At 35.4% G+C, this 72,089-nt stretch overlaps 1 protein-coding gene and 1 non-coding gene across 2 annotated transcripts; one reads left to right on the top strand and one right to left on the bottom strand.

Annotated features, from left to right (window-relative positions):
• The first annotated feature begins 16,292 nt into the window (after window positions 1-16,292).
• LOC124898462 lies at window positions 16,293-42,811 on the top strand. The gene is made up of 5 exons (XM_047412108.1): window positions 16,293-16,666; window positions 38,873-39,020; window positions 39,120-39,247; window positions 39,354-39,554; window positions 42,676-42,811. Exons 1-5 carry the CDS (start codon window positions 16,293-16,295, stop codon window positions 42,809-42,811), a joined length of 987 nt encoding a protein of 328 aa, XP_047268064.1.
• A 3,711-nt stretch (window positions 42,812-46,522) lies between these two features.
• Window positions 46,523-46,629, bottom strand: LOC124899036. The gene has a single exon (XR_007056175.1). It is a non-coding gene; the product is annotated as a small nucleolar RNA R71 (small nucleolar RNA).
• Window positions 46,630-72,089: the final 25,460 nt, after the last annotated feature.

Genomic DNA, 72,089 nt, shown 5'->3' with positions numbered 1-72,089 from the left:
TGGTTTCTAAAGGGTTCTTCTATCACTTAGCGCATGTTAAGGATTCATCCGAAGGTCCTTCCTTGCAGACTGTCCTTGTGGTCTGTAAATTTCCTAAAGTGTTCCTGATGATCTTCCTAGTATTCCTCCCAATAAGGAAATTAATTTTAGGATTGATCTTTTTCTAAACACTCATCCTATTTCTATCCCTTCTTATAGGATGGCTTCGGTTGAGTTGAAGGAACTCCAGGAGCAGTTAAAAGATCTTCTGGACAAGGGTTTTATATACCCTAGTGTGTCTCCATGGGGTGCACCTATTTTTTTGTGTAATAGGGATGGTTTCCTTCAAATATGTATTGACTACCATCAATTGAATCAGGTGACAATGAAGAATAAGTATCCACTTCTGAGAATTGATGATCTGTTTGTTCAGCTTCAGGGTGCTAATTTCTTTTCCAAGACTGATCTTCGGTCTGGGTATTACCAATTGAAGATTGGGGAGGTACATATCTCTAAGACTACTTTGCAAATTTGGTTTGGTCATTTTGAGTTTTTGGTGATGTCCTTTGGTTTGACCAATACCCAGTAGCATTTATGGATCTTATGAATCGAGTTTTCCGTTAGTTCTTGGATTTGATTGTGATTGTCTTATTGATGATATTTTGGTGTATTCTAAGAGCGAGGCGGATTATACACGTTACCTCCGCGTGGTGATGTCACCCAAAACTAGCCTCCAAAGAAGTATGTTGAGGTCAAAGCCAAATATAGTAACCTAAACCAGGTTGGGGTCGAACCCACAAGGAAAATGTTGAATGATAGCTCAAACTTTAAAAAACCCACGAGCAATGCAAAAATGTAATTGGGGGGATTTTGAAGTCAAAAGTTACAAGTAACAGAACTTGAATGCCTCAGTGTGTAAACAATAGAAAAAGAACATCAGGACTGTGTTCCCCCTGGCTTCTCAACTCCGTAAACTTCTCGTGTTCAACTCATCTATTCTACTGTGTTGCATGTAAAGTTGACACGCTATGCATTATCAACCGTCTTGTGAACGTATTGATAAATCTCGTATTCAACTCATCTATTCTACTGTGTTGCATGTAAAGTTGACAAGCTATGCATTATCAACTGTCTTGTGAACGTATTGATAAATCTCACCTTTTACCTTGTGAATCTCAGGGTGTTGTCTTATTGCCCCATGACTATAACCTCGGTTCAACTTTTACCTTTTGAGTCTCAAGTTAATTAGATGACATGGCAGATTTATAAGATGGACATGAATCTCAAATTACTATCTTAATCCCCTTTTCTTAATCTCAAACTCCCTTGTGAGGATGTTCTCGAATACAGGAAATCCTCAAGCTTCTGCAGTAGCTTTGAGGTCAATTAATATGAAAAAGATTAAGATACACACAACTACAATAAAATAGATGCATCTTCTACTTTCTCTAAATAGCAAAGCTGCCAGGGTTCCCACAACCCTAGTAAAGAAGATTAGCCTCTCATGTTCATGCAACAATTCATGATAATCAATAAAGAACATATGTAATTAATTGCACGATAATGAAAGAGAGAAAATCCGAAGTCTCCAATTGACTAAAACCCAAAATCTCCAGAACAAAATCTAAATGATCAAAGTATTCTAAAGTATCAAAAGTAATGTAAAGATGCATCCCCTAATAATGGAAAGACCCTAAGGTATTTATAGTATCTCAAAATGATAAAGAAGTCATAATAAAAACAGAATAGGAAAAGTATGTCAGCACTCATTATGACTCGCGTGGTCTACTCGTGACTGATCTCCAGTGACTGATCTTTAGGGCTTCAAGATTTTGTTGTCCTTTTGATTCATCACTATGAGTCGTAGTCGATCCTTACGACTCGTGGTCTTCACTTGTCATCACCTGAGCCTTAGACTTTTAGGGCTTTAGACACCGGTCTCCTTACGACTTCTTATTACAAGTTGTAATCAGATCTTACAACTCGTGGTCTTCTATGAATTCACCAATGAAGTTAGCCTTATCTTCTGCTCTTTTTAAAAATTCTCTTCACGACTCTTAGTCACTTCATACGAGTCGTAGTCACTAGTCGTAATCAATCTTCACTTGGCTTCTTAGCTCTACTCTTGTTCTGATATCCTGACAAGTATGGCTACAAGTCGTATAGTGTCTTAATGACTCATAATCTGACCAATTTATTAGTTTTATCAGGCTTTTCTTTAATATTTTTAGTCTAACACTAATGCTAACCTATTTCACCTATAACAACCACAAAAACCATATCATATCTACCAAAATAACCTAAGTCCAAGCATAAATCCCTTGTTTTTATCATTGAATATGCCATATTTCCAAGACACATCAACACCCTTAAATTAGAATGTTTATGTGTTCTCAGGCAAAACAAAACTCAAAAACACATAAATACGATGCTTAAACTGGAAGATCCTAAGATACCTTTGACAGTAATTTTCAACTTTTAGTTCATAACATATTACTCTCCTTCATATTCTTAACTTTTCAAGAACCCAACTGTGTATATTGATTTGGTGCACCAAAATGAAAAAAATGGATTCCAATGATGGCATTACATTAGCAACGGACAACTAGGCATAGATACGAATTACACTATCCAAATAGTCTAGTAATCTAACAATACAACCTTTATACCCTCACGATCAAAGAGGTCATATTCACTCAGAAAGGTCAACATATTTATTTAGGGATAGTCAAGAGACGCTTGCATTTATAATGATGTTCCTGTCAGTGTAAACAGAATGCCATAGGCTTGTGATGTTGGGTGTATTTATGCACTTTAGCATTGTTAGCCTAGCTAATTTACCCTTGTTTAGAGGATAATTAGTGAGCTTTATGTGTTAATAATGATATAAATAAGCATATAAGTGTTTAAGTATGTAATCCATGTACACTCTCCATCCTATAACTGGCCTTATTAGCACTAGGTCATTCTTATCATTAGGCACTACAGTAATACAACCCTTCTTCGAAACACATTGTATCGTACTGACCCATTTGCTATCAACAATGGGATACACTACACCTGCATCTAACTACTTGATTATTTCTTTCTTCGATACCTCCTGCATAAAAGGATTAGTCCAATATTAATGTTCTATACTTGGAACACAATTTGGTTCAAGTTGGATCTTGTGAGTATAAAGACCAGGGAAATACCCATATTATCTGCAATGGACCAACCAATGGCCATCTTAAATCTCTGTAGCATTAATAATAAAGATTCCACTTCTTTTTGCATAAAATCAGCTGCAATGATTACTGGTAAAGTATTGTTGGACCCCAAAAATACATATCGCAAATGGGAAGGGAAGGCCTTCAACTCTATGACGGGTTGCTCCTCAATAGACGATGAGCAGGTGGAGTAGTTCTATTATTTTGATCTAGGTCAAGCTTCTTTGGTGCAAAACTAAAAGGAAACATTCCCATAAAGTGTACATACCATCTCATCATAGTCGTCAATACCATCACCATCGAAGTTCATAATTACTTCTACAAAGGTTTTAACACCCAACCTTTCTTTAATAGGAACAGTCATTATACCCAGATCTGCATCATCAATGGTGTCTATCACAGACACAATTCTCATATTATCCAATTTTTGCATAGTGGCATATATTGAAGATTACCTATTCATCCTTGAGTCTGAACCTCATCTATCCCAATTCCATATCAACCAATGTGTTACTCGTAACTTGTAAGTCTACCTCACAATCAAGTATTACAAAATTTTTTAGGAAGATGAAATATGCCACCTTTACCAACACATCACATTGAATACCAATCGACTTTTTCATCGATCAGACAACCATCAATAATCTCATTGATGTTGGTTTGGGTGATCCTAACCCCAACTGCTTAAACACAACCAGCGGCATGAGATTAATGCTTGCTCCCAGATCACATAACACCCGAACAAAGTTGAAAGGACCAATAGTGCATGGAATGGTGAAGGCTCCAGGGTTTTTCTTCTTCTCTACTAATGATCTAGAGGCCATAACACTACAATGATGAACATTTTTCGTGGGCTCATAGCTCATAATCTGCTTTCTAGTGGCCAAATATTTCATGAATTTTGCATAGCCTGGCATTTGATCCAATGCCTCAACCAATGGAATATTTAATGATAGCTCCTTCAATACAGATAGAAACTTATAATATTTACTCTCCTCCTACTTCTTTTTCAATCTCTGAGGAAAAGGTGGTCGTGGTCTTGGAATGGTTTTTAGAAGAGGCTCCTCAACCTTACCCTTACCTTTGTAATCCATACTATTATCCTTAACATCGAGTGACTTCTCTTCTTCTAGATTAGGTGCTCCATTAATAACAACAAGACCAATATCATTCTTTGGCTAATTCAAGGTGGACACAGGCGGATCTATGGTGTTTTTTCCATTTCAAGTAGTAATTACATGGAAATGACTATCGTTCTTTAAGTTCTTATATTACAAGGAAGAGTGCCAAACTACCTTTGATTCAACGTGTCCGATATCTAGCTGAACTACTGCTCTAGTTGTTTGATCTCAGTAGCATGCAACTCAATCTTTTAATTCATCCTTGACAGATCTGCCTTAATCTTCTTAAGGTAGCTTTCTTGACATTCTTGGAATTTTACTAATTTTGACAATACTGCTTTAAGTTTAGACTTAGTTTCTTGAATCCCTGGTGGGACATACCTGTTATTTTTCTCACTATAGTCATCCTTGTGTCTCCAATCACCATATCATTTTCCACTCGTATCTCGGTACCTAACACCAAAATAGTTATGACCTTATATCCTTTCCCTTTGGCTAAAAAATCAGCCACTCCGCGATCTAAATACTTCGCTTCCTCATCTGCATCAGACTTATACGTTCTAGAAGTAGGACCCTACACTCTTACTACATTCACCTTCTTATCCATCATTGCTACAAATTTCTTTGAAAGTAGCCCAATATCAGTTCTAAGTTGTGCAACTTTTTTTGCTACCATAACATCATAAGATTGGTAGTCACTTATAGCCCCAATAACATATGTACTAGCTCCTCTATCAGTCTCTCGAGTATGCCATCTTGGTTAGTGAGAAAAATCTCATCTAACATCTCTTGGGCCATCTCCTAATGTAGATGCATAAGTGCACCTCCAGATATTGTGTCTTCCATTACCTTAGAGCTAACATTCAAGGATCTATAGAATATCTCCAATAAATTTGATCTTGTAATTCTGTGATGAGGTACCATTCTCAATTTCTTATTGACTCTAAACCACGCTTCATACATAGACTCAACAGGTAACTATCTGAAATTATAGATCACATCTTTCAATTGTAGCATCTTGTTTGGAGGGAAAATTGATTCAAAAACTATCTGTGCAACTCATGCCAAGTTATGATTGAGCCTCTAGGAAGTTCTCCCAGCCTTAATTATGCTTCACCAGTCAGTGAAAAAGGGAACAATCATAATCTCAGCGCTTCCTGATCCACCCAAGGAATTGTATATGAGGTGAATATCCCCATAAAATTGGCTAGGTGCATATTCCTATCGTCTGTTTCTACCCCTTAGAATACACCCTTCAAATTCAATAGTTGAATCATTGTGCTAGTAATATCAAACTTTATATTTGAGGTTAAGGCGGGTGGAACAATAGCTCTAGTATCTACGGGCTCAACATACCCTATATTTTCATCTTCATCATATGGCTGGAGGTACTAATATATAAGAATCACTGGATTATACCTCTTTAAACTCTATCTCAATGCTCAACCACCTATCTTGGACTGACTAGCTCTGCCTGCTTTGCTAACCTGGCCTTCTCAGCTAACCAAGCCTTATCATCTGCCTCTACTAGAAATTGCTCTATTTGTCTATCTATAACATTTTATGGATCTACAGGTAGGGGAGGAGGTATATTCTAAGGATCTCAAACCCCAGCAGAAACACCATTATGAACTTACTCTAACATCCTTTGTGGTGTTTGTAGAATTCTTTTAGGGTTTGGATCCAATGGGAGTAAGGGATTGCCTCTACTCCTAGTGTTTGGCATACAATGGCGTATACTAAATCAAGAATAAAAAATAAAACTTGTGATATTTACCAACTCCAATCAATAATTCACACCGTCTTCCCCAACAACGGCACCAAAATTTGATATTGCCCAAAACTAACCTCTAAAGAAGTATCCTACAGTCGATGCCAAATATAGTAACCCAAACCGGGTTTGGTTCAAACTCACAGGGAAAATGTTTAATAGTATCTCAAACTTGACAAAATCCATGAGCAATGCAGAAAAGTAAATAGGGGAATTTTGAATTCAAATATAATAAGTAATAGAACTTGAATGCTTGAGTTTGTAAACAATAGAAGACAAACACTAGGACTGTGTTTCCCCTGGCTTCTCAACTCCCTAAACTTCTCGTATTCAGCTCACCTATTCTACTGCTCTACATGTAAAGTTGACAAGCTATGTATTATTAACTATCTTATGAATGTATTGATAAATCTCACCCTTTACCTTATGAGTCTCAAGGTGTTTCCTTATTGCCCCTTTCTTATAACCTAAGTTCAACTTTCACATTTTGAGTTTAAAGTTGATTAGATAAGATGGAAGATTTATAAAATGGACATGAATCTCAAATTACTATCTTAATCCTATTTTTCTAATCTCAAACTTCTTTGTGAGGATGTTCTCGAATAGTGGCAATCCTCAAGCTTCTGCAGTAGCTCTGAGGTCAATTAATATGAAGAAGATTAAGATACACAGAACTATAATAGAATAGATGAATCTCTCACTTCCTATACATAGCTAAGCTGTTAGGGTTCCCACAACCCAATTCAAGGATATTAGCCATTCCTTTTTATAAAACAACCTATGATAATCAATAAATAACACATGTAATTAATTACACGATAATAAAGAGAGAAAATCTAAAGTCTGTAGTTGACTAAAACCCAAAATCTCTAAAATACAATCTTAATGATCAAAGTATGTTAAAGTATCAAAAGTAATCTAAAGGTGCATCCTTTAATAAAGGAATAACCCTAAGGTATTTATATTATATCAAAATAATAAAGAAGTCCTAACAAAAATAGAATAGGAAAATTATGTTGGAACTCGTTACAACTTGCGTGGTCTACTTGTAAGGTCTCCTTATGAGTCATAAGATGCTAATCATAAGCATTTGAATGACTGATCTTCAGGGCTTCTAGCTTTTATTGTCCTTATGATTCATCACCACGAGTCGTAGTTGGTCCATATAACTCGTGGTCTTCACTCATCATCACTTGATCCTTATACTTTCCGCGGTTTAGATACTAGTTTTCTTAGGGCTTCTCATTATGAGTCATAATTAGATCTTATGGATCGTGGTCTTTTATGACTTTACATCTGAATGTTAGCCTTGGCTTATGTTCTCTTTACGATTTCTCCTCATGACTCAATGTCATTTCTTATGAGTCATAGTGACTTCTTACGAGTCATAGTCACTAGTCATAGTAACTTTTTACTTAGTTTCTCATCTTTACCATTTCTCTAGTATCCTGACGAGTATGGATATAAGTCATATAGTGCCTTCACAACTTGTATCCTGACCAGTTTATCATCTTTATTAGGCTTTTCTTCTATCTTTTTAGTCCAACATCAATGTTAACCTGTTTCACCTGTAACAACTATAAAAACCATATCATATCTACCAAATAACCTAAGTCTAAGAATAAATTCATTATTTTAAGCATCGAATATGCCATGTTTCCACAACACATCACCTGGTGTTGTAAACCTTAAAAGATTAGTGGTTTATGCAAAGTTTTCTAAGTATGAGTTTTGGTTGAATGTTGTGACATATTTGGGTTATATTTTTTCTAGTGAAGGGGTCATGGTGGATCCACACAATGTTACGAGGGTTAAGAAGTGGACTAGGCCCATGACCCCAATCAAAATTCAGAGCTTCTTGGGTTTAGCCAGTTATTATAGAAGGTTTGTAAAGAGTTTCTCTTCGTTTGATGCCCATTGACTAAGTTAACTTAAAAGAAGTTGAAATGCTTATGGTCTGATGCTTGCGAGGGTAGTTTTGAGAAGGTTAAGAATAATTTGACATTAGCTTTAGTCTTGACTTTTCCTAAAGAAACTGATGGTTTTGTTGTCTATTATAATGCATCTTGGGTGGGATTGGGCTATGAGTTGATGCTACATGGAAAGGTGGTTGCTTATGCTTCTAGACAGTTGAAAGTTTATAAGAAAAATTATCTAACCTATGATTTAGAGTTGTTAGCTGTGGTATTTGCACTAAAGATGTGGCAGCATTATTTGTATGGGGTTCATATTAGTATTTATTTTGATCATAAGAGCCTAAAATACATGTTCACCTAGAATGAATTGATCTCAAGCAAAAAAGGTGGCTTGAGTTGTTAAAATACTATGACATAAGTCTCTACTATCATCTAGGTAAAGCTAACATGGTTGGTGATGCTCTTAAAAGGTTGTACATAGGAAACTTATCTTATATGGATGAAAAGAAGGGGGATTTAGTGAAGGATATTCACTATTTGGCTAATCTTGGAGTCCGTCTTTTTGATTTTGAGGATGGTGGTGTGATTTTTCAAGAAGTGGCAAGGTCATCTCTTGGTGCTAAAGTGAAGGAGAAGTAGATATTGGATCCTATCTTGATGCAAATCAAGAATGATGTAGGTAGGTAGAAGATGTCAATTTTTGAGATTAGTGGTGATGGTATCCTGTGATACCAAGATAGATTATGTGTTCCTGATATTGATAGGTTGTGAGGAGGAATTTTGGCTAAAGCTCATACACCATGTTATACTATTTATCCTAATTCAATAAAAATATATCATGATCTTAAGGAGATTTATTAGTGGAATAACATGAAGCGGGATGTGGCCAATTTTGTAGCTAAGTGCATGATATGTCAACAAGTGAATGTTGAGCACTAGAGGCATGGTGGGTTGACTCAAGAGATTGAACTGCCGGTGTGGAAATGGGAAATAATTAATATGGATTTACTTACTGGTCTTTCAGGGTCTCGCTAATAGTTTGATTCAATTTGGTTCATAGTGGATAGGATGACTAAGTTTGCTCACTTTTTTGCTAGTGAGGACTAATTTCTAATTAGAGAATTATGCTAAGTTGTTCATTAAGGAGATTGTGAAGTTGTACGGGTACTCTAATTTCCATCATATCTAATTGGGGTACTCAGTTTTCATTTCACCTTTAGAGGTTGTTCAAGCGAGGTTTGGGGACTAAGATAACCCTTAGTACCACTTTTCACCCACAGATGGATAGGCAAGAAGAAAGGACAATTCAGGTCTTGGAAGATATGCTTCGGGCTTATGTGTTTGATTTTAGTGGTAGTTGAGTTTACCAATTTCCTCTCATAGAATTTACCTACAATAATAGTTATTATTCTAGCATTGGTATAGCTCCATTTGAGGATGTAGATAGCAGGAGGTATAGGTCTCCTATTGGGTGATTTAAGGTTGATGATAATGAGTTGTTTGGTCCTAATTTTGTTCACCAAGACATGAAGAAGGTGAAGGTGATTTCGGATAGTCTTAAGGCCACCTAAAGTCGGCAAAAGTCTTATACAGATGTGAGGAAAAGGGAGTTGGAGTTCAGTGTTGGTGATTGGATGTTTCTGAAGGTATCCCCCATAAAGGAAGTGATGTGGTTTAGTAAGAAGGGGAAACTCAGTCACCATTATGTTGGTCCATACTTGGTTTTAAAGAGGGTTTGTAATGTTGCATACGAATTGGAGTTGTGGACAAAGGGTTTATGAAGAGGTGTTCACACATTTTCCTCCTAGTATGGTGTCTCCTAGAAGTAATCATTTTTGTAAGTTCACTAAGTCTCTATATGGGCTTATGCAGGCATCAGGATAATGGTATTCTCGACTCACATTAGCTTTAAACTATAAAGGTTTCAATCTCTCTTTGAACGATTACTCATTGTTTGTTACAAAAATGGTGAGTTAATTTCCGTTGTCGTAGTTTATGTCGATGATATTATATTAACTGTAAATGATCACAATGATCTTGAACAGCTCAAGTCATTTTTATATGAGGAATTCAAGATAAAGGATCTTGGAAACTTAAATTATTTCTTAGGTCTTGAAATCCTCCGAGTAGTTCATGGGATGATCATCACTCAAAAAACATACACTATAAAGCTATTGTATGAATATGATTGTTCTCATCTTCCAGTCATCACTTCACCCTTAGACCCTGGAACAAAGTTATCTACTTTTTTAGGAGAATTTTTAAATAATGCTACCACTTACAGACGTCTGATAGGTAAATTGAATTACCTCACTCACAGCTGGCCTGACATATATTTTTCGTCAAACATCTCTCTAAGTTTATGCAAGAGCCATGTACTGGTCATTTTTGTGCTACTCTGCATATGCTTCGATATCTTTGTATCAATCCAAGTCATAGATTATTTCTATCAAGAGACACTTCTCTGAAATTAGTTGCATTTTGCAATGCAGATTAGGGTTCTTGTATTGATACTCATAGATCAATAAGTGAATTCTTTATAACTCGTAGAGGGTCACCCATCTTATGGAAATCAAAGAAGCACCTCTTTATTTCATTGTCATCGGCAGATGCCGAATATCAATTAATCAGACAAGTGGTAGAAGAGTTGACTTGGATCAATTGTCTTCTTCTAGACCTTGGAAATCCACCAAATCTTCCTTTTCCCATTTTAAAACACCCTAAACTTTGACCCTTGCAATATTTTTTGAGTTTTGGACACTCTAGGCAAGGTACGACTCAAGGGTACCGATGGTACCTTAGGATACAATTTGGTTTCCCCCTTCTCGTATGTTGGTCTATAATTTTTAGTTTTGTTTTGTCCAAGGTACGACTCAACCTCATACTAGTCGTATGGTAGGATATGAGGCATATGATGCCTTAGGTTTGGTCTTGATAAATCTTTCCAAGGTATAGTTTATGGGTACTTTTCATACCCTAAGGTACGACTTAGACCTAGGTGGCCGTATGATGGTCAGTATAGGGGACCATAGTGGAGTCTAGGGTACGGCTAAGGAGGTTTTGGGTCGTACCCTCCTGAGACTTGGCTTTTAGCTTTTAAGAAGTGGGTATTTCGAACATTTCCCACCATAAAACCCGTATGTCCCCATGTTATATAACCTTTGGTGGCCTCTCATAGCACTAATTAGAAGATCAAAATACTCTAAATATCCTCTCTAACACTTTCTTGAAGATTAGAGGCTAGGGTTTCTTCAAGTATTCTTCAAAGGTTTTAAGAGTCAAGTTTCCTTCCGTGAATATTCTTGTATAATGCATGTAATCCTTCTAAAACACCTTGATTTCTGGACCTTATAAAATTTCCTAAAATTTTTCTCTTTGGACCTAATACGACTCAAGGGTATGAGTCGTATGTTGGGGTATGGATGGTATGGTCCTATCGTACATTGACCAGTATTGGTTGGTGGGATTAGATGAATTACTAGAATGGATACAACTTGGGGTAGTACGAGTTGTATGGTTGGATACAGATTGTTTGGATTGGATTTTTACTTAGACTTGGTAACTTAAGTTGGGTTTGAGTAGGAGTGGTTCACCATGAGTTGTAAGTGAGGGTACGAATCATACTTGGACTCATATGGTAGATAGTGTTCAAGTCTCTTGGTGTTCTATTTTGCTAGGGGTATGCATTGATGGTATGGATTGTATGCTGTGGATACGACTTGATTTGGATGAGTCTTATACTGGACAGTGTTGGGTCCAAGGTTGAGGCTTAGGATACGAAAGACGGGTACCACTCGTATAGGTTGGGTATGACTCAAAAGGGTAAGTAGTATCCCTGTGATGGGATTTTTGTGCAACTTAAGTGGGGATATTCTGGACATTTCCCCACTTAACCCAATATGGTCCCACAACTTTTAACTCTCTTAAAAGGTTATTTTCCTTATTAGTCTATTCATTAACACTTAGAAACTCTCTTATAGCACTTCATAATTCTCTTAAGAGCTTTTGGGGTAAGAAAGCTAGGGTTTCAACTACAGGGATAATTTGGGGATCTTGTTAGTTCCAATTAAAGCCATGGTTTTATGTAATGTTTTCTTGGCTTCATTATTGTATGATTTGGTTTTCAATTATGATTTGGGGGTTTTATTATAAATACTTGGTTGTGGATTCCCATGGTTTTAATTATGCTTTTATATGCATTAATGGTGGGTTTGGATACTAGGTTGCATGGGAATGGTTTAATGGTAATTGGAATTGGTTTTAGTTATATTATGACCCCCAAGGGGTTTTAAAAAATATCTATGAGAATGTTTTTATTACATTAATGTATTTTTAATGGAACTCTTGCTTGTTTGGTAAATAAACTCAAATGGTTTAAATGTTTTTGAAAGGTTAAAGAATACTTGTGGGGTACATGGTAGTCCCCCCAAGTGGTTTAATATGGTAAATCGAAAGGTACATGGAAGTCCCTTAATCTATATATAGTTGGCTATGGATAATACTTGTAAGTTATTGGTCGGTATAATGATACCACTACTAATGTCCTTAGTTAATAAATGGATAATGGTTTGGTTGGTTGAAAATGTTTTTAATTGGGCTTAAAGGGGGAGGTGTAGCAAATATATGGAAGGTGGAGGTCCCGGGGGGACTAAAATAGGAAACTCATATTTATCGATGTGAGGTTTGGTTTTAATAACCGTGTGCATAATATCATAATTTATATTGGAGGATGTGCTAGTCATCCAAGGTTTTCCTTCCTTGGTCGTGCGGCTTCACATACTAGGGCCCTTTCATCTGGAGCAACTGAACCCATATTGTCCGTAAGTGGTTTAGGAAGACAAAGCTACATAGCCCAGGTAACGGTTTTAAGTGCATGCTAAACACAGTTCCCTTTCCCAGCATGGTTATATATATGTATAGTTGTATGCATTATTAATGGTTTTACTTGGCTTTTATTAATGACATTATTTTATCCCTATTTTGAGTTCATGCTAGAGATCACTCTCTAACCCATCTTCAGGGGGATGTATACCCACACACGTAGGAACCGACCATTCCACTCTTTCTATTTAGCATTCAAACTTTGGTATCCGCACTTAGATTGAAGTAGTGAGCTTTCATCTTTATAAAAGGCTCCATTTCATTATATGGATAGTCCTACACACTTTGATTATATTTTGGATATTGGTTTTACCTATGGTTAAAGGCTTTGTGGTACTACTATAGGTTAATATGAGCGGGATCAATAGTGGTGTTATCCTTTATAACAACATTGGTATTAGGGCTGACATCATTAGACATAATTTCTCACTGTTCCATTATATTTCTTTTTGGATTAATCATATTATATTTCATTTCCTATTTGGCTGTGTCTGGTTTATGGTCTTTGATTTTGGCATTAGCTGGTATGGTCAGACAGTTGAACTTGATTGGGTCGGGCACGATTGAACCCTATCCCAGATCTTGACTTAGAAATAATGATATCTTGTTAAATATTTGGAATTCAACAAATTCAGGGCAGGCGGCTGGAGGTTAGGGTTGGGTAACGAGGGTGGTCTCCGGTCTCGATTGGACATGGGATGCCCATTATGACAAGGCCCTCGGTTGGGTCAGGTCAAGTCGGTATCAGAGCTATAGGTTCATAGTCAATTAGGAGTTTACAAAGTATGTCTGGTAGAGTCTCTTTTAGGGGTGTTCAGCATGCGACACTCATAAAAGAGAGGTTATAAGTCATTTAGGAATATTTCACTTTCTTGGTATTCTATTTTCAAGCTTGGAGTCTAAGTCCTGGAATCTTCTTTAATCCTTGTTTTTTTATCTTTCAGATCATGCCTCATAGATCTGGAACATTAAAAAACTCTTTTTTCATATCCAGGACAATGTTAATGGGGTACATCCTATGTCTAGAGTTCATCTTTGCTCCATGGTTGCTATTAGTCTTCCTCAAGGTGAGGTGACTAATATAGAATTTTACAAATGATTCATGCCATTACCCAATTGGTTTATTTTTAGGTTGAGCAGGATATATCTGGTGTGTTGTCTGTTGAGGCCACAAGGGTTGGCTAGTTTATGAAGATGAGTCCTCCTACTTTCATTGGAGTGAAGGTAGAGGAGGATCCTTAGGCTTTCTTGGATGAAATGGAAAAGATATTTCTAATGATACAGACTACTAAAATGGAAAGTATGAACTTTGAGGCTTATCTGCTCAAAGATGTTTCATACCAATGGTACGAAGAGTGGGACAGGTATAGAGGTGATATGGAGGAATCAATTTTGTGGGAGGCTTTTTATAATGCCTTCTTGGATCGTTTCTTTTCTCAAGAGTTGAGGGAAGCAAAGATGGAGGAGTTTGTGAATCTCAAGCAGGGGAGAATGACTGTGAATGAATATGCCTTTAAGTTCCATCACTGTCAAGGTATGCTCCTGATTTGGTGGATGACATGAGGGCGAGAATGAGAAAGTTCACTTCATGGTTGAATCAGGATTTAATCTTTGAAAGAAAGACTACTTTACTGATTAAGAACATGGATATTTTCAGGTTGACTATTCATATTCAATAAGTGAAGGATAAAAAGAGGAGGCAGGCTGAGTTTGGAGATAGGCAGAGTAAGAGAAGCAGGTTTTCTGATATGAGAGGTGCTCAATTGCAAGGTGGTTAGGATTGTGGCAAGTAGTAAAAGAAGAAGTGGGGAATGTGGTGATAATTTCTAGGTACAAAGTACCCCATCTCAGGCTAGTGGGGGTTAGTCTATTTCTTCTTGACCTCTTTCGCGATTTTGTGGTTGTCCTCACAGAGGTTATTTTGACGAAGAGAGGGACAAATATTTTTTAGTGTGGCCATCCAGGCCATCTGCTTAAGAATTGTCTGATTAATAAGGTGGCGGCTAGAGCAAATAAAATTTTGGGGGCTTCATCTTCTACTACTGTACCCAATGGTGCCGCATCTACGTTTGTTATAGCTCCTGGTTCTAGTATTGGCCAAAATAGGTTGTATGCTCTTGCATCTTAATAGGAATTAGAGGCATCACCCCATGTCGTTACTGATATGTTACAACTCTTTTTTTGGTGACGTGTATTGTTTTCTTGATTTGGGGTCTACTTTCTCTTATATGACCCCATATGTGGCTATGTGTATTGATTTTGGTCCTGAGGTTATTTCAGATCCTTCTTCTATTTTTACCCAGTAGGTGACTCAGTTATTGCTAAGAGAGTCTATAGGGGGTGTGGTATCTGTTGGTGGCAAGCAGACCTTGGTGGATCTATTTGATCTGGATATGATGGATTTTGATGTTATTTTGGTGATGAATTAGTTGCACTCTTGTTACCAGTTCTTAGATTGTCAAACCCATAAGGTTATCTTTAGGTTCCCTAGTGAACCAGTTATAGAATAGGAGGATAGTTCCATAGCTCCTGGGGGGGTTTATTTCTTATCTTAGAGCTCAGAGATTGATCTCCAAATGTTGTCTCTATCATTTGGTTTGAGTTAAAGATTCTAACTCGGAAGGTCCTTTGCAGTTAGTTCTAATGGTTAATGTGTTTGTCGAGGTCTTTTCATATGATCTTCCTGGTGTTCCTCCAGATAGGGAAATATAGTTTGGCATTGATTTACTTTTGGACACTAGTCCAATATCTATTCCTCCTTATAGAATGGCTCCAGTAGAGTTGAGGGAACTCATGGAGCAACTTAAGGATCTTTTAGATAAGGGGTTTATCCATCCTAGTGTATCTCTGTGGGGTGCACCAGTGTTGTTCATGTGGAAAAAGAATGGTTCCCTTCGAATGTCCATTGACTACAGGCAGTTAAAAAAGGTGATGATCAAGAACAAATACTTTTTTCCAAGAATTGATGATTTGTTCAATCAGTTTCAAGGTGCTAAGTTCTTTTCTAAGATAGATCTTCGGTCTAGGTATGATCATCTTAAGATTATGGAGGTGGATATCCCTAAGATGTTTTTTTGTGCTCGATATAGGCATTTTGAATTCTTGGTGATGTCATTTGGCTTGACTAATTCCCAGCGACATTTATGGATCTGATGAATAGGGTTTTTAAGTAATTCTAGATCTCTTTGTCATTGTATTTATTGATAATATTCTGGTTTATTCAAAAAGTGAGGTGGATTATGGTAATCACCTCCGTGTGGTGCTGCAGACCTTAAAAAAACAACAGTTGTATGCCAAGTTCTCTAAGTGTGAGTTTTGGTTGAACGCTGCAACTTTCTTGGGTCATATTATTTATAGTGAGGGGATAATGGTTTATCCTCAAAAGGTTGTGGTGGTTAAAAGGTGGCCTAGACCCATGACTCTATCTGACATCTGGAGTTTCTTGGCCTTAGCTGGCTATTATAGGCAGTTTGTGGAAAGTTTCTCAAGTATAGCTGCTCCTTTGTCTAAGTTGACTCAGAAAAAGGTCAAGTTCTCTAGGTCGGATATTTGTGAAGAGAGTTTTGAGAAGTCAAAAGTAAAGCTAACTTTGACACCAATTCTGACTTTGCCAGAAGTTAATAATGGGTTTGTGGTTTATTACGACTTATCTAGGGTGGGCCTTGGTTGTGTGTTGATGCAACATGGGAAGGTGATTGCCTATGCATCTTGGCATTTGAAAATGCATGAGAAGAATTATCCTATTTATGACATAAAGTTGTTGGCAATTGTATTTGCTTTAAAAATATGGTAGCGTTATTTGTATGGTGTGCTTGTGGATATTTTGTCTGATCATAAGAGTCTATAGTATGTGTTCACTCAGAAAGAGCTAAATCTTAGGTAGAGAAGATAATGGGAGCTTCTCAAGAATTATTATATGAGTCTTCATTATCACCCAAGTAAAGCTAACGTGGTTGATGATGCACTTAGTAGGTTATCTATGGGGAGTTTAACTCATGTGGAAGAAGGAAAGTAGGAATTAGTGAAGGTTATCCATTACTTGGCTAATCTTGGAGTTCATCTCTTGGACTCAGAGGATGGTGATGTGATGGTATAGGAAGTGGTTTGATTATCTCTTGGTACAGAGATCAAGGAGAAGCAAGTGTTAGATCCTATCTTGATAAAAATTAAGAGTGATGTTAGTGGGAAAAAGGTGATGGTATTTGAAATTAGTGGTGATGGTACATTACGGTACAAAGGGGGTTGTGCATCCCTGATGTCAATAGGTTGCGAGAAAGAGTTTTGGCTAAGTCACACTATTTGCATTATGTTATACATCCCGACTTGATGAAAATGTATCATGATCTGAAGGAGATCTAATGGTGGAATGGTATGAAAAGGGATGTGGTTGATTTTGTGTCCAAATGTGTGGTGTGTCAATAAGCTAAGTTGAGCACATAAGACCTAGTGGGTTGTATCTAGAGATTGGGTTATCCGAATGTAAATGGGAGGTAATCAACATAAATTTTATTACTGATCTTCCTCGATCTCAAACTAATTTGATTCGATTTGGGTCATCATGGATAGATTGACGAAGTCTGCTCACTTTTTTCCAGGGAGGACTACCTTTTCGGTGGAGAATTATGTAAAGTTTTATCTTCAGGAGATTGTGAAGATGCATGCGGTACCTATTTCAATTATTTATGATCATGGTATGCAGTTTACATCTCATTTCTATCGGTCTTTCCAGAAAGGGTTGGGGACCAAGGTTAGTCTAAGTAGTATTTTTCATTTGTAGATGGATGAGCAAGCAGAGAGGACCATTTAGTCTTTGGAAGATATGCTTCGGGCGAGCGTTATTGATTATGGTGGCAACTGGGCTGAGTATCTACCTCTGGTAGAGTTTTTTTTACAATAATAGCTATTATTTTAGTATTGGTATGACCCTTTTTGAGGTGTTGTATGTTAAGAGGTATAAATCTCTTATTGGTTGGTTTGAGCTTGATGAGGCAGATATGTTTGGGCCTGATTTGTTTTATCAAGCTATGGAGAAGGTAAAGGTTATTTGGGATAGACTTAAGGCCGCCCAAAGTTTCCAAAAGTCCTATACAGATGTTAGGTGTAGAGACTTGGAGTTTTAGGTTAGAGATAAGGTCTTTCTTAAAGTATTTCTCATGAAGAAAGTAATATGGTTTAGATAAAAAAGAAAGCTCGGCCCTCGATTTGTTGGTCCTTATGAGATCATGCGGAAGGTTGGTAATGTTGCTTATGAATTGAAGTTTCCTTCTAGCTTGAACTCCATTCACCCTGTATTCCATGTTTCTATATTTAAGATGTGCGTTGGTGATCCTTCTTTGATGGTTCCTTTAAAGGGATTGGGTATCTCAAATTTTCTGTCTTATGAAGAGGGCCTAGTTAAGATATTGGATAGGCAGGTTCGTCGGTTGCGAACCAAGGATGTGGCTTTGCTTAAGGTACTATGGAGAAATCACAAGGTGGAAAAGGCTATGTGGGAAGCGGAGGACATGAAGTCCAAGTATCCCTTCTTGGTTTTTGCTCCTGGGATTCATACGGAAGGTACGTGTTCTTAAACACATCTTTATTTTCTAAGTTTGTGAAAAGGTTGGATCTCTTACATCTTTGTTTTCTATCTTAAAGGTAAGAGTAGCGACATCTAAGGGTTGGATTAATGTTTGATAATGCAAATGACTCGTGTTTGCGTCCAACCTACCTTGTTCGTCAATCAGGGACAAATGTTCCTAGTGGGGTAGACTAAAACACACTAGTTTCTGAACCTTACAAAACTTCCTGGAATTCTATTCTCTGGACCCAGTATGACTCTAGGGTATAAGTCGTATGTTAGGGTACGGATGGTATGGTCCTATCGTACATTGACTAGTGTTGGTTGGTGGGATTGGATAGATTATTGGAGTGAAATTAAATTAGGGTGGTACGAGTCGTATGGTTGGATATAGATCTCTTGAAGTGGATTTTCCCTTAGACTTGGTAACATAAGTTTAGTCTGAGTACGAGTAGCTCACCATGAGCCATAAGTCAGGGTATGAATCATACTGGATACTCGTATGGAGGACAATGTTCAAGCCTCTTGGTGTTCTATTCTGATAGGGGTACGGGTTGATGGTATGGATTGTATATTGTGGATACAACTTGGTTTTGATGAGTCATATACTGGATAGTGTTGGGTCCAAGGGTTGAGGCTTAGGATGTGAGAGACAGGTACCACTCGTATAGGTTAGGTACGACTCATAAGGGTCAGTCGTGCAACTTAAGTGGGGGTATTCTAGATATTTCCCCACTTAACCCAATAAGGACCCACAACTTTTAACACTCTTCAAAGGTTATTTGCCCTATTATTATATTCATTAACACTTAGAAACTTTCTTAAAACACTCCATAATTCTCTCAAGAGCTTTTGGGGAAAGCAAGCTAGGGTTTTAACTAAAGGGATAATTTGGGGATCTTGTTGGTGATTTCCATCCATCTACCTTGTCAATTAAGGCATGTTCTCTTCCCCCATTGTTAGATCCAACTAAAGGCATGATTTTATGTAATGTTTTCATGGTTTTATTATTGTATGATTTGGTTTACAAATTTGATTTAGGGGTTTTATTTATAAATACTTGGTTATGGTTTTCCACGGTTTCAGTTATGATTTTATATGCATAAATGGTTCTTTTGGATACCTGGTTGTATGGGAATGGTTTAATGGTAATTGGAATTTATTTTTGTTATGTTATAACCCCCAAGGTGTCTGACAAAATGCTTATGAGAATGTTTTCATTGCATTAATGTATTTTTAATGGAATTTTTGCTTGTTTTAACTTGGTAAATGAACTCAAATGGTTTAAATATTTTTGAAAGGTTAAAGGATGCTTGTGGGGTACATGGTAATCCCCCAAGTGGTTTAATATGGTAAATGAAAGGGTGCATAGAAGTCCCTTAATCTATATATGGTTGGCTATGGACAATACTTGAAAGTTATTGGTCGGTATGATGATACCACTACTAATGTCCTTGGTTAATAAATGGATAATGGTTTGGTTGGTTGAAAATGGTTTTAATTGGGCTTAAAGAGGGAGGTGTAGTAAAGATGTGGAAGGTGAAGGACCTGGGGGGACAAAAATTGGAAACTCATATTTGCCTATGTGAGGTTTGGTCTTAATAACCGTGTTCATAATGCCACACTTTATGTTAGGGGATGTAGTAGTCATCCCAGGTTTTTCTTCCCTGGTCTTGTCGCTTCATACACTGGGGCCCTTTTAGCAGGGGGAGCTGAACCCATATTTCTCGTGGGTGGTTTAGGACGACAAACATAGCCCAAGTAATGGTTTTAAGTGCATTATAAACACAGTTCCCTTTCCCGGCATGGCTATATATACGTATGGTTGTATGCATTATTGATGGTTTTACTTGGCATTTATTAAAGACATTATTTTATCCTTATTATGAGTTCATGCTAGCGATCACTCGCTAATCCATCTTCAGGGGACTGTATACCCACGTATGTAGGAACTGGCCATTCCACTCCTCCTATTTAGCATTCAAACTTTGGTATCAACAATTAGATTAAAGTGGTGAGCTTTTATCTTTCTCGAAGGCTCCATTTCATGATATGGATACTCCTACACACTTTGACTATATTTTGGCTATTAGTTTTACCTATGGTTGGGGGCATATCCCAACTGGATATCCTTACTCTTTTGGTTAGAGGCTTTGTGGTACTACTATGGGTTTATCGGTAGTTGTATCAACCTTAGTATTGACATTATTATTGGGGCTAACATCATTGGGCATAATTTCTTACCGTTCCATCTTATTTTATTTTGGGATTAATCATATTTCATTTTGGTTCCTATTTGTTTGTGGCCTGGTTTATGACCTTTGATTTTGGCATTGGTTGGTTTGGTTGGTATGGTCGGACGGTTGGACTTGGTTGGACCGATCATGATTGTGACCTATCCCAGAGTCTTGACTTGGAAAATAACACTATTTTTATAAATGTTTGGAATTCAGCTAACTCAGGGCAGGCGGCTGGAGGTTGGGTTTGGGTAACGGAGGTGGTCTCTGGTCCCGGTCAAACCTGGGATGGCCATTACGATAAGGCCCTTAGTCGGGTCGTGTCATCTTCCCTTATTGTTAGTTCCAACTAAAGGCATGATTTAATGTGTTTTAAATATTGATTTATGAATCATAAATGGTGGCTTTGGAAACCAATGTTAAAGGTCTTGATGCATATTTTAGGGTCTTGGTTTATATTATATCTTCACGTGTTTTTGGTGGTGGTTTGCATATGTGGGTGCTTTTTGATTATGGTGTAACAAATGGGTCATGAGTAACCCTAAACTTGATAGATTATGATTTGGTTTTGGTCTTGGTAAAGGTATGCCCTCAACATGTTTGATAAAATGCCTAAGAGAATTTTTTTACTTTATTATGGGACTTTTATTGAAACTATCGCATGTTATGGTTTGGTAATGGAACCCTAAATGGATTTGGATGGTTTTACATTGGTTTAAATGTTTTGAATGGTATAAATAGTTTAAAGGTTTGGAATGGTTTTAAATGGTATGGAAGGTGTCAATGGTTTGGAAAGTTTAAATAGTAAAGCCTTGGTGGCTATGAAATTGATTTGCATCAAAACCTTGCCGGGTACATGGGATTCCCCCAAGTGAATTAAATTATCAAATTGGTTTTGAATGTTGAATTACTTGTGGGGTTCAAAGGAATCCCCAAAGCAAAGATTAATAATAAAATACTTGTGGGGTACACAGAAATCCCTCAAGTGAGCCTAATAATGATGCACTTGCGGAGTACATGGGAAACCCCTAAGAAAACTAAATAATGTAACCTATAGGGTACATGGGAATCTCTTAAGGTTTGCTAAGGACGTTGTTTTCAAGCTATAGTCAGTATGATGATACCACTTGTAATAGCCTTGATTGATAATAAATGAAATTAGTTATCTGATTGTGTGGTAATGGTTTTAATTGGGCAATAATAGTGAGGTGTGATAGATAACCATGAAGGTGAGAGTCTATTGGACAAACACTGAAAACTCATATTTGCTGATATGAGGATAGGTCATGACGCCCTCATAAATGATACTTAGGGGGTACACAGGAATCCTCTAAGTACACTTGTTGATATGTATCATGAAGAGCGAAGGATATACGGGAATCCCCTACTCCTATGGTATCTCCGATGTGGGTGGCTATATGCATCATGGCTTGTTTAGGGGGTTACACTAAATTGATATTGACCATGGGCAATTCTAGGATGGTTAAGCTATACATACCTAGGTTAATGGTTTTAAATGCATGCTAAACCTGATTCCCTTCCCCAGCATGGTTATATATATATATGTATGTATGGTTGTGAATACATATGGTTGGTTTACTTAATTTTAAAGGTTATCATTATTTTATCCTTATCTTGTGTGCATGCTAGCATTCACCCGCTAACTCATCTTTGGGCGACTGTATCCCCACATAATGCAGGAACCGACCTTACTACTCTTCTTGCTTATTGATCGAATTCAGGAACAGTCAGTGTTGGATTAAAGTAGTGAGCTTTCATAGCTCAGAAGACATCTATTTCATGTCATGGATTACTTTATATACTTTTGTTTTTGGCTACGGTCGGAGGGATGTCCCGACTAGGTACTCTTTGATTTGGTCTAGAGGCTTTGTATAGACAACTATGGACTTGGGTATAGATTTTTTTATGTTATATACGTACATTGGATCATTGTCTTGGTTTTAGCTTTTGGTTTTGGCTTGGTTATTGATTGGATATTAGGTGGTAGAACTTGCTTGGGTTGGTCATGGTTATAAACCTATCCCAAAGTGTTAGATCGTGCATACACTAACTTGTTATATATTTCGAGTTCATCTGACTCAAGGTACATGATGGTTGGTTGGGTTGGGTATCAGGGTTATCTCCAGTCCTGGTTGGACTTGAGATTGCCCATTAGGACAAGGCCTTAGTTTGAGTCGTGTCAAGTTGGTATCATAGCTTAGGTTTCTGTGTCATGGGGTATCCACAAAATCATGTCGAGTAGAGTCTTGCTTATGGATGCGTTGTTCACCACACTTATAATTAGGAGGCTACAAGGAATTTAGGTATGTTTCACTTTCTTGTTGTTCTACTTTTGGGTTATGAAGTCCAAGGTCTTGAACTCTTCCTTAATTCTTCTTTAGGTTCATATTTCAGATCATGCCTTCCCAACGATCTAAAGTTTATAAAAACTCACCTGTCTCACTCAAGGACAACATGGATGGACCTAGTCCAGCTAATGGGGCACAGACCCAGTCAAGGGTCACAGTTTTTTATTTTCCCTTTGGAGTTCCACTGGTCTCCATAAACCCTAGTGGTATGGGAAAGAATTAGGCAAGGTCAATAAGGAGACAAAGTAAGAAGTCTTAATGTTCAAATCAGGGAGGGGTCAGAGAATTTGTGGTAGGAATGGTGGACAGTGGTTTGAGCAAGGGAATCCGGGGAGTTCCCATGTTATTGTCAGTGTTATTTATCCCCAATCTTCTTGTGAGTATTATTTTCAGGCCGGTAGAGTTCAGTCATCCCCATGCTACTCTTTCTGCCGACTTTACAGTCGGTTGTACCACAGTTATTACTATAAAGGGAGGAATTAGTGTTTTCATTATGGTCAGTTGGTCACATACAATGGATGTTTCCCATAATGATTTCCATTTAGGAAAATACGGTACCGATTACCAATTCTCTAGCTCCTATACCAAGGGGTGTTGCTTTTAGCTTCGACATTGGTCGGGATCATCTTAATGGTCTTACTATTTCTCAGGAGTCTGAGACATCTTCAGATCTTGACACTGGTATATTGAAAACTCTTTTCCCGTGGTGTGTATGATTTACTTGGTTTGGGGCTTCCTCTCTCTTTTGTGACCCCATGTGTTGTTGTGTGTTTTTGTCCCAAGGTTATTTCAAACTATTTTCTTTCTCTATTTCTACCCCGATAGGTGACTCTGTGATTACCAAGAGGGTCTATATAGGGTGTGTGGTATCTGTTGGTAGTAAAAAGGCTTTGGTGGATTTGTATAATCGATTTGGTGGATTTCTATGATATTCTTTGGATGGATTGGTTACACTTATGCTATGCATCATTAGACTGGTGAATCCATAAAGGTTGTCTTTAGGCTCCTTAGTGAGTCGTTTATAGGATAAGAAGATTGTTTCCTTGTTATTAAAGGAAAGGTTATATCATACCTTAGAGCTCGAAGCTCGATCTCCATGAAGTGTCTCTAATTTTGTTTGGTCCGTGTTAAAAAATCTAACTCGAAAGGTCCTTCTTTGTATTTGGTTTTGGCGGTGAATAAATTTGCTAAGGTCTTCTTGATGACCCTCATGGTGTGCTTCTAATGAGGAGATTGATTTTGGATTGGACTTTTTTTGGGCACTTGTCCAATTTCTATTCTTTCTTTATAGAATTTTTCTGGTTGAGTTAAAGGGGATTGAAGGGAAATTAAGAGATCTCTTAGATTAAGGTTTCATCCATTCTAATATTTCTCTGTGGAGTGTTTTCATTCTTGCACGTATAAGGGGATTGGTTTCCCTGAAAATATATAGGTTGTTAGTTGGTGAATAAGGAATTTAAGGTGTCCTCCTTGTGGCGTGGACCATGTATGTGCATATTCTCCATGGTGTACTTTGTTAGTAATGCATGGTGGTTGATAGATACTAAGTTTGAACCTAGATGTTTGATTTTGGTAAAGAGAGTATGTTAGCTTAGGATTAGAGCGGAGTGTTGTGCTTATAGGTGTCAAGGGATGAAGGTTGAGGGTTAATCTAAAAGTTTCTTCTAGCACTGGACTTCAAGGAAAGGCCGGGTTGCATATTGTAGTGATTCTCTCCTATCTCGGTTAAGAGAGTACTCTACTAGTATTGTATGCATTCTATTAACACTTATGCCTAAGGTTCCCATTTTGCATTCACCTTATTCCATGGATATGCGTGTTGACTTTGCATTACATTACCTATGGTAGATACGGTTGTGTTTCTTTCGGTGTCCTGTCCTAAAAACTCCTATTATGGTAAGGTTATGTCGGGATGGTTCTTCATTATGGTCTAGGCAGTTTCTATGAAGTACTTAGTGTGTATGGTGCCGTGTCTTGTCTCGAGGATCTTTCTTTGAGTGGCATGTGAAACTCTTGTAATTTGGTTCCTTAAATGACTCTTCTTATGTTAGGATGGTAGTGGCTTGGAGAGCATGGTGATATTCTTAAATAAGGGATGTAGGAGTCCCTAAGTGGGGGAGATCCTAGGGGGACTATAAGGACTAGGGTTTTGGAGTGTTGTGCTTATAGGTGTCTTGGTGAGGCATGATGCTTGGCTATAGTGATGGAAGTGAAGTGGTATTTTGGGTGGATGTAAGGGATAGAGCCCGGTGGCCTAAGTTAACTCCTTTTTAGCTTTGGATAGGCTTGAACATGAAAGTGGTGTATACCTAGACTCAAGCTCTCGTAGTGATGTGTCTTTGTGGAATTGTAAGTAAATTGGACTTGTTCTCTAGCATGAGCTTCATTTATTTGGTATTCCATATGTTGGTAATGAGGTAAGGCATGGGTGGTCCTTTGAGTGGTATTGGTATCTTGAATTCTTTGTTCCTTAAGGAAGTCTCGGTCAGTATTTGGGTTTGCAAGTTCACTGATTATGTACAATAGGTGTGGCTTAGGTAAAGGTTCTATGGTGGAGCCAAAAGTCCGAGGAAGCCATTTGGGATACGGAAGGGGACCTGGAGTCCAAATATCCGTGTTGGTTGTTCATTCCGGAAACACATGCGTAAGGTATGTGTTTTTCAACACATCTATGTTTTTCTAACTAGGTTAAAGGAAGGTCGGATTTCCTTGTGTCTTTGTTAGCTTACTTGGTAAAGGGTCGGAATGGAGGTGTTGAGGTGTAAATTGTGTTTGGGGTATGTGGTAATTTTCTCTTTCTGTAGTATGCCTTCTTTTCTAATTTAGTTGGAGGGAAGTTTGATCTTTGTTAATGTGCTATCTCGTGCTTGTTCTTTCCCTTACCCGTCATTCGGGGATGAATGATCCTAGTGGGGGAGTATGAAACAACCAAAACTTTGACCCTTGCAAAGTTTATTGAGTTTTGGACACTCTTGGTAAGGTAAAACTCAAGGGTACCAATGGTACCCTAGGATACAGTTTAGTTTCCCCTTTCTCGTATATTGGTCAGTAAGTTTTGGTTGGGTTCTGTCCAAGGTACGACTCAACATCATACTAGTCGTATGGTAGGATACGAGGCGTATGATGCCAAGTCGTATGATGCCTTAGGTTTGGTCTTGATGATTCTATCCAAGGTACAGTTTATGGGTACTTTTTGTTCCCTAAGGTATGACTTAGACCTAGGTTGTCATATGATGGTCAGTATTGGGAACCATGGTGGGGTCTAGGGTACGAGTTAGGGTACCACTTGTACACTAGGGTATGACTAAGGAGGGTTTGGGTCGTACCCTCCTGGGACTTGATTTTCAGCTTTTAAGCTGAGGGTATTCCAGATATTTCCAACCCCTAAACCCTTATGTTCCCATGTTATATAACCTTTGGTGTTCTCTCATAGAACTCATTATAAGATCAAAACAATCCAAATATCATGTCTAAACACTCTCTTGAAGATTGAAGGCTGGGGATTCTTCAAGTGTGCTTCGAAGGGATCAAAAGTCAAGTTTCCTTCCGTGAATCTTCTTCAATAAGGTATGTACTCCTTCCCTCATTGTTAGTTCCAACTTAAGGAATGATTTTATGTGTTTTAAACATTGATTTATGAATCATAAATAGTGACTTTGGAAACCAATGTTGAAGGTCTTGATGCATATTGATGGGTCTTGGTTTAAAATATGTTTTCACATATTACTAGTGATGGTTTGCATATGTGGGTGCTTGTTAATTATGGTGTAACAAATGGGTCATGAGTAACCCTAAACTTGATGGTTTATGCTTTGGTTTTGGACTTGGTAAATGTATGCCCTCAATATGTTTGATAAAATTTCTAGGAGAATGTTTATGTGACTTTTATTGAAACTATTGCATGGTATGATTTGGTAATGGAACCTTAAATGGATTTGGATGGTTTTGCATTGGTTTAAATGTTTTGAGTGGTATAAATGGTTTAAAGGTTTAGAATGGTTTTAAATGTTATGAATGGTGTGAATGGTTTGGAAAGGTTAAATAATAAAGCCTTGGTGGCTATGAAATTGATTTGTATGAAAACCTTGCAGGGTACATGGGAATCTGCCAAGTTAATAAAATGATGAAATTGGTTTGAATGTTGAATAACTTGTTGGGTACAAGGAAATCCCCCACGCAAATCTTAATAATAAAATACTTGTGGGGCATACGAGAATCCCCCAAGTGAGCCTAATAATAATGCACTTGCGGAGTACATGAGAATCCCCCAAGAAAACTAAATAATGTAACCTATGGGGCACATGGGAATTCCCTAAGGTTTGTCGACATGAGGATAGGTCATGACGACCTCATATATGATATTTATGGGGTACACGGGAATACCCTAAGTACACTTGTACATATGTATCATGGAGAGTGAAGGGTACTCTGGAATCCCTTATTCCTTTGGTATCTCCGGTTCATGCGGCTACATGCATCGGGGCCTATTTAAGGGGTTACACTGAACCCATATAGCCTATGGGCGGTTCTAAGACAGTTAAGCTACACATACCCAATTTAATGGTTTTAAATGCATACTAAACCCGGTTCCCTTCCCCGGCATGGTTATATATGTATATGTATATTTATATATGGTTGTGAATGCATATGGTTGGTTTACTTTGTTTAAAAGGTTGGAATTATTTTATCCTTATCTTGAGCGCATGCCAGCGTTCACCCCTAACCCGTCTTTGGGCGGTTGTATCCTTAAACGATGCAGGAACCGGTAATACTACTCTTCCTTCTCATTGATCAAATTCGGGAACAATCGGTGTTGGATTGAAGTAGTGAGCTTCCATAGTTCGGAAGTGTAGTGTCCCGACTTTTCATGACATAAACCTCTCAATCTTTTCTTATGAAATCAGATCCAGCCTAAAGTAATGGTTAGTCATAAGTTGATGCTCTCATTTCGATCTAAAGCATATAGCTATTCTCATGAAAGTTTATGCACTCACAGATCAGTTCAGTAGCCCATTACATTGGGATTCAGTCATACAGTTTATTTCAGTTGTGCATGATAGCTTATAGCCTCAGATTCCTCAGTGATTTCAGCCTAATTAGCCACATTCAAAGATGAATGTTCCCAAGGGGGAGATATTATAATACCCCAAACTTTTCTAGCTTAAATTCATTCCTAGAATGTTCAGAGATAGCTTCCAAAATGAATAATATTTATTCCATATGGAATTTTCAAGATTTCAAATTTTCATTGTGTGGGAAATTGAATAAACTTTCCATCGATACCAAATTCTCCCAAATCCAACACTCGATGAAGGAGTTATGGAATTTTTAGGTTGACAGTGTGTCACTTGGACTCTCAGCGCATCGAAGAGCTAAGTAAATTGGTAGTTGTCAAATTCTAGTGAGACTCCGCGATTCCACCTCATCGCGGAGGATTCCCATTTCACATTTATCAGTTTCCAGAAAGCCTACGAGATAGTGGCGCGTCGCACCAGTGGCCAAATTGGCAAAACGATAGGGCACCGCGATAGCTCCACGTCGCAGAGAAAGCCCAGTTCCCACTCATACTTTTCCAGTGAGCCACCGCGATTGTGGCATGTCACGGTGGCCAGCCAAATCGAGATTTTTGCTGCTTTTCCAGTATCGTTTAAAAGTTCAAGAGGGGTGTTTTGGTCAATTCCCAAGCCCCCAAATCCGTCCAAACATACGATTTAATCCTATTACAAACCTTCTATGCTTATGTTTATCAAAATTTATCTCAACCAAAACCCTAAGCTTCATCATTCAACTTCAAGAATCCCCAATATTCCACCATTCTTTCCCCAAATCAGTTCAAGATTTAAAGTTCCTAGTTCAAGAATACCAAGAATCATCATTCAATAGTACAAATAGAATCTCAAAAGCAAACTTGTTCATCTAGTTCATCATCCAAGGTATGTGGGGTCTAAACAAGGATAATTCTTTCATCCTTGTGCCCAAAACTTTATTTTAATTATAAATTTACTGCAATTTATGAGATTTCCCATGAAATTTAAGTTAGGGTTTATACCCATTATCATTATTTGTAATATTATGAGATTTCCTATGATTTAGAAGTTGAATTACATGATTATATTTACATTTCTATGCATTGTGCAGTAATTTCCAGATTTTATGACAAATTATGAGTGTTTATATCATCAAGCATGAATTTTAAGATGTTTTTAATATGAGATTGATGCATGGGGTCATTAATCCCCAATTTAAGATTGTTATTTCAAGATTATTTATGCTATGAGCACCCTCAGATAAGATTGCTCACAAATTTTGACAAAGATTTGACCTTTTGGTCCTAATCTAACATAAGAATCTACTTTGTTTAGATAACTTGAGATTTAAAGAAAGAAAAGCATAACTGGTTTTCTTGTAAACCTTTGTGCTAGATTTGAAGTGAATTTCTTAAGATTTTGAGCATAAGAATAGGAGTAGTATTTAGCATCGAGTTGGGTATGATTCCAAGGTTTCATACCCCAGAACTACGTGACACCATAGGATTCAGATTATTCCCACTTCTATGTCGATGACTCAGATTGTGATCACATTAGATTGTAGTTCTATTCTGATGGCAAGGGTAGAAAAACCCTACCTAAAAGGGGCCAGATATGGGACTCCATGATGCTCACACGGTGTATGTTGGTTAGAAAAACCTCTCAAAAGATATCCCCTACTCTTAAAACAGTCTATTGGTTTAAAGCCTTAAGATAAAGTGTTTTTCCATACATCTTAATGGTAAAGATTTTTAGAATAATTCCTCAGAAAAGAATAACAGAAAGCTTTTATAAAACTAAGTGTAAAGGCTTACAAAGCTTACTCAAATTATGCTTTACAGAAAGATATTAGTTTCAAATTTCAGATTTAAAGAGTGATCCCTTTCTACACTTAGACAGTATGATTTAAAGAGAGAATGCAAGTACAACTTTTAGAACTAAATATTATGACTCACTAGATTTATAAAGTATGATTTGTTACTCATGATCTTTAGTATTTTAGATATTCCAGCTTATGTGAGTCATTTAAAATTAGCATGCATTATCTTACAAATTATGATGATTGATATTATGTTTTACTTATGCATTCACCCTCATATACTCAGTAGATACTCAAAGTACTGATCCACATATACTTATATGTGCTACATTATCTCATAATGTAGGTATTAGTTCAGTTGTAGCACGCATACCATATTCAAATAGATTGCAGCTTCCAGTCAGCAGATAATGAGTCCTTTTGATTCAAAGGCTAGAGTCAGTCATATAGTTTAAGTAGTACTTTTATTTTATTTATTTAGTCATATGGATTTGGGATAGTTGGGGGTCATGTCCCAGCTATCTATACTCAGTATAATAGAGGCTTCACAGATGTTAGTTAAAGTCAGTTATGTAATTTAGTCCCTCTTTTCAAATTTTATCAGAATGTAAAGGTGTACCAGTATGTACTTTTCTCAGATTCCATCATGGTTTTGTTTTTGCACAAGAAACTCTGTCATTTTATATATGTTTAATTAGTTTAATCAGTTCCAATTATTTCATTGTATAAGAATAAGGGCGACATTTAGGATTGCAACAATTATATAGGTATCAAGTTGTTGAGTCACACTACAAAGGTTTGGGAGAGGGTGGTAGAGTTGAGGTTGAGGAGGATTGTTACTATTTTAGAAAATCAATTTGGATTTATGCCGGGGTGCTCTGCTACAGAAGCCATCCATCTCATCAGGAGACTGGTAAAGCGGTATAGGGAAATAAAGAAAGATTTGCAAATGGTGTTTATCGACGTAAAGAAGGCCTATGATATAGTTTCCAGGGAGGTTATTTGGAAGTTTTTGGAGGCTATAGGGGTACCTATAGTATACGTTAGGGCAATTAAGGATATGTATAATGGAGCCAAGACTCAGGTTCGGATTGAGTGAGGGGACTTCGAGAATATTCCCATCTTGATAGGGTTATATCAAGGATCGTTGCTTAGTCCGTTTCTTTTTGTCTTGGTGATGGATATTTTTATGAGGCACATTCAGGATGAGGTGCCTTATTGTTTTCTTTTTGCGGATGATATAGTCTTAATTGATGAGACTCGTAGTAGAGTTAATGCTAAGTTTAGGGTTTGGATGAAAACTCTTGAGTCTAAAGGGTTTAGGTTGAGTAGGTCCAAGATGAAATATTTGGAGTGTAAGTTCAATGAGGTATCTCATGAGTCTTATATGGTTGTTAAGCTTAACACTCATTGTATCAATAAAAGAAATAGTTTAAAGTATCTGGGATCGATGATTTAGGAGAATGGAGAGATTGGCGATGATGTCACTCATCGAATTGGGGTAGGGTGGATAAAATAAAGGCTCTCCTCTGGTATATTGTGTGACAAAAAAGTACCTCCTAAACTTAAAAGGCAAGTTCTACAGAGTGGTGGTTAGACCAGCTTTATTGTATGGGGCAGAGTGTTGGCCTATTAAAAGGACCCATATCCAGAAGATGAAGGTGGAATAGATGAGAATGCTTTGGTGGATGTATGGGTATACTAGAAAAGATAGGATTAGAAATGAGGTTATTTGAAATAAGGTGGGAGTATCTTTGGTGAAAGCCAAGATGAGGGAAGCGAGGTTAAGATGGTTCGATCATGTGATACGAAAGAGTACAGATGCCCTAGTGCAGAGGTGTGAGAGGTTGGGTAGGGATGGTTTTAAGTGAGGTAGAGGTACACGGAAGAAATATTAGAGGAAGCTGATTATACATAACATAAAGCAGCTTCAGCTTGCTGAGAACATGACTCTAGATATGAAGTTGTGGAGGAGGTGAATTAGGGTAGAAGGTTAGTCTGAGTTAGGATGTTGTATGATTTGGTATATAAATGGAGTATCTTTCTTTTGGTATTATTGAATATGTTAATTTCAATTGTATCTTATTCTATTACTATTCACTATTTTATCTTAGATTACTTTATTTTGAGTCGGGAGTCTATCGAAAACAACCTCTCTATCTAACATTTGAGGTAGTAGTATGAACTGCGTACACTTATCCTCCCCAGACCCCACTTGGTGGGAATACACTAGTTACGTTGTTGTTGTTTTTGTTGTTATTATTACCATAGGAAAGTCCATTTTGTTATAAATAACACCTTTTGGGAAAAAATTCTAAGAGAGTATCAAATTAAAAATATCTTATTAATTAAGAAAAGTTAGAATTTACAAGAAAATTTAGATTTTTAGGTTTGAAGAAAATTGCCTTAATCGAAACAAACTATTAGTCATATGAACAAAATGAATGACATCTTAGAATAAAATACTCACTTTTAGAAGACTCTCTTTAAGGACAAAATCGAAGGAACTAATTTAATCCATTTTAGATAAGATAAATTAGGTGAAAATAAATAAATTAATTTAGTGCAAGAAAACTAAGATAAAGTAAAATGACAATGCCTTAAGGGATTTTGTTTAGATTAATTGATTAAAGTGCAAGTTAATACAAATAAATAAGGATAAATTACAAACTATAAGGAATGAAAGAGAAGAACTAAAGTTGGGTCCCTCCTTGGCACATCAATAAGCTGCCCAACTTTTGGGCTTTAAATTATGGACTTTGGGTCCTCGTTCCTATTTGTATGCCAGTTGTATATCAAAAACTTCAATATCTACGTTTTTACAGTATATTGGATGTATATCTGTCCAATGTGAAAACATATTCGGGTTTCTTAACCCATTTTCCATCTCTGCAGCCTCTATATCAACATTTCTCCCATATATCTTTTGTCTATCGCCACAAATCAATCCTGTTTTGGAACTTTGGTGTGAGGTTTTGACTCGAAGAAATGGGACTTGGTCCCATATATGCAAAGGAGAGTTTGGTGGACTCATAAGATGGAGTTCATGCATAAAAAAATAAAATAAGGATCAGAATTTATTAGATTAAAAGCAAATTATCGCATGTAATCAAACGTTGGATCAAATTACGTTGAAACAAGAATTGATCTCCGCTTAGGAAAAATACATGTTTATTGGTAACTACTTTACAAAAAGAAAAGTTACTTATTTTAATATCATCTTTATCTTAAATTCATATGCATAACCAAAGGAATTTAGAAGAGGCAAAAACAAACTTTGAACCAAACCTTGGCGAAATTAACATCCCCAAGAGGGATGATGAATTATAGAATTTCTATGTGCCGACATATGCCATTAGAGTAGTGGAGTGTATTGCAAACAAAATCAAGTTTAGGAAGCAAACAATAAAACTTTTTTAAGACAAGCTAGTACAAAATATTGATGAAAAAATACCAAGAGATAAATATATTTAACAGGGCCAACTACTTATCTATCATTACCACTGTGTGGATGTAGAATAGAGCCATTTATTTATTCAAAATCCAACAATAAGACTACGCTAAACATCAGCAAAAACAAAATGAGTGTGACACCAAATGAATGAACGACGGATCATAACGATGACCAAACCAATGACTGAAACGAAACTAACATAAATGAAGTAAGGTGAGGAATTGATGAGTGCTTTTTTTAAAGAAGGAACGGCGATAAACGATCTTATAACGATAAAGCTTTCACTATCGTACTTTCGATTTTGACTTGTAGGAGTATAATTTTTATCAAAATTGAGTTTTTTGAATCAGTTTCTTTTAGAATTCTTGATTACATGGAATTAGAAGAATGCTCCTCTGAAATTTCCAATTTTCTCCAAAAAATTCCTTCTTTGGGAAAGTGAAGGCTTGGGCTATTTATAGATCAAATCCAAATTTGAAAATCTTGATTTGAAGTGAGAATTTTTTTCAAAAACATGTGGATGGAGTTTGAATTCAAATTCAACAAAGAATCTTCTCCCTTTCTTGAATTAATGATGAATTCAAAGAAATTTTTTGTTGTATCACCTTTTGGGGACTGTTTCCCTGCTATTGTTGGTTTCAACGGGCTGAAATAGCTAAAAATAGATGGTGATGCAGCTAGGGTTTTAATGGGTTGATATCCTTTATTGATATTTGTCGTTGGTGTTGAGACGGTTATTGGGTGAGGTGTGAATGTTGTTGTTTGTACTGGCAGCATATCTGTACGTTGTTGAAGTTGTTGTGTTTATACGTTGGTTGGTGTAAAGGGGGAGGGAATTATATGGGTGTGGGTCGGGTCAGGTGGTTGTTATTGGGCCTGTCGGGGCGGTGTATTTGGCTACTGGTGCAGCTGATGATTAATTAAACAGGGGGATGGGTAGATTAGGATTTTGGGGTTATTTTAAATATAAACCCAATTAGATTAGGATTTAACCAATTTTTTTAATTCTTGATCAAATTAAAAATCAGTTGGCCAATTACATTGTAATTGATGCCAATTTGATTTTCAATTACGATCTAAATTTGATAATTTTGGCTAATTTAGATTGCAATCTGACATGAATTAATAATCAATTTAATCTTGAGCTTTTTGATTAAATAAAATCAAATAAATATTTTCTAAATAAATTATTTTTTAGGACAAATTATTCTAAAATCAAGCTTTTACCCATTTAAATTCATTCAAGATAGTTCTTCATTAAGAATCAATTTTTGAAGCGATAATTATTTAAGCAAACAAAATTATATGATCTTGTATACGTGAGTAAAGAAATATATAATTTGTTACTTAATTAAAAAAAATTACTCAAATGAATATTTCATAAAGAATTTATTCGGATAAAATAAATATTTTAATTTTATTTAAAATCGAAAAAATGAAAAGCAAACCTATTTGTCGAAGGCAAAAATTAGGTGTCAGTAAGAAGCAAGTGACAGCCAAAAAGGCTAAAAAATTGAGGAAAATTTGAAGACTGATAAGTAAAGACAACTGAACATACACCCGAGAGACCACCACTACCATTTCCTCGGAGGCTTAAAAAGGCTAAAGATGTTGCTTGTTTTAATAAGTTCTTGGACATACTTAGGGAATTTCACATTAACCTTCCTTGGTTAGATGTTTGGTAGGAAATGCCAAATTGTACTAAGAACTTGAAGGATGTGGTGACCAACAAGACCAAACTGGGTGACATTGAGATAGTAACACTTACTGAGGAGTGCAGTTCAGTGGTGATGAGCAAGATGCTCAAGAAGATCAAGGACCCTAGGAGTTTGACCCTCCCTACATAAATTGGTAAAAGTGATGTGGTTTGTTTTGAGTGATTTGAGGGAAGTATAAATTTGATGTCCCTTTCAGTTTTTAATGCTCTTGGTTTGGGAAAACCAAGGCCATGTTCAGTTGGGCTCTAAATAACGGACATAACAAGAGTGGTTCCCGAAGAAATCATAAAGAATTCTCTCATTAAGGTTTTCAATTTCATTATTACCGTAGATTTTATTGGTCTTAATTATGACACAGATGACATGGTGTCAATCATCTTGGTACATCCATTCTTGGAAATTGGAAGAGCACTGATATATGTGTGAAAAAGTATTAAAATGAGAGTGAATGATGAAGAAGTGGTCCTCAAAGTGTACAAAGCACTCAATGCACCCTCACACTATAAAGATTTGTGCATGACCATAATGATGGAAGATGATAAGTATGGGGTGGAGGAGTGAAAATAGTGACCTCTTTGCACACTCTCATGGAGTTAGCCAAAGTAACAATTAAGTATGAAGTTGAGAAACTTGAGGAGGAACCTAAAAAAAAGGTGTAGAAAGAGCATCGGACCTAGAGATTAAGCACTCAAAAGGTCATAAAAAAATAAGAATATGGGCTCTGAGTAGGAGAAAAAGGATGAGAGATTGGGGTTGAGGGTTGTCAGTTGTGTCATGCCACAATAATAAATGAGACGTTTCTTTGGAGGCAACCTAAGTTAAGGTAATTATTTTTACTTTTTCTTAAGTATCATATTATATTTTTTTTTTGGTTTTGTGTCAACATGTTGAAGGAAAGTTTAAGTAAATGGGATCTTAGCTATGAAGCATAGCAAAGACTGAGTGTGAGGTCCTTCAGATCTTTTTGATGATCATGATGCGACTAGCTAGGCCTAAAGACCTTTAGGGATTATCTATATCCTTACTTTTAATTTAACTTTGTGGACAAAGTGTGATTTTAAGTGTGGGGTGGGAAATCTTCTGATTGTTTAGGGTGAAGTGGTATTATAGAATTTCCATATCCATTATTTTATCGTTTTTGACTAAATTTTAAAAAAAAGTACAAAAAGATTTTCTCTTTGCATATTTTATGTTTTGGGGGGTGTCTGTCTAGTAGAAGGACACTTTACCCACCCCTTCATTTGTTTCTATTCTTTTCTAAAGGGTAGCCCTTTGAACTCAGTATCTCTTTTTTATTTTTAGTAGTAATTTTAGAATTCTTGTTATTAGTAATAAATGAGATATTCTTACCAAGTTCTATGTATGATTACATGATGAGAGTTGGTTTTGAATATGAAAACATGTGTAGTGAGTTGAATGACTATTTATGAGACACCTAGGATCATTTGTATGACTCTTGTACAATGTTGGATTAATTTTGAATTCTGACTATTGCTTAGTTGAGAGTCTATAGATATCATTCTTGATTTGAGAATGTGCCATATGTGAGTGAGGGTTTTGTTGCATTTCTTGTTTCATATTGATGTTTAGAACTTCCCTAGTGTGTTTGTAAAGTGAAAAAAAGAATATTGGGTTTAGGAGATGATATAGGCATTTCTTTGATAGCCATGTTTTGTACCTTATGTATCTACCCATTCTATATGACCTTAGTTAGGTCTGTTGAGACTTTAGTCTATTGTTTCGTAGCATCACGTGTAGCTTATTCACTTTATTTCAATTAACCGTACTTTGATCCAAAACTTCAAAACACTTTAGTTGAAAGATTGAGAGGTTAATGAGTGAAAAATTATAGAAGGAAAAGTGAAAGTGAAGCCATAAGAAAATAGTTGTTGGTGTGTTGAAAAAGTTTATATGCTCTATTTGAGAGGAATATGAGGAAAAATTGATCAAAAGTAAATCATATAACAATACCAAATACTCCTTACTTAAGATGTTTGAACTAGCTTAAAAAGATAGGGGAAAACAAAATAGAAGTAGAAAAATAAAAGTGGTGAAAATTTTTGTTGGTTAGAGAAGAGTCTGATGTAAAGTGTGATGTATTAAAGTTCTTAGTGAAGATAGTCACTATTACTGGCCAGAATAATTTCTACCTATCCTTTAGCCAACATTACAACCTTTAAATTCCTACTTGATCTTGAGCCTTGACATTTTGATAGTAGTAGAGTACTACACTAAGGGCAAGCTTATGGTTTATGTTATGTGACATGTTAATTCCTTGTGAGAGTGAATGAAATTTGATTCTTACACCCATTGCATATTAGTAAGTGTAATTGGTTGAGTCTTTTATGGTGAGGGCGCATGTTTAATGATGGATAAATGACTTATATGTTCTCTTGGTTGAGTAATGTGCATATTTTTCTAACTTGGGAGAGTCAATTCATGAGGTTAGGAAGTTTTGAAGTAGCATAAATGAGTTTTCAGTTGTAATACAACATTCTTAATATGGAACTAGTTGTTTATGTTGTCACTATAGTTCTAGATTGAGTGTTTAGTTTGAGTAGTGCTATTAGCGTCTTATTTAATGGTGCATAATGTAAGGAGTTGTTTAAGGACTAATAAGGCTTCAAGTGTGGGGTGATAATCTTAGGTGTATTTATACTCCGAAATGTCATCATCTATGCACATTTAGCTTTATTTTAAGGGCTTCTTAATGTGCCTAATGAGTTATTAAGGTGAAATTGTGTATTTTTATGTTAAGTGACATGTTTATAGTGTTTAAGGTGCATTTGAAACAAGTTAAGAATTAAAATGATCAAATAGAGTTTAGAAGAGAAAACTAGTTATGCTAGCTTGAGCTATGCTTGGTTCTAGTGCACTTTGATGAGATCTAATGTATTGTATGAACTAATTCTTGTTGCATGATGTTGTAGGACACTACTGGAGGCTTTTTTCAAGATATTTGAATCCTTCAAACAATTCATAAGAAGTGAAAAAATAAGGATTAAACATTAGAGAAGATATGAGCAAAAATAAGGCGAATTCCTACCTTGTTGGAGGTGCCTTGCGCCGCACCCAACAAAGAATTGGACGGGGTGTGAGGTTCACCCCTTATGGACATCCCACACTACCTCACCTATTCTTTGGTGGGTTCTGCACTCCTAAGTCCATCCTTTGTCCTTGCGGTGCGAGGCTTCTCCCGAGGTGTCCAAAAATTGATATTTACGTCTTTTAAGTGAGGAGCAATGTGGTAAATGAATATATTTTGTGTTGGAATGACCATGAAATACCTAAAGTACTATAAAAGTAGCATCCAGACACAATTACACCTAATATATGGAACACCTGACAATTGGAAAAAAGAGAAGGCATCAAAGGGGCTCTACGCTTGGGTTTTTCTTCTTTAACTTAGTTTCTTTGTAGTTTTACTTATGAATTCCATTACTTTGATTCATTCTAAGACTATAAGTGGAAAAACACCCTCTTTCTAGGGTTTTGTCTACAAAAATGATTGTGTAATTATGGTTTGATTATTGATTTATATGCTTATCAAGTCATGTGATTATTCTTACACTCTTGTTATACTAATCTAAAGCATCATAAAATTTAGGATAAATATAAGTCCCAAAATTAATAGGCCATAGGAATAGTAAGATGCAATGAAGAATGTAAGGATTGTAGATTTGTTAGTGTGTGGTTTATATCCTCCCAAAGCTACCAATCAATAGAGAAAGAAGTTGTTACATGATTCTCGTGCATACATATGGGATGAGCCTTATCTCTTTAAATATTGCCTTAATAAAATTATGCGCAGGTCTATTTCTGAAGCTGAATCTAAACAACTGCTACAAAAGTGCCATTCATCTCCTTATGGTGGCCATCAAGGGGGTGAACGAATAGCTAGAAAGGTGTTACAATCAGGCTTCTTTTGGCCAACATTGTTTAAAGATGTGGTTGCCTTTGTAAGGAGGTGTGATCAATGTCAACAACTAAGTACAATATCAAGGCTTCATGAGTTGCCCCTGAACAACATTCTTCAGGTTGAGGTCTTTAATGTGTAGGGGATAGATTTTATGGGACCATTTCCACCATCTCATAGAAATTTGTTTATCTTAGTAGCAGTTAACTACATGTCTAAGTGGGTAGAAGCTTCAGCTTTACATATGAATGATGAGATAGTTGTAATGAAGTTTGTGAAAAAAACATATCTTTTCTCATTTTGGCACACCCTGAGCTATTATCAGTGATGAAGGTACGTATTTTGTTAACACATGGTTTAAAAATTGGTTGGCTAGATATGGTTTTAGGAACAAAGTGGCCACTACATATCAACCACAAATGAGTTGCCAAGTAGAGGTATCTAATTGGGAGATCAAGCAGATTTTGCAAAAGACGGTCAATGGTCAGTGTAAGGATTGGTCTGAAAAGTTGGATGATGCACTATGGGCATATAGGACAGCTATAAAATACTCTTTGGCACCTCTCCTTATCGATTGGTATATGGGAAGGCTTGTAACTTGCCTTTGGATCTTGAGCATCAAGCTTATTGGGCTGTAAAGAAACTGAATCTCGATATGAAAGTTGTTAGTGAGAAAATATTATTGTAATTGCATGAACTTAATGAGTTTTGCCTATATGCTAATGAGAATGCAAAGTTGTACACAGAAAAGACCAAGAAATGGCATGCTAAGCATATTCTGCATCGTATTTTTGAGCCTAGACAACTGGTGTTGTTATTCAATTCAAGATTAAAGGTTTTTCCAGGTAAGCTGCGATCTAAGTGGTGTAGCCATTTGAAGTGGTGCGAGTGACGTCTCATGAAGCTGTTGAGCTATGGAACAAGGAGAAGACTAAAAATTTTTTATGAATGGACAGAGATTGAAGCATTATTGGGCGAATCATAGAGATCAAAACAATGTGTCCATCACCTTAGCGGATGAATAAAATTGAGTTGAGTCGTGCCACAACATAAACTAAGGCTCTGTGTGGGATACAACCCAAGAATGTAATATAATAGTATAGTTTATTTCTTAGTTGTAGAAAGAAAAAGGAAAAAGGCAAAAAATACAAAAAGATAAGTCGTGCCACGACCAAAACTAAGGTGCTGAGTGGGAACAACCCATTTTTCCTTATGTTATTTTTGTTTAGTGTGCAGGGATGAGAGACTTTGAGGTGAAAAGGTGATAACTACAGGCAGGCAAATTTCACGTTAAAGGAAGAAATCAGGTTTGTAGAATATGTGCAAGTGAGGTATTAAAGAAGGTAAGAAAAAGGGGATAGAATGTACCTAAGAGGGAATTTCTAGTAGCTTGTCGTGATTAGATAGTATCACAATAAAGGAAAATTCTCCAATGTTGAATTTCCAGTAGCTTGCCGCGATTAGACCGTGTTGCGGTGAAGTGAATTTCTCCAATGTTGAATTTCTAGTAGCTTACCACAATAACACCATGTTGCGAAGCTAGATGTGGAAAACTAGCCCCATGTTGCGATAAGGGTCATTTCAAGGAGAATTTAAATAAATTTTCGGGCTTTAACCCAACCCACCACTAATTAATTAGCCTCTTTTATAAATACCCCCCAATTCCCCCTCATTCTTTCGCACTTTCAATCTAGTGTGCCGCCCCCTTTCAATAAACTAATCCTCTTACTTCTGGGTTTTTACAAGGGTTGAACTTCAAGGTCCTTTCACTATTTCAATTCACATCAGGTAAGTGCTAGTCTTCTTATGTATTCTCTTTATTTTGATGGCAATTTCAAAAATCATTATCATAATTGGGTTGTGATTATGTGGATCTATTGATATATACTAAGATATTTCAAAGATATGTGTCTAGTGTGTTTCTTATTGTTAGGCCTTAATTTATGTATATGCTTAACTACTTTACCAATGGGTGAACTTGGTTATTAAGTATACTTTAGGGTAAATGTTGAATTATCATCTAATGTAGAAATAGAATTGATTTAAAGTTGCAATTGTGCGTACATTGCTCGAACTTGCTTAGCATAGGGAGTGTGCTTCACCAAGAAGGGAAGTCTGAGTACCTTACTTAGAAATGTGTGGGGTGTTCCAGAACTTTGATTTTGAAGTGCTTGCTGACTCTCCTATGTAATTGGGGTGAATTTTTACTTATATGCATTATGGGTTAAATTTCCGTAACCCGGGTGTTAATTGTATTGCTATACCAAGTGAGCTTTTGATAGGAAATACAGTTTGCTTCATGTATGAAATTGATAGTGATAAACATTGTTGCATTGTTTCAAGTAAATGAGTATGTAAAGCCCTATTACAGTCACATGTCTGTGGTTTATTGTCGCTATGGGGTGCTTAAGCAATTATGATGTAAACGTGAACAAGGGGAAGTCTGAGTACCCTATTCTTAAATTTGTCCACCTATGCTAGCAACTCAGTGTGAGTTTCTTTACACCTTGTCCGCTCTTAGTATAAGCTAGTACATTCTGAGATTATGTCTTTCTAGTTTTGTGTATTTTTTGACTGACAAGTACTATGGATCGTCGCTAATAAAAAGAAAAGATAAGGCTAGGATATCTGAGCCCTCAAAGAAAAGAAACAGGCAGTCTAACAGGGTACCAAGAGCTCTGGCAGTCCCTCATGGTTGGTACGGAGATATGGGTATAGATAGGTCACTGAAGTTGGAAAAAAATGGTAATCTAAACACATTGTGACCAAGTACATCCCGAAAGTGTTTATAGATAGGGAAAGCTTACAGGGTGAGTATCTGATCATGGTTCACCGGTTGGAGAAATTGCACATGACCTTTGTGATCAAGCAGCCTATGGAGTGCAAAAAACACCTTGTAAGTGAATTTTATGCTAAATAGGACCCCAGGGACTCAGACCATAAGGTGAAGATTTGCAGGCAAGAGGTCACCTTTACACCTAAGGACTTGAATGAATTATTGGGTATTCTCGAGGCTGATGCGGAGCTATTGAGGTAGCTGAACATTACCCCTCTATACACCCACCTCTGCCACCTCTTGTATGGAAGTACATCTATAGCTAGATGGTCTCAGCAATGTGGCATTGGCCTCTATTCAACTTTTACTTATACTCAAATGAATAGAGAGGTGAGTATATAGGGGGAAGATGGTCAACCATTGCCTCATTAAAGGAAAACATATGACTGACGTCTCATGTGATAGGGTATGTTTAATTTATGCTCTTATGCGTGATGACATTGATATCAATGTAGGTTCTTTTATTTTTTTCTACAATGAAGAAGGCGAGATACCATGAGGGATGCTGATATGGGTTCGGAGGATTGCTAACCAAATTCTTGAGGAAGGATAGGGTTGAGAAAGAGGACCTGGATTACAAACAGTGGCTTATATGCGCCTTATTAATGTGATGAGAGTTAGAAGCTTAGTTGTGGCTCACGGGCTGATACTCACTATGCCCAAACGCCAGGCTTGGAATGATGAGATTATAGTAAAGATGTTTGAACTGCAGATGCTACAACTGTAAGTAGGGAAAACCAGCAAAAAATGAAGAAATTCATGCTGTTGAGTTGGATTACCCTCTCAGTCACTAAGCCAGGACTTTACTATGGATAGGTCCAGAGTTTATTGACCCTATTGATGATAATGTACCTACTGATAGGAGAGGCAGCAATTCAGACATTGTGTCAAAGGACAAAGAACATCCTGATATGGGAGCTAAGGAACATGGTCTAGATAATAATGCAGATGATACTGCAAATGATGATGATGTTGATGATGAAATGGCTAAGGCCTAATTAGGGCATAGTATACCACTTTAGTACTTGAGCTTATTTGTAAGCACTGGGACAGTGCTTCATTTTAGGTATGGGGTGGTAGTATCTCATATCTCATTCTCATTCCTTGCACTTTGCTTTATGTTGTTGGATGCTTTTATTTTTGGTGGATGTTTTTAGTTTCTGTTTTTAGGTGCTGGACTTAGTTATACTAACTATTCGAAAAGATACAGTCTGTAATAGTTAGTATTTAGTAGTAATTTGCTCTAACTTTTTAATGGTGTTACTTAATATGATTGGACCTCAAGGAAATTCTCGTTTTCGCCCTCAAGGCAATTCTTAATAAGTCATCATAGTTAGTTGCCCACCCCTATGATAGATGTATGATGACCATCTTAAGGGGAGTTAGTCAAGCGAATCACAACTTAAGCAGAAATGCTTAGTGTTAGGCCATTGGGACAGCGACTTGGAACATATTGGTCTTGAAATAAAATCATGTCTTAAACTAAAAAAGGATCTAATTTTAGAAACTTAATCTCAATAGGTGTAATTCAGTTTGTTGGCTTAAAGTTGAATTTGACGAAGTGTGAGATCGGAAACCATAAGGATCCGACTTGAATCTAGCATGCACCAAGAGTGAGAGAGTTTTTGTTTTTGTTCTACGTGTATAGTAATGTCTAGAACTTGTCCAGTATGTTTACAAAGCGAAATAAAGGATGTTGGGTGTAGGAAATGATTTAGGCATTTTTTTTATACCCAAATCTTTAGACCTTATTTACCTACCCTTGTGCATATCCCTAGGTATCACCATTGAGCCTATAGCTTGATTTCTTTAGTATCCTCATATGTAGCCTAATACCTTCTTTGATAGACCTTAATTTGATCCAAAGCTCCTAAGCACTTTAATTTAAAATTAATTGAGTTAGGAGTGTGAAAAAATAATAAGAGGAGAAAAGGTGAAAGTGAAGTCCCCAAGTAGTGGTTATTGGTGTGAAAAATTGATGTGTTGTGGTTGGGAATAATCAAAGAAAATTTGTTCTCAAAATTGAATCTTGAATTAATAGAAAATACTCCCACTATATTTTATGTTAATGATCTTAATGAGATAGGGCAAAACAAATGATGTGTGAAGGTAGTAAAGGTGAAAGTGGGTTTTTAGAGACTGATCTTAATTGTACAATGCGATGTATTAAAGCGCTTATAGAGATTAGCCACTATTTCCTAAAGAATTCCTACCCTTCCTTAGACTACATTACAACCATGAAAGACCTAGTTGATCCTTTATCCCAACATCCGACTATTAGTGGAGTAGTACACTAAGGGCAAGCTTATGGTTCATTATCTTTCATGTATGAATTCTTTGTTGAGGGTGACTTATTTAAGTCTTATATTCCCATTACGTTGTATACGATAAGATGGTGAGTAAATGTGGGAAACTTTTTTATTGCGATGGTGCATGTAGATGATAGTAAGTGACTTATCATGTTTTTTCTAAATTGAGTAATTTGATTAAGTTTTCCAACAAATTGGAAGTTCACCGTTGAGGTAAAGAGGTTTGAAAAGTTTATCCCATGTTATAGAAGTGAATTTACATGTTTTGAGCGGAAAAGTTATTGTTAGAATGGTGAGTGCCAGCACAAGCATTTCACCTAGGTTATGATGTTAAGCATAATTGAGTAGAGTGTTCATTGATATTGTTTGAGGACGAACAAGGTTTGAAATATGGGGTGGTGATCTTGGGCTTATTTATATGTCCAATCACTAATATTCACCCATACTTGGACTTTTTCTATGATCTAAAATGTGTTATTCTTATTGTATTTGAGCTTTAATTGTGTTCCTTATCTAATGGACATGATTAGTTTATGCAGGGCTAAATTGTGATGGAATTGAATGCGATTGTATGCATGAACGAGAAGTTAACGATGAATGGAGAAATGAGGTTAATTTGTTGAGATAAGGATACTGGAAATTGGCTTGGAAAGAAGAGAATGAAGCAAGGAAGAAAATGTTGAGAAAGCAAAATCCAGTGACCCATCACGATTAGACCACATCGCAGTGAATGATAATTCTCAAAATTTTGAAGTTCCAGTAGTTCATCACGATAACACTGCATTGCGGTGAAGGAAAAATCTCAAAGGTTAAATTCCATCAGCTCATCGCGATAACACCATGTTGTGGTGAGGGGTAATTCTTGAGTGGCACAATTCAGTATCTCACTGCGATAAGGCCGTATCACGGAGCAAGACATGGAGAAATAGCCCCGTGTCGCGGTGAGATGCGAAAATCAAGAAATTAAACCCAACTATAAAAGGAAAAATCAAGTCAACTGGAAACACTTTGGAAACGTGAGTAGCTGCAGAAAAATAATACAATCTCTCTCTTGGGGTTTTTGGAACTTCATTATTTCAAGATTACTACTTGGTATGATTAATTATTTAATTTTGATGTTGAATTCAAACACGAGTGGCTAAACACCCTTGCTCTGGCGTTGGGGCCAAGAACATGATTACACTTTGATATTCTTTATCATAGTTTATTGTTGGATTATCGTATGGGTTGTTCTTAATTTCTTGTGCTTACTATTTTGATGAATGGCCACCATTAGAATAAACCTATATTCTTATGTGAATCCGGGAGGAGAAACCTAGGATAGAATGAAGAGGTTAAGGAGACCATGTTCATACGATAAACCCTTCAAATCAATAACCTGTTAATCAACTAGACGACGATAAGAATAGAGATCTATAATATTGTTAAAAGTGCCTTAACCCTGGAATTCTCATCATTATTGTTTACAACCTCTGCTTACTTTTCTATTGTCGCATATTTTTATTTATTATTTATTTATATTTTTTATTTGAAACTTCACAATCATCTTGACACCTTTAAACACTTAATTCATTCTTGTCAAGAACTAAAGCTGATTGAATTTCTAGTTGCATAGTCCTCATGGGTATGATATCTGACTATTCTAGCCACTAGATTACTTGTATGATCGCGTGCACTTGCATGTGCGTTAGACCGCAATAAGTTTTTGGTGTCATTGCTGGGGACTAATATAATTAGTAATTTTCTAAATCTTTGGTTTTTGATAATAAGTTTAAGTGTTAACGACTTAATCTTAGTGGCTCACTTTTGCAGGATTGGCTAAATAAAGGAATGGTGAGAGATAGAGAGTTGGTATAACCTTATGTAGAACCAGAAATAGTATTTCCAACAGAGGTGAAGAGCTCATTATCCAATTCAGCAAGTTTAAATGGCGAAACAAAGACATCCTAATCTTGTTGATCCAATTGATCCAGTTGATCAAAATACCGGATGTGCTCTAAATCTGGTGATTCCAGTTGCTCCTACTCAAGAAGTTGCCAGACCTATTTGTGAGGTGGCAATCCCACTCACAAACCATGCTACTAATAGCATCCGCAAGCCAGAGCTAGGTGGTCGATTCAAATTAAATCAAAATATGGTGTAGTTGCTGAATTCGGCTGGTCAATTTGTTGGATTTTCACATGAAGGCCCACAAAAACACATACAGACCTTCCTAGAAATTAGCGATACCTACATTCCTGCAGGGGTGTCTACTTATTATGTCAGACTAACTCTCTTCTCCATTTTTTTAATTGGGGAAGCAAAAAGGTATTTACATGCTGAACCACCACTCTTCATCACTTCCTGGGATGATCTGGCTCGGAAGTTCCTAATTTGATTTTTCCATCAGGGAAGACTACACATTTGAGAAGTGAGATTCTGAGTTTCAGGAAGAAAAAAGGAGAAAATCACTACCAAGCTTGGGAAAGATTTAAGGGGATACTAAGAAATTGCCTTCACCATCATCGGTCTAATGTTGTTCTTGTTCGTACTTTCATAGAGGGGTTGGAGCCAAATACCAAGATTCTCTTGAATTCAGCAGCTGGGGGGAAAGCTCTTGAGAAAACATATGATGAATTATATACACTGCTAAATCAGATTTCACACGGGAATCCTAAATGGTATGCTAACTTAAGGAGTGCTCCTAAGACGGTTGCAAGTGTATTAGAAGTAGATCAGTTTACTGTGATATCAGCTCAACTTATTGTACTATAATACCAGATTACTAATCCATTTAGCAGCATGAAGTTAGGGGTTGCACATCCAGCAGCAATAATAAATGCAGGCAAGTGCGTGGTGTGAATTTTATGGTAGTAGTGATCATGAAGCAGATTCACGTGCCGTTAATCCAAATTCTATTAAATATATGGGGAATGCTAATCGTTAGGGAAAAACTTTGGTAACACCTATAATCTAAACTGGAGGAACCATCCTAATTTCTCATGGGGTGGAAATCAGGGACAGACAACAATCAGTATAAGGGGCTAGAACAAAAGAATCAATAATAAGTTCAGTAATTCGACCACAACTCAAATGTGCAATTTAGAGGAGATAATGAAGTAACTTCTAACTTCTCATGCACAATTGGCAGCAGATATGATGAATCAACAGTTGATTACAAAGAATTTGGAGCTATAAATTGGTCAGATTGTGGGGCACAAAACACTAAACCTCAAAGAGGATTACCTAGTGATAATAAGGCAAATCCAAAGTAGGTAAATGCAGTCACAACGAGAAGTGGTTTGCAGTTAAAGGAAGTAGAATCGAAGCATGTTAGTACTGCAACTACTGATGATGAATCTAAAAATAATGAGGAGAAAATGGTCAAAGAAAATGTACAAGTAATAAAACTGGAGTAGAGAAGAAGACTCTACCTTTACCCTTCTCTCAAAGGCATCGAAATGACCAAAAGGTGACAAGTTACAAAAAGTTTTTGGAGCTTTTAAAGTAGGTTCATGTTAATCTTCCTTTTGTTGATATTCTGCAGACTGTGTCAAAGTATACAAAGTATCTAAAAGATATAGTGGCAAATAAAAATCAGTTGACAGAGTATGCTACAGTAGTACTTACTGAGAAGTGCAAATCTAAGATACAGAACAAATTTCCCACAAATTTGACCAGGTAGTTTTACTTTGCAGATCACCATCGGGCAGGCCACCAGTGCTCATAGATTATGTGACTTAGGGGCGAGCATCAATATTATGCCCACATCTTTATTCTGAAAAATGGGTCTTAGGAGTCCCAAACCCACAACTATTATTTTACAGTTAGTTGTTAGGTCCTTTGCTAGGCCTACCAGAATCATTGAAGACGTATTGGTGCAAGTGGGGCCACTGATTTTCCAATAGACTTTGTTATTCTGGATTTTGAAGTTGATTCGATTATTCCATTTATTTTGGGACGCCCATTCCATGAAATAGGGCAGTCACTTATTGATGTAGCTATAGGAAAGATGACTATGAGAGTGCATGACAAAGTAAAGGTTTTTGATGCATACAAGGGACTGGCATTTCATGTTATTTATTTAGAATTGTCTTCTATATTAGTTATAGACCTTGAGTCTGAGCTCCATCAGTTATTGTCTGATGATCTACTAGAGAGACCTTTGAAGGGTCATGATCTTTGAGGTGGTGTATAGGTGCTTGAATTGGTTCAAGTTATGGATTTGGCGGTTATTAACACAAGAAAAATTGATTTTGAGTCATTGAACAGACCAATCGGACCATATCCCAAGGCTTCCATTGATAAACCACTAAAATTAGAGCTCAAGGCTCTTCCTCCTCCCTTGAAATATGTTTTCCTTGGTGAAGATGATACCTATCCTATTATTTTATCTGCAGGCTTATCTAATGTGCAGTAAGAGAAGTAATGGCAGTTTTGAAAAGAAGAAAGAAAGCACTTTGATTGCAGATATCAGACATCACATGAATCAATCCAGCTTTTTGTATACATAATATATATATATATATGGAAGAAGGTTACAAAGAAAGTTTATAGTAAGAACAAAGATTGAATCCAGTGATGAAGAAAGTTGTACAAAAGAAGTCATTAAGTGGATTGATGTTGGGATTGTCTATCCCACATCCGACCAACCCTGTGCACTGTGTCCCAAAAAAGGATGGGATGACTGTGGTTACAAATAAAACTAATGAGTTGATTCCCGCTCTCATGGTGACTTGTTTGAGAATATGCATTGACTATCAAAAGATGAATGAAGCCACCAGGAAGGATCATTATCCTATCCCATTTATTGATCAAATATCGGAAATGTTGCTAGGGAAAAAATAATATTGCTTTTTGGATGGATACTCAGGGTATAATCAGATCATAATAACACCAAAGAATTAGGAAAAGACCACTTTTACCTGTCCATATGACGCATATGCATTCAGACGTATGCGTTTTGGCATTTCCAATGCACCCGTAATGTTTCAGAGATACACTATGGCAATTTTCTATAAAATGGTTGAAGAATTTATCCAGGTATTTATGGATGAATTCTCTGTTTATGGTAACTCATTTGATGTGTGCTTGCAGAATCTAGATCGAGTCTTAGCTCATTGTGAGAAGACAAACCTGGTACTGAACTGGGAAAATGCCACTCTTTGGTTAAGGAAGGAATAGTCTTTGGTCATAAGGTGTCATGTAAAGGAATTGAAGTAGACAGAGTCAAATTTAAAGTCATTGAAAAGCTACCATATCATGTGACAGTGAAGGGAGTAAGAAGTTTTCTTAGGCACGCAGGGTTTTACAGGTGGTTTATCTGAGATTTTTTAAGATCATAAGTCATATATGTAAACTATTAGAAAAAAGCTAAGTTTGATTTTGGGACTAAGTGTCAGGAAGCATTTGAGAGGCTGGAGAAGAAGCTTACAGAAGCACCCATCTTGATTTCTCTAAACTGGGCATTACCATTCGAGTTGATAAGTGGTGCTAGTGATGTGGATGTTAGAGCAGTTTTAAGGTAGCAAAAATAAAAGGTATTTCATTCTATTTATTATGCAAGTAAAGTCTTAAATGATGCCTAGATGATTTACACAGTCACAAAAAAAGAGATTCTAGCGCTCGTCTATACATTCGACAAATTCAAATCATACTTTATGGGCACCAAGGTAGTTATTAACACAGACCATGCTTCCATCAAGTATTTGTTCAACAAAAAGTATTCAAATCCACAGTTGATCAAGTGGATTCTACTGCTATAAGAATTTGATCTAGAAGTGCATAACCAAAAAAAACTGAGTATCAAGTGGCGTATCATGTATCAAGGCTAAAGAATCATGATCACATTGCTGATGATACACTTTGCATTAGAAAAGAGGTTCTAGATGAGAAATTATTATCACTCGATGTGTGTAAGTTTCCTTGGTATGCAGACATTGTTAATTTGTTAGTTTGTGGTGTATATCCTCTTAAAGCTACCAATCAATAGAGAAAGAAGCTGTTATATGATTCTCGCGTATACATATAGGATAAGCCTTATCTCTTTAAACAGAGTCCTAATGGAATTATGTGCAGATGTGTTTATGAAGCTGAATCTAAACAAGTGCTACAAAAGTAACATTCATCTCCTTATGGTGGCCATCATGTTGGTGAACGAATAGCTAGAAAGGTGTTACAGTCAGGTTTCTTTTAGGCAATATTGTTTAAATATGTGGTTGCCTTTGTAAAGGGGTGTGATCAATGTCAGCAACTAGGTACAATATCAAGGGGCCATAAGATGCCCCCGAACAACATTCTTGTGGTTGAGATCTTTGATATGTGGGGGACAGATTTTATAGGACCATTTCCACCATCTCATGGAAATCTGTATATCTTAGTGGCAGTCGAATACGTGTCTAAGTGGGTAGAAGCTATAGCTTTACCTATGAATAATGCGAGAGTTGTAATGAAGTTTGTGAAGAAGTATATCTTTTCTCATTTTGGCACACCCAAAGCTATTATCACTGATAGAGGTATGCATTTTTTTAACACGGTTTAAAAATTGGTTGGCTAAGTATGGTGTTAAGCATAAGGTGGCCGATGCGTATCACCCATTAATGAGTGGCCAAGTAGAGGTATATAATCAAGAGATCAAGAAAATTTTATAAAAGATAGTCAATGGTTAGCGTAAGGGTTGGTCGAAAAATCTAGATGATGTACTATGGGCGTATAGGATGGCCTATAAAATGCCCATTGGTACCTTTCCTTATCGATGGGTATATAGAAATTCTTATTACTTGCCTTTGGATCATGAGCATCAAGATTATTAGGCTATGAAGAAACTAAATCTCGATATGAAAGCTTTTGGTTAGAAAATATTATTGTAATTGCCTGAACTTGATGAGTTTTGCTTACATGCTTATGAGAATGCAAAGTTGTAAAAATAAAAGAACAAGAAATGGCATGATAAGCATATTTTGCATCGTGTTTTTTAGCCTGGACAACTGGTGTTGTTATTCAATTCAAGATTGATGTTATTTCAAGGTAAGCTGCGATCTAAGTAGTCTGGTCCATTTGAAGTGGTGTGAGTAACGTCTCATGAAGCAGTTGAACTATGGAACAAGGAGAAGACTAAATAATTTTTGGTGAATGGACAGAGATTAAAGCATTAATGGGTGGATCATGGAGATGAGAAAAATGTGTCCATAACCTTTACGGATGAATAAAATTGAGTTGAGTCTTGCCACGATGCAAACTAAGGTGTTGCGTGGGAGAAAACCCACGAATGTAATGTAATAGTGTATTTTATTTCTTAGTTGTTGAAAGAAAAAGAAAAAAATAGGAAAAAAAGCAAAAAGTACAAAAAGACGAGTCGTCCCACAACCAAAACTAAGGCGCTAAGTGGGAGGCAATCCACTTTTCCTTATGTTATTTTTGTTTAGTATGTAGGGATGGGAGACTTTGAGGTGAAAAGGTGATAACTAAAGGCAGGTGAATTTGACGTTAAAGGAAGCAATCAGGTTTGTAGAAGATGTATGCAAGTGAAGTCTAAAAGAAGGTAAGAAAAAGGGGATAGAATGCACCTAAGAGGGAATTTCCAGTAGCTTGTTGTGATTAGACCGCATTACAGTAAAGGAAAATTCTCCAATGTTGAATTTCCAGTAGCTTGCCGCGATTAGACCGCATAGCGGTGAAGTGAATTTCTCCAATGTTGAATTTCCAGTAGTTTACCATGATAATACCACGTTGCAAAGGTAGATGCAAAAAACTAGCCCCATGTCATGATAAGGGTTATTTCTAGGAGAATTCCATTAAATTGTCGGGTTTTAATCCGACCCACCCCTAATTAATTAGCCTTCTTTATACCCCCCCCCCCCCCTCCTCATTCTTTCTCACTCTAAATCTAGTGTGTCTCCCCTTTTCCATAAACTACTCCTCTTACTTCTTGGTTTTTCCAAGGGTTGAACTTCAAAGTCCTTTCACTCTTTCAATTCACATTAGGTAAGTACTCGTCTTCTTGTTTATTCTCTTTATTTTGATGGAAAATTCAAAAATCATTATTACGATTAGGTTGTGATTATGTAGATCTATTGATATATATTGAGATGTTTCAAAGATATGTGTCTAGTGTGTTTTTTCATTATTAGGCCTTACTCTATGTATGTGCTTGACTACTTTACCAATGGGTGAACTTGGTTATTGAGTATACTTTAGGGTAAATGTTGAATTGTAATCTAATGTTGAAATAGAATTGATTTAAAGTAGCAATTGTGCATACATTTCTCTAACTTGCTTATCATAGAGGGTGTGCTTTACCAAGAAGGAACGTATGAGTACCTTACTTGGAAATGTGTGGGGTGTTCCCGACCTTTTATTTTGAAGTGCTTGCAGACTGCCCCATATAATTGTGAGGTAAATTTTTACTTATGTGCGTCATGGGTTGAATCTTTGTAACTCAGGTGTTAACTGTAATGTTATACCAAGTGAGCTTTTGATAGGAAATACAGTGTGCTTCATTTATGAAATTGATAGTGATAAACATTGTTGCACTTATTTCAAGTAGATTAGTAAAGCCCTAGCTCAGTCACATGTCTATGGTTTATTGTCGTTGTGAGGTGTTTAAACAATTAAGATGTAAACGTGAACAAGGGGAAGTCTGAGTGCCCTGTTCTTATATTTGTGCACGTGTAATAGAAACTTAGTGTGGAATGTCTTTACACCTTGTTCGCTCTTAGTATAAGCTAGTACATTCCGAGATTATGTCTTACTAGTTTTATGTATTTTCTAATTGATAGGTAGTGCCGATCATCACCAACAGAAAGGGAAAGCTAGGGCTAGGCCATCTGAGCCCTCAAATAAAAAAAAGAGGCAGTTTGGCAAGGTACCAAGAGCTCCGACAGTCCCTGGTGGTCGATACGAATATATGGGTATAGATGGGTCACTGAAGCTGGAAAGAAATGATACTCTAAACATATTGAAACCAAGTACATTCCAAAAGTGTTTATTAACAGGGAAAGCTTACAGCGCGAGTATCTGAGCATGGATTGCCGGTTGGAGAAATGGCACATGACCTTTGTGTTCGAACAGTCCACGAAGTGCAAACAACACCTTGTAAGGGAATTTTATGCTAAATGGGACCTCAGGGACCCAGACCATAAGGTAAAGATTTGCGGGCAAGTGTTCACCTTTACAACCAAGGACTTGAATGAATTATTAGATATTCTCGAGGCTGATGCAGAGCTATTAAGGCAACTGAACATTACCCCTCCTAACGCCCACTTTCGACACCTCTTGTGTGGAGCCACATCTTCAGCTAGATGGTCTTGGTAATGAGTCAATGGCCTTCATTCAACTTTTCCTTATGCTCAAATTAATAGGGAGGCGCGTATGTAGGGGAGGATTATCTACCATTGACTAATTCAAGGCAAACATATGACTGACGTCAGACGTGATAGGGCATGTTTAATTTATGATCTTATGAATGATGACATTGATACCAATGTAGGTGCTATCATTTTCTCTACAATGAAGAAGGAGAGATACCATGAGGGATGCTAATATAGGTTTAGAGGATTGGTGACCAAATTCTTGAGGAAGTACAGGGTTGAGAAAGAGAACCTGGATTACAAATCGGTGGCAGATACATGTCAGATTAATGTGACAAAAGTTAGGAGCTTAGTTGTGGCTCACAAGCCAATACTCACTATGCCCGAGTAGCAAGCTCGACATGATGAGACTAAAATGAGAATATATGGACTGCAGATGCTACAGATGCGAGTAGCAAGGAAACCAATAACCAATATAGAAATTCATAAGGTTGAGCTAGATTACCTTCTCAGTCACCATGCCAGGACTTTACTGTGGATAGGTCCAGAGTTTGTTTACCCTATTGACGATGATGTGCCTACTAATGAGGAGAGGCAGTGATTTAGACATTGAGTCAGAGGATGAAGAATATCCTAATATGGGAGCTGAGGAACATGGTCCAAATGATGATACATATGATGATTCAGTTGATGATGACATGGACGAGGCCTAATCAAAAGTAGTATGCTACCTCATTACTTGATTTTATTTTTAAGCACTGGTATAGTGCTTTATTTTAAGCATGGGGCGGTGGTATCTCATATCTCAGTCTCATTCCCTACACTTTGTTTTATGTTGTTGGATGCTTTTATTTTTGGTGGATATTTTTACTTTCTATTTTTGGGTGTTGGTCTTAGTAATTCTAACTATTCAGCATGATACAGTCTGTAATAGTTAGGATGTAGAAGTAATTTGCTTTTGCTTTTTAATTGTGTTACTTAATATGTTTGGCCCTCAAAGAAATTCTCGTTTTTTCCCTCAAGGAAATTCTCAATAAGTCATCATAGTTAGTTACCCTCCCCTATGATGGATGGATGATGACCGTCTTAAGGGGAGTTAGTCACAGGAAATTAAGGAGTGATGAGAACTGAATCACAACTTATGGAGAAATGCTTAGTGTTGGGCCATTGGGACAGTGACTTGGAACATATTGGTCCCGAAACAAAATCATGTCTAAAACTAAAATGGGAGCTAATTTTAGATACTTAATCTCAATAGGTGTAATTCGGTTTGTTGGCTTAAAGTTTTATTTGACAAAGTGTGAGATCGAAAACCATAAGGATCTGACTTGAATATAGTATGCACCAAGAGTGAGAGAGTTTTTGTTTTTGTTTACATGTATAGTAATGTCTAGAACGTGCCCGTTATGTTTACAAAGCGAAATAAAGGATGTTGGGTGTAGGAAATGATGTAGGAATTTTTGTTAATAGCCAAATTTTTAGACCTTATTTACCTACCCTTGTGCATATCCCTAGATAGCCTCATTGAGCCTATTGCTTAATTTATTTGATATCCTCATATGTGGCCTAATCCCTTCTTTGATAGACCTTAATTTGATCCAAAGCTCCAATGCGCTTTAATGTAAAATATATTGAGTCGAGAGTGTGAAAAAAATAATAAGAGGAGAAAAGGTGAAAGTGAATCCCCCAAGTAGTGGTTATTGGTGTGAAAATTTGATTTGTTGTTGTTGGGAATGATCAAAGAAAATTTGTTCTCAAAATTGAATCTTGAATTAATAGAAAATACTCCCACAACATTTTATGTTAATGAACGTAAGGAGATGGGGTAAAATAAATGATGTGCGAAAGTAGTAAAGGTGAAAGTGGGTTGCTAGAGACTGATCTTAATTGAACAATGCGATGTATTAAAGTGCTTAGGGAGATTAGCCACTATTTCCTAAATAATTCCTACCCTTTCCCTTGCCTACATTGTAACTATGAAAGATCAAGTTGATCATTTATCTCAACATCCAATTATTAGTGAAGTAGTACACTAAGGACAAGCTTATGGTTCATTATCTTTCATGTATGAATTCTTTGTTAAGAGCGACTGATTTAATTTTTATATTCCCATTACGTTGTATACTGTAAGATGGTGAGTGAATGTGGGAAACTTTTTTTTTTGTGAAGATGCATGTGGATGATAGTAAGGTGACTTATCATGTCTTTTTAGATTGAGTGATTTGATTAAGTTTTCCACTAAATTCGAAGTTCACCGTTGAGGTAAAGAAGTTTGAAAATATTTATCCTATGTTTATAGAAGTAAATTGACATGTTTTGAGCGGAAAAGTCATTGTTAAAATGGTGAGTGCCAACACAAGCATTTTGCCTAGGTTATGGTGTTAAGCTTAATTGAGTAGAGTGTTGATTGAGATTCTTTGAGGACGAACAAGGTTTTAAATGTGGGGTGGTGATCTTGGGCGTATTTATATTTCTAATCACATACATTCACCTATATTTAGACTCGTTCTGTGAGCTAAAATGTGTTATTCTTATTGTATTTGAGCTTTAATTGTGTTTCTTATCTAATGGACATAATTAGTTTATGTAGGGCTAAATTTTGATGGAATTAAATGTGATTGGATGCATGAATGAGAAGTTAATGATGAATAGAGCTATGAGGTTAATTTGTTGAGATAAGGATACTGGAACTTGGCTTGGAAAGAAGAGAATGAAGTAAAAAGTTGACAAAGCAAAATCCAGTGACCCATCGCGATTAGACCACGTCGCAATGGATAATAATTCTTTAAATATTGAATTTCCATTAGTTCATCACGATAACACCGCATCGTGGTAAAGGAAAAATCTCAAAGGTTGAATTCTAGTAGCTCATCATGATAACACCACGTTACGGTGAGGGGTAATTATCTAGTGGCACAATCCAATTGCTCATCGCGATAAGGCCGCATCGTAGAGCTAGATGCAGAAAAATAGCCCCGCATCATGGTGAGATGCGAAAATTGGGAAATTAAACCCAGCTATAGAAGGAACAAATCGAGTCAAGTGGAAATACTTTGGAAACATGATAAGTGACAGAAAAATAATACAATCTCTCTCTTAGGGTTCTTTGAACTTCATTATTTTAAGATTACTACTTGGTATGATTAATTATTTATTTTTGATGTTGAATTCAAACATGAGTGGCTAAACACCCTTGTTCTGGGGTTGGAGCCAAGAACATGATTACAGTTTGATATTCTTTATCGTAGTTTATTGTTGGATTATCGTATGGGTTGTTTTTAATAGCTTGTGCTTACTTTTTTGATAAATGGCCACCATTAGAATAAACCTATATTCCTATGTGAATCCGGGAGGAGAATCATGGGATAAAATGAAGAGATTAAGGAGCAAGGTTCTCATCCACTGATAAAATAAGGGATTTGATTTAGCATCTAGGATACGGATATACCTAGAAGCCTTGTTGGGTTTACTAGGAGGAAGATAGCTTTATGCATCTATATGAATTATTGCATCCTCGGTCAATGGTGTAGTTGCAATGTTCAGATAGGTAGAATATTAGAGGTTGGGAGACCATGATCATACTATAAACCCTGCGAATCAGTAACCCGATAATCAACTAGACTACAATTAGAATAAAGATCTATAATATTGTTAAAAGCCTCAACCCTGGAATTCTCATCATTATTGTTTACAAACTCTGCTTACTTTGCTATTGTCGCATATTGTTATTTCTTATTTATTTATATTTTTTATTCGAAACTTCACAATCATCTTGATACCTTTAAATGCATAATCCATTCTTGTCAAGAACTAAAGTTGATTGAATTGCTAGTTTCATAGTCCTCGTGGGTACGATATCCAACTATTCTAGTCACTATATTACTTGTATGATCGCGTGCACTTGCTTGTGCGTTAGACTGCAACAATGAAATTTTTATTTTTTGTTCGTTATAATTCCAAGGCTTATACTTTTATTACAAACTCACACTTATTTAATATCATTTGTGACACTAGAATAGGTCTGCTTGCTAAAATCCAAGTCTCTGTAGGATTGATATTTGGCGCAAAAAGGTCACTTTATTACTTGCACAACTAAGTACACCTGCATTTATGGTAGGATGTAACCGGTAGTATTTCCCATGTCGATGAGGAAAAGATGGGTTAAGTGAAGGACATCCATCTACTTACTAATCTAGGAGTCCAATTTTTTTAGTCTTTGAGGATGGAGGAGTGACTATTCATGAAGTGTATAAATCCTTCTTATGTGCCGAAGTTAAAGAGAAATAGATAAATGATCCAATATTGATGCAAATTAGGAAGGATTTTGGCCAACAGAAGGTATCAACTTTTGAAATTTGGGGAGATGGTATATTGGGGAATCAAGGGAGACTGTGTGTTCTTGATATTAATGGGTTGGGAAAAAGGATCTTGATTGAGGTCGATGTCTCCAGGTATGTTGTTCATCCCAGCTCTACTAAAATGTATCATAACTTGAAGGAGGTGTATTGGTGGAATAACATGAAAAGAGACATTTTAAATTTTGTTGCTAAGTGCTTAAATTCTCAACAAGTTAACATTAAACATTAGAGGTTGGATGAAATATCCCAAGATATAGCTATACCCATATGGAAGTGGGAGATAATTAACATTAACTTTGTTATTGGTCTTCCACATTTTGAAACTAGTATGATTTCATTTGGGTCATTATTGATGGGATGACCAAGTTTGCTCACTTTCTTCCTACAAGGATTAAATACTCGAGAGAGGATTATGCAAAGTTGTACATTTAGAAAATTATTAGATTGCATGGGCTCCTATTTCTATCATTCTGATAGAGGTACACAATTTTCTTATCAATTTTGGCGATCTTTTCAGAAAGGTTTGGGTACACAGGTGAATATTAGCACCACTTTCCATCCTCAAACGGATGGGCAAGTAGAGCGTACAATAATTTTGCCTATAACAATAGTTATCATTCTAGCATCCAAAAGGCCCTTTCGAGGCCCGATTAGATAGTATGAGGTGGGTGAAACTAGATTTTTTGAAACTGATCTTGTACATCAAGTATTGTGGAAAGTTAAGGCTATTAGAGACTTAAGATTGCTCAAAGTTTTCAAAAGTCTTATGATGATATGAGATGAAAAGAGTAAGAGTTTGAGGTTAACGATTGGATATTCTTAAAAGTCTCCTATGAAAGGAGTTATATGGTTCAGAAAAAAGGAGAAGATTAGTCCTCGCTTTATAGGTACTTATCAGACATTTATAAGGTTGAGGGTGTTGTGTATGAGTTAGATTTTCCAATAAGTTTGGCATCTGCTTACCCCATCTTCCACATATCTATGGTTAAGAAGTGTGTGGGTGATCATTCTCTTGTTATGATGGATATTGGTTTCAAGAATATTTTGTCGTACAAATAAGTACCTATAAAAATCTTAGATAGGCAAATTCAAAAGTAGAAAACCAAATAAATAGCTTTAGTTAAAGTCCTGCAGAGGAATCAAAAGGTAGAAAAGCTATTTGGGAGTCTAAAGATAATATGAGAGCTAGATATCCCTCGTTGTTCATTCCTTTGGACGAAGATATACAAGGTACTACTCCTAAGCTCTCTCATATCCTTTATTATGTTCCTTTATCATGCTAGTTGTATTCTTAATCATTATTTGCGGAAGAATGATTCCAAGGTGAGATAACGTAATACCTCGGGTATTTTCCTGCCTTTTTATATCTTAGAAACGAATCTATATGACCTTTATATTGAGTAGAAATCATTTGTGATAGTTTTGAGTACGTCATGGGAAGCTTCACCTAGTTTTGAGTACGTCATGGGAAGCTTCACCATTGAAATTAGGCCATGCATCGCATCGGGGAAGGCCAAGACCTAGCCCCCACATTGTGCATCTACATGGAAGAGCTCACTGGAATGATCCCCGTTGTAGGCCCCATGCTGCGCAGCTCCTACGATGCTATGGGGGTGCATCGTGCAACCCCCCATCTAACTGGATTTAATTATTGTTTTGTATTTTAAGGGAATTTTGGTCCTTTTCTCAATTGAAAACCATCTCCAATCTACACTAAATGACCCTAACCCTTAATTTAGTATTTCTTTCCCCAAAAAACGCATTATAATCTTTCCCAAAACACTAAGAGGAGAATTAATTAGGGTTCAAGCTCCAAAACAAAAAGGTTCAAATTTTCTTAAGTTTCTTTTATGTAGATAGATCTTACTTCTATTGAGTTTAAAAACTATGATTCTCTAAACTCGTAATCATGTATAAATTAAGGGTTTCAATATAATTTCAAGAACATGTCCCCAAATTTCCATTTAGGCCAAAATCCATGGATTTAAATGAGAAAGTGAGTTATTTTGGGATTAAAAAAAATATTGATATTGTTGATATTTTTCCTTTACCAAATCAGTCATACTTGTGAAAAAGGATTTTGAAGAGTAGTATTTCTATTATAAATTGCTCTTGTTTTCATGGTGACTATTTGAATATATGAAAGGGATGACTTCATCTTAAAGCTTTAGAAAAATCTTGAATGAGAAACATCTTTGCCTAAACCCTTATATTGGTTTGGACGAGAAGACTTATTTGATTCTTAAAATTACATTACGAACATCAATAAATTATTGCAAGAACGAGATAAGATAAGAGATGGCTTATGTGACTTACAAGTCTTGGTATGACGATACCAAATTAGAAATTGCCATTTAGAATTTGAAATGATTTTTTTGCAAGAAATGATGTTTTTAAAATGTAAAATATAGGCTTAAAGAGAGATAGGTAGTTAACCAAGAAGGCGTAAGTTTAAAAGGCTCATTGCTCGAAATCATGTTTTGTCGATGCGGGATTGATTTATTCCTGAAATACGGATAATCATTGTATACTTGATTTGTGCTTTGTATATTAGAATATAGAGACTCCATCCCTTGAGACAAGCTTAGATTGGGGTCTTAGCCAACGAGTGAAAGTCAAACCCACATAGCACGTGGTGTTGTGCAAATGTCGGGAGTAATATCTAGCTTAAAATTAAGGAAATCATTCTAGAGTCTAAGTATACACATTTAATTGAAGTTTTTTTCTCGTTATCTTGATGATTCGATTTATACTATCATAATATATTTATTCAAAATTTATTTTATTATTATTACTATTGGCCGCTCTAAATGCCAACATATTCCACATATTGACCGTCCTCAGACGGGTGCATCATTTTATGGTGTAGGTTCGGAGGTATATTTTTGTGGTCCAATGAAGCACTAGAATTATTCTAAAAACCTCGGGATTGGTGAGCCCTCCATCTTTTGGAAGGCCATTTGTGATATAGATTCTGTATTTTCAGTTTGTGGTATCATCAGCGCCTTGTGCCGGATTAAAAAGTTTCGTTATAGTTAGAGGCTTTGTACTCTGTCTGTGATGGATGCTTTTTTATTATGTTCTTCCGAGTCTTGGACTTATTAGTAATTTTAACTAAAAATAATTCATTAAATTTCATTCTACTTCCACGCATTTTTATTGATTATGCTTATGATGTTATACTAAGGGGTCTTATCAGGCCTTTCTTGGTCAGAGATGTCTGTCATGGATAGGGCGTTGGCTCAATTTGTGACCAAAATAGATGGATTATTTACTCATATTGGTTTGTAAACCAGAGGCTTTTGAGAAAGTATTGAAGGACGTCATTGAATATATGATAACATTCAGATTACTTCTTACAAAACATAGTAAATCATTTGCAAAGCATAAGTGAGGCACACTTAGTTTAGCATATTTAGGATGATAACAATATTATTTATTGTCTTTAAGAGAACTGAGTGATCTACTTTGGCACTTCATAGTCACAGTAAAGAAGAATGGAGAGATAGGATCTATATGCATAAAATCCTTTGCAGCATTGATACAAAGCAGAAGACTCCATTAATTATCACAGTATAGTTCACAGTTTGGACACACTCCATTGTCTATTGAAAAAAATAGGTTGAAAAGCATTTTTATATCATAACTTGCTTTAAATAAATTCTCTCTAGTGAATTAGATGCCATTTTCAATTCTATTTTCACCATATATTTTGGGTAATTGAGCGTTCTATTGTAAGCTTTCACCAACTCAGTTGATAGGATGATGTTGTCTGTATTTTCTTTTGTCTAGGGTGAAGCCTGATTGTAATTTACAATCCAACCACTTTGTGATAGTTGTTAGGATATTGGCTATAATTTTGTAAAGCATAGTGAAACATGCAATTGGTTGGTATTCTTTCATATAAGTGGAATTAGCATTCTTAGGGACCATAGTGATATATGTGCAATTAATATCTTTGTGCATGATACTAGTAGTAATAAAACTCTTAAAGAGCGTTTGGCGTAAGGTATAAGTTATAATAATTTCGGGATAAACTATGGGATTATTTTATCCCATGTTTGATTGATGTGATAAGTTAGTCAAGGAATTATTTATCTCACTATTTGTGTCTTAGTGATGGAATAAGTTATCCCATACATATGGTGGGATAACTAATCCCGAAATAATTAATCCCAGGATTAATTATCCCGGAATAACTTGTTCCCAACCAAACGACCCCTTACAGACTATACGACATCTTTAATTAACAAAAAAAAGTCCTAGTATACCCTTCAAGTATTGAAAATAGTACACAAATGCCCTCCTTCCACTTTTAGGCTGTAAAATATACTTTCATTCACCTGTAGAGCTCTAAAATACTCTTTCACTTAATAGACAAGTGATTAGGCTTCTAACGTAATATGAGGAAGAATATTATTGATTCAAAGTTTAATTAATTAAAACCTAAATATTCCTCAAAACCCAATACGGTTCCCACTTAATTCCTCAAAACATATCAGAGGCTTTATTTGCAATTTCAGATACTACAGCAAATCTTATCATCTCCAAAAGTCATCCAACATGTCAATTTCCAAAGAGAAGTTTTGTAGCACAGCTGCCACAAGTTGTTGCATTAGAACTATAAGGCCAAACACATCGTCAACCCCTAAATTTGACACAAACTTTTACTTTGACACCTCAAGTGAACGTTATTTATTTAAGCACCTTAAATAATGTTCCGATGTTACTTTGACACTTTTTGCACAATCAGAATCAACAAAAAAATATGATATGTGTGTATTACACTCGCTCATGACGTGTAAACTGACAAATCATATGAGGACAGTTGTCATTTTTTCCCTAAATAATTCTTACATAATTAATTTGAATAAAATAAAAAAATTGTCAATGAATAAATAACATTTGGCACATACACAAACACACACCCAAATCGTATTCTCAAACATCCTCCCCTCCTCCTTCCCTTCCTCAAATTGCCTGTTGCAACACCTTTCAACCCCTTATCTTTCCTAAATCATCTTCTCCAATATTCCATCCACCAAATTTGTTTTATGCAACAGCCAATCAATCCGATACTCGTTTCAACTGTATAATATGATTATGGTTTTTTTTAAATCTAAAACTGAAAGAGGAAAGCTTGAAACTCCCTTTTTAAGCTTGAAACTCAATTTCGTTGATCAAAACAAATGAGTTGAATTTATGGAGATTTGATTTTACGAGCAAGGGATGTGATTTCCTCAAGTGAACTTGGCCATATCATTGGTACAAAATTTAGCATCAGATTATATTTAATCGACATAGAGATGTATATTCAATTCTTAAATCTTTCTCATAATTTTCACCATTAAGTAAAGTAAGATTAAGAAAAATAGTGGCTAAAAATAAGAAAGAAGATATAAATTAATGGGGGTGAGTTAATATAATGTTGTGGGCCAACTTGGATGTCACATCAGCCGAAAAAGGCCATCTATGCACCTTCAATAAGTAAAATATACACAACATGCCAAATGTGCAAAACGTCCCAAAATGACATACTAAGACACTAATTGAGGTGCTTAAAATGAATAACATCACTTTAGGTGTTAAAATGAAATTTTGTGCCAAGTATAGGAGACTGGCGATGTGTTTGGTCGAGCTGTAACCTCATTTTCTGCCTTTTCCCGACCTAACAAGTATTACAATAAGAACATGAAACAAATTAAGAGAAAAAAAATGCATGATTGATCAGAACAAGTTCTAAAAAATTATTTCTACATGTAATTCATGGCTTCTTCTACCAATTCAACATATTGTTTTACTAAGTTTCTTTAGCTCGAATATTTACTAGAGCAGTTGATAGTTTTTCTATCAACTTCTTTGAACTTTCCTTGACTTCATGACCAATGGTTGCAGCTTTTGATGAGGTTATGTTGGTGTGATACACCACAATAATTAAATTATAGTTGAAAATACAAAAAATAGTGAAGAAAATAAATAATCTTCTTCTTGGGTGAGGCGCGGATATCTCACTCTCTTTAAAGAGATTCAAGTCCACTGCGACATAATTTACACCGATCCAGCAGTATTGACTTGTCCACTCTGGGATACAATAATCCATCGACGATGTACAATTCAAGTAACTCCGAATTAGTTGAAGAGTTCAAAGCTCCACCATAAGAACACCTTCCTTCAATGTTAAACTCCCTATATTGTGGTGAATATAGTTAGACTTAGAATATTTTCTTTGTCTCAATTCTATCTTTCACTAGTATAGTTACTCTCTTTTGTATAGTAAATATAGTTGAAGACATTTTCTTAGTATCAACTCTCTCTTTCACTACTTAGCCTCAATAATATGAACTCTATATGTATTTCTCTTTTATATCCACAACATACAAGACCATCACTATTTATAGATGATAAATTCTTTCTTGTAGTGAATTAAAGAACTAGTGAAAGATAAATAGAATAGAGGTTACAAGAGTTACAATAATAATGAGGTGAAATAATGGTACAAGTTACAAGACACTTATGTCTATATTCTTACCACTAACTATGAAGTCAATATAAGCATAAATCCACAAATGAATATGGAGTTAACTGCTGCACTTTACAACAATGCAACAAAAGAAGTAATGGGTATATTGTGCCTGCAACGGAAGGAGCAATGCAACAAACCAACAAACCCACTAACTGCCAAATATTGAAGTACTTAATGCTTAGTAAAAGTGACACTTAAGACAACTTCCCTAATCAAGCAATTCAGCTTAATGACACTTAATACATAGGAGACAAATATAATATAATAGTATTAAATGCTCCAATGAATCATCAATTTCCCACTTATTTTAATATTGATAAGAGAGTACTTCACAAATTAAGTTGAAGGGAGACTACTATGCATAATGAAGGTGTGCTCTGCATTGAACCTTCACTTAGTAAAACAGTAACCTTTACTCCAGTGTCAGTAATTGTATTAGACTTGAACTATGACTGCTTAAGGGAAATAAAGAATCACTACTTATACACAATAATCAAGGTATTGACATAAGCTTTAATAGCCATCACGTTACGATCATGTGCTATCCCAGTTTTTCATGAGCATTTTTTAGAATAAGCCCAATTCTCATAAGAAGCGGCCTACTTCCACACTCACATAGGTGAAATCTGTCAAGGGTGGTTCTGTAATTTCAACACCCCACTCATACAAGATACAAAATTTTATTAAGTGTTCTTTGACACAACCTTCACAAATCATCATAGGAACAAAATGCACTCTCTCCATAGGAAGGATTAAACAATAGTGCATCCCACACCAAGTCATCATATGATTCGTTCTTCCTATTGAACCTGATTATAGGATATCTAGTCCCCAGGTTAGGTTTCCTCATTTATCACTATATATTTTTACAGGCTTCATTCTCCCCCTTGATGTGTTTTATACTCTTTATCTTGCCAAGACCTTGATTAGTTCATCTGTAAGATTATCATAAAACCAACACAATTAATATTGGTATACCATTGATCAATATGATCTCGTAATATTGTGTTTTCCTCCTTATGGTATGAATTTATCATTATAATAATAATTTATACTCTATCAATAAATTTTCGTGTTATCACAATCACTCAAAATTAGAGAAATTAATTTCTCAAAATGAAGTGATTGATTAATTCACTTTTTCACTAGTTAAAACTAAATAATTAGTTCAACCTCCATGATAGAGTTAACAAATAATAATTTACTTTTTCATTTCAACAAATAGCACCAAATTTTTTTTCTCATTTGCATCATGTAGTACTCCAAAGTAAAGCAGGAATTTTTTTTAAAAATAGAAGCGACAAATTTTTGTATCAAGTAAATATACCCAATTTTTTTGTATATACCTGTAAAAATACGTTTATTGCATTTATAATATCAAGACAAGTGTTATTTGAGATATATCTCACTTATCTTTTATTTGAGATAATATACCTTTTTCTTCATACCATTTTTATATATTTTAATCAAACGGAGTTTAATGGCTCACACAATCAACAAAATGTACTTCACAATTTTTATTTTTCACTATAATGTGACATGTCAAGGAAAAATTTTATCAGATGTGTTAGGGTATTTCTTTCCTTCCAAGAATGAAATTTATCTCACCCATTTTTTCATATCAAAATGGCTACTCAATTTTTTCATTTCTTTGATGACATACATGCTAGAGCCGAAGATATCAACTCATATAGATATAGTAACAAGTGATTTATTCCAAGACTAATATATGCACTCGTAACACCTTTTTTTTTAAAAGCATTCTCAAAAAGAAAAAAATCACATTTTTCATGGTGATTTTTTCCATTTCATTATCCCTTACTATTTTGAGACTTTAAAAAAATAAACTTTCATGAAAAAGTAACATTTTATTCATGAACCTCTGCAATAAGTAGAAAAGTTTTTAAGTTTCCTCCGCTTAAGTTGAGGAGTAGAAAGATACTTTACTCTTCATCTCTTCCCTTCTATCTCTTGAAGAGTCTAATGACATGTTGAGATCTCTCATCTTGATATCCACAATTTTTCGAACTGTAACAAAACATGAATCTACTTAAAATTTTTGGTGTAATATACCACAATAATTAAATTACAATTAAAAATATAAAAAAAATGAAGAAAATAAATAATCTTCTTCTTGGCTGAAGCTCGGATATCTGTCTCTCTTTAAGGAGATTCAAGCCATTGTGGCATAATTTACACCGATCCAATAGTATATCTCTTGACTTGTCCCCTCCAAGTACAACAGTCCATCAACGATGTATAACTCAAGCAACTGCGGATTAGTTGAAGAGTTCAAAGCTCCACCATAAGAACACCTTCCTTCAACATATAAAACTCTCTATTTTATGGTGAATATAGTTAAAGACTTAGAATATTTTTTTTATTTCAACTATATCTTTCTCTAATATAGTTACTATCTTTTGTATAGTGAATATAGTTGAAGACTTAAAATATTTTCTTAGTCTCAGCTATCTCTTTCACTACTTAGCCTCAATAATATAAACTCTATATGTATTTCTCTCTTATATACACAACATACACGACCATTACTATTTATAGATGATAAATTCTTCCTTATAGTGAATTAAAGGAATAGTGGAAAGATAATTGGAATAGAGGTTACAAAAGTTACAATAATAATAAGATGAAATAATGATAGAAGTTACAAGAAACTTATGTCTATATTCTTACCACTAATTATGAAATCAATAAACATAAATTCACAAATCAATATGGAGTTAACTGCTGCACTTTACACAATGCAACTATAGAAGTAATAAGTATATAGTGCCTGCAACGGAAGGATCAATGGAACAAACTAGCAAAGCCACTAACTGCCAAATATTGAAGTACTTAATGCCTAATAAAATTGCAATTCAAGTCACTAACTTCCCCAATCAAAGAATCCATCTTAATGACACTTAATACATAGGAGACAAATATAATATAATAATATTAAAATGCTTCAATGAACCGTTAGGTTACTTCGGGTGACTAGTTGTCAATTTCTGAAGCTTCTTTTAACAGATCCTACTCCAAATGGGAATCGGGCTGTATTGAATAATTTAAGTGGGAATCATCTTGGGTTTTGGAGAATACTTAGTTTTTACTTAATTAAACAAACTTTGAGCCAATAACAAGCTGTCATGTATTACGTTAGATGTCTAATCACTTGTCTGTTAAATGGAAGGGTATTTTAGATTAATATAGGTGGATAAAAGATTATTTTAGAGTCTAAAGGTGAAAGAAAGGTATTTGTATATCATTTTCAATACTTGAAGGGTATATTAGGCCATTTTCTGCTTAAGTAACGACACTGACTCTTTCTAAACTAAGGAATTAAAGTCATCCACTATTGGAGCCTTGTCATCCCCTAAAGGGAAGAGAGTTGAGTTGATTACATCATTAATAATTGCCTTACATAGATGTATTTCTTGTTGATGGCTAAGAACATGCCTTCTTCTCATGATAACTCTATTAACAGCAAGAATGGTGTAAATAGTTGAGCCCATTAAATATTTGTAAAATGTAATGATCTATTCTTTAATATCGTTCTGGTTAGTTAGTGTAGCGACAGAGAGGGAAATAAATTCAAAATTGGTGAAAAGAACTCGTTATTTACATCCTCTAGTTGCATTTATTTAGATTTAGATTTTGCCTGAGAACATTGTTCCTCTATGTTGGACCACTTTTCTAGTTCTTGTATAATTTCTTTTTCATCACTATCAAGATAAGGTGCCTGAGAAATTTCTAGTTAGTTGGTCTTGTACTCCTTTTATTTCGAAATAATTGATTTTTATTGACTTGACACTCTCCTTAAGAAAAAATTTATTAGGCCTTTATTTACCAAATTAGCCTTAATAATTATCCTTTTAAAATATAAATTTGAGAATATATACACTTTGTTTAGTCATTTAATTATGAGAGTGGTATGGAAAGAACTAATAATATTCTCTTGATTTCATAAAAGAGATAACTAAATCAAAAAAAATCTATATCTATATCTATAATCTATATTTATATCTATAATCAATCAATACTATATTAAAAGTGTGAAGACCATTAGAAAATTGATTTGAACTTTTTGTACCCTTCTTTAGACAAAACTGATTTTTTTACTATTTTCTTTAATTGATTATTTAATTATTTTTATTATATTAACTATGTTCCTAAAATATAAGGGACTCCAAAAATATATGGAAGGAAAATCAATTAATATTTTTCTTTGTACTGATAAACTAGAGAAGAAAGCGATTTAATTATTGAAAAAATATGATTGATGCTCATCTAACTTGATTCGGTTGCATATGGTTGATGTTCATCTAACTTGATTCGGTTGCATGTATATATTGGTAGATACTTAATTTTCTAACCCCAACTTCTTCACTGTTTTTGTCAACATAATAAAATTCAACGTGTGTGTATATATATCTTTTTTATTTTCATTCAAGTCATTCTTTATGATCAAAATTTTTGCCCAGATAAGAATTATTTTTCATCAAAACTGAATCTTTGTAATCACTATTGTATTATTTTATAGTAATTTACAGGTCGTAGATGAATTTACAAGTGGTGGATGAATGTCGGTTGGCTTTGAGGAATTTTTTAGATAAAGGTTAGGTTTAATTGTATTGTATTTATATCTCCGTTTTGAGTATTTTTTGTATAAAGGTTAAGTTTGATTGTATTATTTCGATATCGCTATTATCGCATTATTTTGTTATAGTTTACAGGTGGTAGATGAGTGTCAGATGGCTTCGAGAATTTTTTTGTGTAAAGGTTAAATTCAATTATATTGTTTTGATCTGTCTCATCATATTGTTTTGTTGCAGGTTACAGGTGGTAAATGAATGTTGATCGGCTTTGAAAAAAAATTTTGGTAAAGGTTAGGTTTAATTAAATAAATTCTCCAAAAAATGTTGAATTTAATTATTGTATTCATCTTTATTATTTAAATAAATATCTTATTGAGTGTAACGTTTGAACTCAATAAAGTGAGGTGCACCCACGAGGCGCGTACACCTAAACTAATATTTTTTAAAAAAGGATCAACTATTTTGAAACGGACGAAGTATTTGGAGTAGATCCGATCTTGCTTTAGATATTTTCATTTCTATTCCTCATCTCCTCCTTGTTTAAAGTTTTGAGTGATGGTCATAATGCCTTCAATATCCTTCAGGTGTTTTACATTGGATCGGTGGCCAGTTGAGTAATTCAGATGGCTTCAATTATATTTTTGAATCGGAAGTAGTTTGCCCAGATGTTGAAGAATATGAAAGGGACGCTAATGATCCAGTATGCTATTTTCGTAGTAAGAAGCATGGGAAAATGATCTGACATAGGGGAAGATCATAGACATATTGAACGGGAAAATTTTAACATGAGTGAGACACAACTAACAATATGTGTGAGACACCTTTTATATATTGACAAGTGTATTTGTGGGCCTGTTGTGTCAAAATGTATCCCTTCCACTCATATCTTCATATATCTTTCCGTTAATTTTCTTCACTATTTTGGCTCTTTTCTTTCTTTTTTTTTTAATCACTTTACTTCTCTATTTTATATCCAATCTTTATCTGTCTCTTTTTTTTTTTTTTGCTTGGTTAAATAGTTTTCCTAGTTAGTTTTTTTTTCTTCACATATTTGTTTTTTATCTATCTAAAAAACAACTGTCTCTTTTTTGTTTGCTTGGTTAAATAGTTTTTCTAGTTATTTTTTTTTCCACATATTTGTTTTTTATCTATTTAAAAACAAATTTTGTTACTCTCTTTATTGTTTTATTTGGTCCACTAAAATATTTTTTATTTTATTTGTGTATTTTAACAAATAAAAAGTTAATGTTAATTTATTAGTATTTATCACTGAAAAATTATATAAATTATTAGTAATCAAATTTAGATTTTCAAATCGTAATTGATAAGATTAGTTTGGTAGAATAAACTTCTAATACAAACACAATTTAATTTATGTTTAAAAATGAACTTATAAAAAAACAGTGAAACGGCGTTATGTGTTATTGAATTATACAAATATTTAAAGTTTATGAACAAAGCATGAGTTTTTTAAAACAAAAAAATTATCATTTAGCTAAATTTATTGACTGCAGTCACGATTTTTTTGAATTTCATTTTTGTTCATTTAATTTATTTTTTTCTGAAAATGTTATATTGAAAGTTTTCTAACAAAAAAATTTCTCAGTTTTCTGATATTGAAAAATTTAACTATTAAAGTTTTATGTAGTTATTTAATTATGATAGTAGTATTAAACATAATTTTTATATATTTACATGTTAAAATAAATAAATAAATAAATAAATATTATTTTCAACAAACCAAATACTCTCTCCGTTTTATTTTACTTGTCACAATTTGACTTGACATATTGATTAAGAAAAATAGTTAATAACATAGCTACTTTATCATAATACCCCTATTAAATATTATTTATATTTTAATTTGAAGAAAAAATAATTAATACTAAAGGTAGGAAAGGAAAAGAGAAATTATTTTTTCTTGATATGTAAAAAAAGATAAGTAAATATAGAAATATAATTAGAAAATTTTTGACAAGTAAAATGGAACGGATGGGCAAAACAAAACTAAGGGAGTATAAAATTGATAAAACAAAAAAATGTGAAAAAATATCAAAGGAGAAGAAAGGTAAGAGTAACAAGGAAAGACAAATAAAAAGCAAAGGAAAAAATGGGTCGGAGGAATAGGACAGGTTAAGTTGATGTGGTAGGTCCCACAGGACATTATATTATCAATTACTCCCTTCGTCTCTAATTATGTGTTGCCATTTTCTTTTTGATCTGTCCCTAAAAAAATGTCGTCTTTCCTTATTTGGTAAGTTTTTAAAGATACAATTACAATTTTATCCTTAGTGGTCCCACTTGATTTTAAATACAATTATTCCTTTTTTATTTGTCTTTTCAGTTAAAAGTGGTCTCACTTGATTTTAAATATTATTATTCCTTTCTTTAAGAAGGGTACTTTTGTAACTTTAATAAAGTCAATACTTATTTCATAAATATCGTGTCCGGTCATATGGTGACACATAATTTGGGATGGAATTAGTAAAAAAAATAAAAAATTATAGAAAGTGACAAAATTAAGACCATAACTACAATGCATAGCAACACTTTTTCAAAATTACATTCTATAGCAGCGGTAGTATTTTTTTGCCGATTAACTCTACACATGCTTATTTCACTCTTTCTTTCCTATTTTCACTCCATTATTTTATCTCTCTCCAATTTACGTAAAAAAAACAAACTTCACAAAAATCATCTCTATTTTTTTTCCACACAAATTAGTACATTTCTAAATTAGTAGATTTATTTTCTATAAATCACTCTTATTTAAATTAGTAGATTATTTTTCCAAATCAAACTCAAATCTAAAGATTATTATCTATTTATCTTCATGATCTTCAAAATTCCAAAATAAAGCATCATTATTATTTTTTTCATTCCACTTTATTTTCTATCTTCTATTTCTCTTCTTTTTTTTTTTCCTTTTTGTTATGATATTAATGTATAACAATTGTAGTGAATGTCTATCAAGATCAATCAAGATCTACTTGATGTCTATTAGGATTTGAAGTATCTGTCTTTTGCTCAGAAATTAGGAGTAAATTTCTCCTATAAATAGAAGGGCTTCCTTCATTGTAAATCAGCCCTCAAGAAAAATAAGAATTACTATCTATTCTCTCTCTACTCTTCTTCTTTATTCTTAGTTATTTCATAACACTTTATCAGCACGAGACTCTACCGTCTCAAATTTGAATGCTAAGG

Source organism: Capsicum annuum, chromosome 5 (genome assembly GCF_002878395.1).
Source record: "Capsicum annuum cultivar UCD-10X-F1 chromosome 5, UCD10Xv1.1, whole genome shotgun sequence".
Lineage (NCBI taxonomy): Eukaryota > Viridiplantae > Streptophyta > Magnoliopsida > Solanales > Solanaceae > Capsicum > Capsicum annuum.
This window is presented reverse-complemented; position numbering and strand designations above follow the sequence as displayed.

What these genes read in the sequence shown, in the direction of transcription:
- LOC124898462 (XM_047412108.1), top strand. Translation starts at nt 16,293, where the DNA reads ATGACTCTATCTGACATCTGGAGTTTCTTGGCCTTAGCTGGCTATTAT. An exon ending in GTATTTGCTTTAAAAATATG is followed by an intron (nt 16,667 to 38,872) that starts GTAGCGTTATTT and finishes AATTATGCGCAG; the next exon opens with GTCTATTTCTGAAGCTGAAT. An exon ending in GCACCTCTCCTTATCGATTG is followed by an intron (nt 39,555 to 42,675) that starts GTATATGGGAAG and finishes ACCTACTGATAG; the next exon opens with GAGAGGCAGCAATTCAGACA.